This window comes from Blennius ocellaris (assembly GCF_963422515.1).
Source record: "Blennius ocellaris genome assembly, chromosome: 14".
Classification (NCBI taxonomy): Eukaryota; Metazoa; Chordata; class Actinopteri; order Blenniiformes; family Blenniidae; genus Blennius; species Blennius ocellaris.
This window is the reverse complement of record NC_137663.1, coordinates 6952624-7023726: the sequence shown is the minus strand read 5'-3', so window position 1 is coordinate 7023726 and position 71103 is coordinate 6952624. Positions and strand designations below refer to the sequence as shown.

The following is a 71103-nucleotide window of genomic DNA, read 5'->3' as shown; positions in this document are numbered from 1 at the left end:
CCATCAGGAGCCAGTAAGGAAGCCACCACCAGGAAGTGGCGCACACTGAACCCCCACACACCACAAAAAGCAAGAAAACGACAAGGATGTAACCGCTGTATGGGATATTTGGAACAGTCTGACAATCCACCGAGCAAATAGTCAAAAATCTATTTTTTTTTATTTCTTTTTTGGAGACAATTTTCCACAGTGGTGCAATAAAAAAAATATTAAAAAAACACAACACCAAGACTGAGACATCAGTGATGCTGCTATGAAGGAGAGCTTAGCATTGGCCTCGAAGCCGTGCTGTCAGGGCGAGTTTGTAAAATAATGCATAATGCAATAGACATAGAAGTTATTTTAGACATTTCACTGTATTTTGAATTGTAGTCATTTTCTGTGGTCATTTTGTTGAAATTGAGACATTTTCATCATGGATATTCTGCGCCACAGCAAAGAAAAACCTTTAAATTGAAAGGTTATTATAGCACTATTGTATCAGTCCGGATCATTTAAGATGAGATTGGGTTAAAATGGTCCCTGAATTCAAGAGGTTTATTTAATTATCATGCATCTGTAATGACAGAAGTTCCCTTTTTTTTTTTTTTGCCAACAAATAGGTTTCTGTTTTAATTCTCCATGCTAATGCAGTGGCATAACTTCTACGTTTGTCGCGCTCATTACGCCGAGTTTGTTTGCAAACAGGTTTTATCATCTCACGGTGAAGAACACGCAGCCAGCGGTTTTTACAGAGACGCTGTAAAACAAGCCGGATGTGACAGGAGTGAATTAGGAAAACCTGCGCAGAGACGTGGGCGGTCCAAGCTGGGCTATAAACATTGTTCCTCTTTAGCGGCCTGAACACGCAGTGAATCACGAAATAGAGGGACGTGGATGCATTTATTATTCACCCCCCCCCCCTGAACCGTACTCAAGTCATGGGTGTCATGATCATGTGGATAAAGTCAAAGACAGTAAACTGGGTTTCACAACACGACGTGGCCCCGATTCACCCCGTCAAGAACACCTTCATGAACCCCTGAACCCTTGGAGGACGACGGCCTTCGTTCCTTAAGATCCAGCCAACTTTTACATTCACCCCCAAATGGCTGAAAAATACACTTACATTTGTTTCTGTTTCGGTGAATCTGCTTAAACCTCAACCTGCACGTTAGACTCACTTTAGATTTTATCTGACAAGATCCGACAATCTGCCATGTTCATCCAATGGAAAAGAGAGAATTTGTGTCGTTCGGTTTCCTCTCAAATTCCAAAAAAACATACATTTGAGGTTAGTTTGTGCCTCTAAATTGCCCGTCGGTGTGACTGCAGTTCTCTGTGTACAACTATCTTCCTCTACAGTCGAGCAATAAAGCAGTTAAATAAATAGGAGAAGTGAATAAAGTACTCTTATAGGAAGTCTCTATCTGTATTTTTGTCAGAATTAGATCGGAGATTAAGGCTAATGGGTCATAAACATTTATCTATCGAGGTCTTCCCTCACTTTATAGATTTCTATCTTTCTATTTTATTAACTTTCACTGTTTTTATGGTTTCTTGAGTTTCTGTTCTCGTCTTTTTATTCCTGTTTTAGTTTGTGAAAGCACTTTCTAAATTAATTTGGAAAGGTCTCTTTTAAATAAGACTGTATTCATCCCACCTGGGGAGGCTCAGTCGTCTCAGCAGCTCCACGTTGAGCAAAGACACGAAGCCGGTTTCTTTTTAAAGAACAATAGAAATCAAAATATGTGTAAATAATAAGTATTATGAATTATGTGATGAGGAGAATTTACAATAATAACACGTTAGTATTTAAATAGTTTTCCTTTTGTGATGTTGCTAATGTCTTAAGTTGACTTTTTTTTTTGGGTGGAGTTTGGGATTTAAGTTCAGAGTGAATATTGTCATGAACTTTACACGAATATAAAATATTCCCATTTGTACACATGAAACAAATATTGTAATGTGTTGCATTCCTACAAAACACATCAAATAAACCAACAGTAGTAATAGAAGAGGCGTGAGAACGTTAAAGGTATAGTAGAGGATTTTCTTCTTCCGGGTGGATCATCAAAATAACTGGTCCTCCCAATTGTCAATCATTCTGGTGATATATGACGTAAGCCCGTCGTACGTGCTCGTCCCTGCGCGCAGCTCACTCCACACGGTTCTCATCATGCCGGTGGCCGACCCGACGCATTATTCTCGGACATTTTTACACAGTTTCACCCCCTCTGGTGCAAATCTTCTTGTAAAGTGAGCTTATGTGAGCGATGCCGACTTGTGACTTGTAAACAGAGCGTGCACGAGGAGAACTGGGCTCGTGCATGTCTCTCGCACGCGTTTTAGTAGGCGTTCCGTCCTGGGAGCAGGTACAGCGTTGCGCATGCGCATTTTTTTCAAACGGTGGAGAGGGAGGTTCTTTCCTAAAATTCCTGAAAATCCTCCTGTATACCTTTAAGTGAGAAGATTCCCAGTCCAATTACGAGCTCTGAGACGTTTGCATGTTTTACTTATGTGTGTGTAAAGTTGTTTTTTGGTTGCTTTTTTTTTACAGTCCGACAACATGCATGTTATGTGAATTGACAACTCTAACTGAGCTCAAACACCTGAAACAAAACATGACAGTGTGGTGCTTCTGCACGCTGGGTCTTTATTCACCTTCTGCCGAACAAGAGGACAATCATGAGGACTGGTGAAGAGGACATCATCTTCACCTCTTTCCTCCTCCGCTCTCTGTTGGGAGCAGAGAGGGAAAATACAGCCTCCATAAGCAACAACAAAACACACACACACACACACACACACACACACACACACACACACACACACACACACACACACACACACACACACACACACACACACACACACACACACACACACACACACACACACACACACACACACACACACACACACACACACACACACACACACACACACACACACACACACACAGAGAGAGGAAGTGTGTTTCAGGAGGAAGCAGGGACGTAGACACTCACATGTCGGGTGGGAGTGACGTTCCACTCTCCTCCCGGAAGCTTTGACGCGGTGTCCTCGTGCGGGGTCACTCGACAGGCCGCCAGTCTGAGTCTGACCCGCCTCACGCCTCCAGTGGACTGGAAAAAGAAGCCACACGGTCAGTTACTCACAGTCACTCACGGAAACAACAAACGCAAATATCATCCACACTCATCACCCAAGGAAAACCACGCCCGTTGAAGTCTTGAGGGTGTTAAATGGGATATGGAATAACAACTTTGATAAACAGGTGAGGCCACACCATTTGGTGAGAGAGATGACATCCTGCACTCCACAGAAGGAAAGTGTCACATTCATTTCACACATTGACTCCAAAGCGTTCATCATAAAGGTCAACGAGTTCGTTATTCATCCACTTCCTGTCACACCAAAGTTAATCCCTTGATCTCTCAAACCTCACAGAAGAAAAAAAAAAAAAAAGTCTGAGATGTAATCATTTCTCCACACTGGACTATTCCATCGTCACCATCGACTCTTTACAGAGCGACTCGTGGAGACAACATTTTGCAAAACGCTTTGACAGAAAAACAATCGGAAGCGAAAATGACATTTGCAATGAGATTATCAGGATGGGTGGAGGGAACGCTAAAGACAAGGCACATTTATTTCGATGGCACCAAGGAAATATATTAATATGAAGCAATTAAGAAAGACATAAAAAGCAGAATGAATACACCAAAAACGCTAAGATAAAGGTAATAAGATAAGTCAAATCTATTGTCTAATGGAAAGCCTGAGTTTTAAGCGTTTTTAAAGCTGAGTTAAAAGAAACCAGTGTGTCATCAGGAGGTTTGTTCCACAGGTGACGAGGTAGGAACTAAAAGCTGCTTCCCCTCGTTTCTTGTGACTCTGAAACACTTGGTAAACTTCTTCCTGAGGACACCAGCGGGCTGTACGTTTTATATTCATCAAGTAAATCTGAGATTTATTTAACCCCCAAGACCGTTCAAAGCTTTATAGACAAGAATTAAGATTTTGAAGTGGATCTTCAGACACAGGGATTGAAGTTGAGGTGTGATGTGCTCCACCCTCTTCATTCTGGATGAGCTGCAGCTTTTAGACTGACTTTTATTACTGAGACCTATAAACATAAAATCACAACAAAAGCAGGTAGTCTAAAAGAAGCCTGTCACCTAAAAGCAAACCTGTAAAAGTGAGTCATTACAAGCTTCTTTTTTTTTTGATGGTTAAGGAAAGTGCAGACTTTACCAGGGGAATGTAGGGAACTTGTCTCTTTTTATCAGGGCGGTACCCCGCTCCTCAAGCCCTCTGTAACTCTATTCTGGATAAACACCTTGCAGAGGACGAATGGAATTTTAGAAGACCCTCTCACCTCCTGAGAGCTCCTCTCCTTCATCCTCTGATGCGCAGCAGACGTCAGCGCCTCGGCAGCAGACTCGTGGTGCGTCCACACCTCAAACTCTGACTGTGGAGTTTGCCTATCTGGTGTTGCCTGGAACCCCCCCCCCCCCCCCACACACACACACACAAAAGAAAAAAAAAGAAAAAGAAAATCAGAGAGAAAACCAAGGCCACAGTTCAACAATTCATCTCTGACAGGATGAGAATGACTATAAAGGCTTTACTTATTTAGCAGTTGCCAGATGCAACTTTGATGCTACTTGGATGAATAACAAACAACATGCAGAGGGGAAAACAACATTGACAACTCTTTATTGATCGAGGCGTTGAGTGCCCCGCTGCAGTCGGACAGGAACCACCATTAGTAAGATCGCAGACATTCAAAACAATGTTTATTTACCACTCCATCTCTCTGAGGACGTTGTCTGTCGTGGCAGACTCGGGCTCGCCGAGCCAAACGGTGACGTACTCCATCCTGAAACCGCTGAAGACTTTCTTCATTTTCCCTTCTCTTCTCTGCCAGGAGCCTTTCAGTCTCCAACGCCACGATCTGAAGTGAGACAACACATCAAGGAAAATTAAATACGATCAAGACTATTAAACGATGTGATTATATCTGTTTAATTATGATCATATGATTCTGATTCTCTCTACATTTTCACGTTACTTTGACAACGTAACTGAACTGTGTGTACTGCTCGTACAAACTGCAAATTGAGTAAGATTAGAAAAATACTGTATTTCAGATAATTGTGGAGATTTATAGAGTTGAATTAGGACCTTTTTTTAAATATTATTTTAGAGTTGTTATTAAAATGGCTATTTCATTGATCATTTTCTATCATGTGCATCTAGTTTCATTAGTATCACAACAAACCTTAAAGCATCAATTTGTCAAATTGTCTTTGTATTCAGTGATACAATTTTCAGTGACTGTTCAGGATTTCATTCTGAACATTTAACTTGGAACATTTTTTTTAGGGGGGGGGGGGGGGGGGTGCTATATTTTGTAATTTAACATCACTGTAAGGCTGTTCTTCTCTGCAGGGTCTCCTGAGTTTACCGTTAGCAGCCCTGACAACAACACAACAATAACACAACACAACAGCGGCTCAATGAGCAGCAAACCCCGGAACTCACAGTCGGGTGCTGCAGAAAGTCTGGTCCGTCCTCCACCCAGGCTCCCACCGCCACCACCGCCGGGTTCCTCTCCGCCAGCACCCTGCTGGACCTGGATCTGGAGGGTCGCTGCCGGGGCTCTTTAACCCGGTGGACTGCAGCTTTCACCCGGGTGGAAGTCATCGGAAGACTCGCTGACGGAGTGATACTGTCGGAAAGCTAAAACTCTCGTTCCCCTGTGTAGCTGTGAGTCTGTCACTGTAGGCTTAAACCGCTGTGAGATCAACTGTGGTTTTATCTTTGCTTGATTACTTAAAAAAGGAGTAGAAGAAAAAAAGCTCCGAGTTAAAGAACAGCGGTTTGTTTTGAATGAGGCTCTTCTTCTTGTTTTTCCGGTAAGACAAATAGTCCGCCGGTGCAGGAGCTCCCCCTTCAGGCCGGGAGGAGAACTGACAAACTCACCACAGGAGCCAGAGAAAACGAAAATAGAAAGACGACAAAGACAGAAAAACCCATGTTGTTAAACTAATAATACTGACACTAAAAACACATTTCATTTATCAGCTCCTTTCAACACAGCAAAGGTCACTGCCCGGGTTACTCATCTACCAAAAAAAAAAAAAAAAGAGCAACTTACCGGACTGAACAGCAGGCCAATAAGTACCTTACCTGTATTACATTGAAAAGAATGGCGTCTCAGAAAATCCTGATCAATTTAGAAATAAAAATGCTATCAACTCAGCTCAACAGCATGCAGACAAACCAGGTTATTAGGTTATTCTACCTGTACTGCACTGATGGAATGATTCAAACAAATGGATAAGAAATGATTGGTCAAGGTTGTCTTTCTGGATAGCGCAGCCTCTGATCTCATTGACCATGAACTGTTGTCAGCTTATGGTTTTAAAATCTCTGCCATTAGTTATTTCCTCATAGAAAGAAATCAGTGCGTAATGGGTCAATGGTACAATATTAGATATGAAAGATGTTCAGTGTGTTGTTCCTCGGGCAGTGCCTTCAAGCTTTGATTACATTTGAATTCCTTATTCTTAATGACATGCCACGAGAACTAAAAATGCCGGTTTGGTTAATTAATGCATGCAGGACGACGAGAAACGAGTCAAGGTGTTGGTTCAATGATTTTGTCAACGTTTCATAATTTATTACTGGCAGTCCTTCAGAATAATGAAATAAAAATAGCCACATTTTGTTATTAAGCAATCCGAAGCATAGGATCAGATGATGCACGATACAGTTCATGCAAATGCACAATCTGCAGTTTTGCAGATTTAAATTTATCTTTAAACCTTATTTTCTTGTTTTGTGCCTTTAATTTTAAATATGTAAACTGGCAATTTATTCAGGCTGTATCTTCATTTATCTTTGGACCCTACTAGAGCCTGTCACATAATGTTAGAAAAAGTAAATCAAAACACACACTTAAAAACAAGCCTCTATAATTCAATCTTTATTTTTTTTTTTTAAAAAGGACAATATTTTACGACAGGAAAATATAGTGGAATTTGACAGCACAGAGCTCAACCAGCAACCTTTCAGATATAAAGATTGCTCTGGATCTCGCTGCTTCTGACAAACTTGCGGAGGACGTCTGTGTTTGGAGACGGGTCCAACTGAAGAGAGAAAGAAATACAACGTATTATAATAAAGAACAGCAGGGAAAACTTCAGGTACACAGGTATCATGCATATATTTATGTTCATTGAACTACAGGGATTATTGCATGTATCAGAACTATGTGGTATAACATGTACATAGCGGTGCTGTAGATTAGATCTTAAGTGACGTTTTCTACCGAGATGTGCTGGTTTATGAAATGATTTCTGAATTATTTGTGAATGAATTCATTTTTATTAATAAATGCATGTTAGCTGAATTGATCGATTCCTGGTGATTATTGTGTATTTATTGTTGACATTCGTTGGTTTGTAACAGCCTGCGCTCCGATCGCACACCTTCCCTGTTATTTAAGTATTATTATAATTTGTACAGAAATATCAACCAACCTCCTTTTCAGATGAGACTGATTTTGGTAATTTGTTATTTCTGGATTTTCCAGTGGTGCCCCTTTAATTATTAATGAATAAATAATGAATTTATTCAAATTAAAAAAAATTGATTAATAAACTATTTTTTTAATAATATATTGACGACAAGTAATTCATCAATTACATTAGGAGTTGTTAATGAGTAAATCACAGCTTACTCCAATTAATCATTTTAATTTCTCATAAAGTCATTCTAATGATGTATTACTTTCAGTAATCTATTATTTACAGCAATTTAATGCTAATGACCAAACATAAATCTCAACACATGACCGTTTCCTCTTTATGTAACAAAGGTTCGAGAGTTACTGCTAATAACATTTACCAGTTAACTCATCAGAAATGAAAAAACAACAACAAAAAAACTAAAGATTAAGATATGTGTTTATCTTAAACTAAAAACCTGATGATTTATCTCTGACGTTCAAAGTGTATTTTGGCCCAAAACTGAGCTTAAAACAATTTAAAAAAAAACCCACAAACAAAAACAACATTTTTGTTGCAAATTGAGACCAAAAATATCAGAAATCCGAGCAACAATCTGCCTTCTGGATCACTGAATTCTGGTCGTGAAATCAACGAGCTGCTCTCGTTTCACTGCCCGTCTGATTTGACCTCTTCTCCATGGTAACGGCAGTCAAAGCTTGTGGGGTTTGAGGCAATTTGAGTCACCTATTATTATTATTATTTCTTCTTTCCCTCAAAGCGATGCATGAAAATGAAATGTGATTTCTCTGAAACAAAGCTGAGAAGGTTAAACGGGCAGTTAGAAAATAACCCTGACAGATCATGCAAAAGTCACGTTTCTAAGCTACGCTACGATAACTAACGTTTGAAAGTTGTACAGCTTTGCCTCCATCAGACCTGCAGCTTCCTGGTGGACTTGAAGAGGGGACAATGAGGGGGACGCGTGAGCGCTCCCTCCTTTGTGACCTTTTCTGCAGCCCCATTACACGGGGAAAAAGAAACGCCTGCTCACCTGTACGGACTTGCCAAGCTTGGTTAGTGCGGGCTTGTACGTCTCCATGGTGACCGAGTCGGGGCCGATGACATCGCTGTAACACTGGTAAACAATGGCAGCGATGCGATGGACCTGGCAGTGGTTCAGGACTGATGAAACAGCACAAAGAAGAAGGAGGCAAGGTTTTCACAGTGCTGCACAATCCAATGGCATGAGGTAGTGTGTGTGTGCGTGTGCGACCCATCGGCGGTGAAGACTCCGGCTCTTCATCCAGATGATGCACGCGTTTGTTTGGACTAAGTGTTTGTAAGTGCACTCGCACCAAAAACGACCAAATCAGGACGCAAGCCTACGTGTGCCCAGCGAATGGAGGGGAGACTAATGGCACTACATTTCATCTGGCTGGCACACACTTTTGTCCAAAACCACTCAGTTTCCCCCGAGAGAGAGAGACACACACACACACACACACACGGAGCCCTCCAAGGTTCAGCGTCTCGCTCAAGGACACTTCAGCAGCAAACGCAGAGAACAAGACGTGGCTAAAAACCAGCTCTTAAAGCCTTGTAAAGGCTTTTTACCCGATCATTTCTATCACGTCATGCTGTCTTCCTTTTCTGAACCTGGTAGCACAGGAGATATGTCCGAGGAAATCTGGCTGGGTCGGAGCTGAAAGTTTAAGACACACGGTGACATTATGAGAGGCCCCCTGGAACCAAACCACGAGGACACAGATGTAAACATCAGGGCTGAGCGTTCTGCGGATGTCTGCGAAGCCCCCAAAAAAGCTGTAAAATAAGTGTATTTTAAACGCGTCAGTAAAGTGCTACAACTTGGACATAGGAAAGGAAGAAAACTTAGAAGTTGATGAAACCACTGCGATCGGATGCGCTTGTACTGATATCTTAACTTTGACACCAGTTCCTGGAAGTCACTGATAACAATCCAGTAACACACAAAAGAAAAAACACTTCGTGTACCACATGTCCAGGGAGTCATGCAGTATTTTTCCTGCATGCGGCTACAGCAGGAGTGTCAAACACGAGGCTCATGGGCCAAATTTGCACCTGAAGGTTTTATTAAAAACTGTCTTCATGCTGAGATTGTCGTCATCGTCTGTAGTAATTGTTTGCTTTTGTGACCGTTTTCAAGGTTTAAAGTTTAAATTGAAGGGTTATTATAGCAGGATGTTACCAGTCCGGGCCGCTCAAGATGAAATTAGACTGTTTGTGGGCCCCGGAGTAAAATGAGTTTGACACAGCGACGATATTCTTTTACCATGTTAGATGTGGAAAAACAGACGAGCGTGTGCAAGTCTGCAAACATCTCACAAAAGATTTGACAAATTAGGACATTGGAGATCTTTCTGCTGACGATTGTATCAAGTTGAGCCGCGTTTCTCGGATTACCACATCATAAAAACTGCAACCCCAGCAGTTCCATTTGTTTTCCCGTTGACACCGAAAGTAAACCATGCTTTCAGTTTAACGTTGCTTCATACAAGAAAACACGCACTTGACTAATCTACACTGACACTTTGTCTGTTGAAATCTTTTTCATCGGTTCTTGGATTCACTGGGTTTCTTGCCAGTGAGTGTCACGCCGGCTCCTCATGCACGGATCAATACTGTTTCCTCCATATTGAGCTGCTCACCGGTTAAACTTCCTGCAGCATATAGCGCTGCTCTCATTTGCTTGCAGGCAGTGTTTACCACTAAAATATCTCTGGCCAAAGAAGCGGAAGGAGAAGATGTGGACACCCCGAGACCAGTATTGTTCGCCCACCCCCCCCAAAAAATAAAATCCCTGAAAGCCTAAAAAGCAGGGGAAGTTTGAGACGTGGTGTGTTGGTACCTGCGGCAGGGAGTCCAGTGACGATGTTGGGCTGCTCCAGTGACGGGCAGGCCGGCCGCCCGCTGGACGCGGCGGTGTGGAGAGAGCGCAGGAAGGGAGCGGCGCTGCTGCGCACGTAGTCGGCCGTTTTGTAATCGGCCACGGAGCCGTCTGACAGCACGGTCACACTCAGCTGTCTGTGCTGCAGGCAGCCCAACACCTTCGGGAGGCAACACAGGCAGTCAGGACGACGGAAGGCGCGGGAGTTAAGGATGAACGACACCGGAGCCCGAAACAAACGGCTGGGTGTCCTCCGGCACGTTTGGTGGAAACTCAACACTTCATCTTCGCCTCGACCGTGACCCTGAACTTTCAGCAGGCGGCAGCATGCTTCCTTGGATTTATGTTTACACCAACACTCGGGAATTAAACCTTAAGCCTGCCAGCAAAAACAGTTTCCTCAAGACCAGACCAGCTTTTCTTTTCTTCTTTTTTTTTTTGCTTCCCCTCAATCTGCTGCTGCCCATATTTGGGTGATCCGGAGCTGAAGAAAGCCTCGGTCTGCTCTTTTCATGAGGCAGGAGGCGAACCTGCCCTGCTGCTGGAGCCGATCAATTTGAAGGTTCAATGCGGCCCGAGGAGTTTCTGAGTTCTCCCGGCAGCCGACGTGCTGATCGGGCCATCGCCGTCAATGAGCACACAATCCCAGCGCCACCTGTGAGTGTGCTTAGTCGTACCTTTTCTGTCCACTGAAACAGTTGATCCTCTGCAATGTAGCACGTCACCTGGCAAACCAACACCTTGAGGAAAAACAAACAACATTTATGAGTAGAAGACAACATCTAACAAGCATCCACCTGGCTTCAGACCGACTCCGGGGAGGACAAATAGAGGAAGACCAACATATGGGGCTCTGCTTTCATGGCAGGGTGACAACAGAGCTATTTATATGGTTGGTGCAGAAAACCAAGAAGTAACCAATGAACATTTCCAATATTACACATGTACATTTCTAAAATTACCCTTCATATTTAGTTTTCATTTTGAATATGTTTTGACACATTTATTGGCGTTTCAATATTTAACATTTGTCTCTTTCCATCCAAAAAAAATGTAATGAGATTTTATTAATTTTAATAATTTGAAGTTTATCCTCAACACCATTGAATCTTTTTCAGAACATTTTCATGAGCCATTTGACTCTTTTCCCGACATTTTACTTCATTTCCATCATTCAACTTCTTTTTTTTTTTTAATTGAACTTTTTCTTTACCAAAGTATTTTTATTTTCAACATTTCAAATCCAATCTTGCTATTTACTCAAGACATTAACGAAAATAGAGTTTTTCACTTCACGATTTGAATTTGTGTGTTGACATTTTGACTTCGCACAAAAACATGATGCTCTTCAGTGTTTCGCTTTATTGAATTGCATCCTATAGTAGTGAACTAGAAAGTAGTTGCAGTGCTGTTCATTAATTCTTTATTGTAGTTTTGTAAAACAGGTACCATAACCTCAGCAGGGCCTCCAATCATGGCATCCACTCTTTTTTTTAATTTTTTATTATTATTGGTTAAACAGCCCCAGAAACACACCCCTCCAGTAATTAAATCACTTCAGAGCAGCATTAAATGGAAGGCTGTGGCGACGGGGACTGTCAAGACTCTGGGGTCTATAAAGTGGAGTCTGGCTGTGGCGGTATCTGTCGCCCACAGCTGCTGCTCTGCTCCCTCCCGACATCAACACCCTGCAGCCACCTGAAGGCAGCAGGACACCAGTGATAAATCTGAACCCTCCTCGGCGGCGTGCCGGCATCAAACGCGGCCGCTCAGCGTGTTTATCTTGATTAAAATCGCGTGGGAATAAACGCACGCTGCTCTGGTATAAGTCTGTCATTTGACAGGTTTTTGGCAGCAGAATACTGGAGTTCATTCATCCTGCACGTGACGGGACCCTCAACAATTGCTCCCCTCCCCCTCCCTTTCCCTCCCCGCACGGGAGGCTTGATTTGTCACTCTTGAAATGCGCTGTGCTGCATTGCTTCTGTATCAGATGTGTTATGACACAACAGTAGAGTGAAGCCCAGGCTCTGGGACGTCGCCAGCACACCAAACTATAACTTCCTTTTATCTTCTGCTGTCATGGAAGCATCTGCACTCCTGATATTTCTCCACTAATTTGTTCGCATGTCTTAATCTGTCATCTCGAGCAGAGCACAGCAAATATGATGCAGTTCCGGCGTGACAAACAGGAGTTTGCCTCATTAAAGTGGATAAACAGGGAGCCGTTGCAATGCGTCCACGTCTCGCTCACTCACTGACGGGTCGTCCTTGTGCCTGGAGAAGAGGCACGCCGACTCCTCGCCGCTTCGCCCGGCTGCCGCCCGGCTCCTCTCGTTCCACACGGACGCACGTCCGACGGCTTCCCAGTTTGCAGAGGAGAGGAGGTAGACTGACAGGAACCCTGCAAAGACACACATCCGCTCTGTATTCAGCGGCGGCGGCGCCCACATCGGGCCGACAGCCTGCCGCTTTCTGTCTCACCCTCAGTTTACCGAGGAGGACGACTGAGATGAAGATCTCTTCTGCAAAGCTCAAACAAGCAGCCTCATCGAAAACGGATGATTGGACATCATCCCTGCTTCAGCTGGTTTTACTGGTCCTAACTTCAGACCTCCAGTTTGTCCAAAATCCTCCCAAAGCATGAGGAGATGTAGAACATGGACCCAGGGTCAGCCCTGGTCTGATCACCGTTTACTTCATTTACTCGGCGACGTTATCAACTTCTAGGTCAATATTGACCATATCGATCAATTTATGCAATTCTTCCTGTTTCTTCTCAGCAAAACATTAGAACTGAGAATCTTAACTGGAAAGGAAATCAGTGAATCTATATTTGTCCCAATGTTCTGAACATGTCAAACTAAAAACATCGAGTACATCCGTTTTCATAACCACCCATTCAGAGTAATGTTTATTAAATAACACATTTTACTGTGGAACTGACCGTGTCTTGTTTCATACTATTTAACACAAGCGCCATTTTTCTTTTTGGGAATCAGCGTCGTCTTAATCGAGAATCATCCTTCAAGTGGAATTGTTTAATTGCCCACTGTAAAGGAAAAGAAAAACTTCCACATCTGACAGATGAAGCATTAGAACAAATCATCTAATTTTACGTGCCACACAATAAACAGTCTAGTGATCAGCAGTGTCGATTCATGGCCGGGACAATCTCCAGCCCATGCTTGACAACCGTTCTGTGTCAAGTCTCCTTGAGCGAGCGTGGGCTTCCTCAGGTGTGCTCTCGCCGCCCAAAAACACAAGGGTTATGGCCAACTGATGACAGCAAATTGCCCGTAGGTGTGAGTGTGAGTGTGTAATTATCCATCTCCCAAGAGTGGGCTGGGACGGGCTCCAGCAGCCCCCACGCCGCGCCGTTAGATAAAGTGGCTATGAAGACAGATGGAGGGGCCAAATCTGTTCAGCTCAGAACCTGGAAATTGTATTTTATGCATTCATCACGTCTCATAATGAGTGTTGTTGCTCATTAGCAGTAAAATAAATCCAGCCTATCCAGCAGGAGAGGTTTTATCTGCCACTTCTGTGGATAAGTGTGTGAATATCTTCCCCCCCCCCCCCGACGAACTCAAGTGTGTCTCGGCACCTTCCTGCGGGTGGGTGGAGACAGAAACCCACCGTGCACCAGAGCCTGGTCGCTCAGGGTGCACATGAGACCAGACTCTTGTCCCCCGGGCCGCGGTTATAAAATAAATCCTTCCTCTAATCTACAGTACGCCGCACTGCTTCCTCGTCAATTTGCTCAGTACGGGCTGAAATAGTCTCTGCCGGGTATTTTTGCACACATTTCCTCACTCCTGCCTTCTGGGCTCAAAAGTCCCACCTGAGACTCTGCGGTCATCTGATCGGGACATTGGACTGACGATGACGTCACAGCGTCATGATGTTTTTTCTTTTTCTTAAATCATGCTCATTACATTCTCTTGACATGACTGTGTACAATAGTGAAGGCAGATAACAGGAATCAACTGATGTTTTTCGGAACACGCTGCGCTCACTAAAGAGCATGTGGGGGTCATCGGAGGACAGTCAGTAGAAGAGAGGCTATTAAACTGTTTGAAATGGAGCGAATGCAGATACATCTTCAGATAGGTGAGGGGGCTCCGGCAGCTATTAATGAAATACTATGGCAGGACATGGATACATTTAAAAATACGAAGAAAGTCAGTGAACACACCTCAGATTGTTCTCGTATCTTGAGCAGTTTCGATGAAGAAGTGCATTTGAATAATTGTGTTGAGACTCACTGTTGAAAAACAAATCTCAACCTATTTTTCTTTTAGGTGTTGAACACTATTTTTAGAATCTGCCCTAAAGGCTACTCACAAGCTGCCTGCAGGCTATCGTGCGGGTTACATTTGCCCCCACAGTGTGTAGCGACAGACAGCCTAATGATGCGACGCCTCCGGCCTCCATGTGTTTATATGTGAAAACAAACCGGAGGAAAAATAATCACCTGTCGTTTACAGCCGATCCTGTTCTTATTAACCCTAAAAGCCAAAAGGAAAAAAAAAAAAAAAAAAAAAAAACTATTCCCGCTGCCACTCAAGCAAATATGTACGGCCCGTAGATGCCACCTTTTTTCCAGACGGGGATCGTAAAACATTAATTTGATCTGCGATAATATTGGCTGAGCTGGCGGACGGACCGTCGCAGGCGGTGGAGCAGAAAGGAAAGTTGGCAGCGACTCACTGGCAGCGTTGGGTCCCACAGCCAGGATGAAGTCTGAGCACTGCAGCTTGTTCCCAGACGTCAGGGACTCCGAGACGTCAGGGTTCCAGTGCAGATGAACTTCCCTGGTGAAGAATTACAGAGGATGGATGAAGAGGAGCAGTCTATAGAGGATTTTGAATGAACATCATATGAGGTGGAGGTGGAAGAAACGTTGGGCATTTTTCTTTTTTCCTTCCTGGGACTGAGTCTTCTTCAGTGCCCAGCACACACACACTGGGCTGGAACCCTGACTTGGAGTATCAAAACGGACCTTCAACAACATTTAAATAATATCACATAGCTGTAAGTGTACATTTCAGGGATGGGGGATCTGTTTGACTGTCAAATGTCTGAATCTTGAAATCCATGTGATTGTTGGCAAAATAATGATATAGTATATCACTCATAAGTGGCAGGTAAGGATGTTTTATGCTAAGTTGTGGTCCCTCAATAAACATTATATTTGAGAGCAGTAGTGGACAGAATACCACTGTGGGTCACTTAGAATGACCTTTGACCCCCACCAGCACCCTAATATAGCTGCCCAGATCCTCCGAGGAATGTGATGGTTACATGTGAAAATAGGATATTCCCCAAGTAAATCTAGTAACTCGACATGGGGACGAATTAGTTAAGAGTTCTCAGATTTTTAAAAAAATAAAACCTGAAATGCCATGTGTGTTTGACACTATGTAATCTATTCCATTATTTTAACTAAGCTCTAACTCAATTTAAATTATATTTCAAACCTGAAGATTAGGATTATAGGTTAAATATCTTCACAGAGAAATTGTGCTTAAAATCTACCTGCTTAGGCAATATACAAATGACGTTCTTGGTTGAAGAAGGTTCATCGATCATTATATAAATAAATGCCAGCTCATTTTCAGTTACATCACTATCAAAATGGCAAAGCTGGAGCAGCTCTGGTATATTTCACGACCTCTCGATGTCAAACGGAGCCGTAAAAGACCAGAACATGAGATAAACATCCTTGTTTAATGTCTCTCCACTTCAGTTTTGTGAATTTAACAGATTTGTTTCTCTCCATCTCTCACGCTTTCTTGCGCTGTCACCTCCATGCTAACGTGTCGGGGGGGTATTTTTTACCTCTTTTCTTCCAGCTCCCTGCGGATTTCTTCGTCTTCTTCATTTTCCTCTATGTCCTCCTCTTCGTCCTCCTCCACAGCCCGAGAAAACACCGACAGCACTTCTCCAAAAAACGTCGCCATGACCGGGAAGTTTTGAACAAACCGAAAGTTTAGCTTCAGACTAGGAAGCAGCCATGACACCGGAAGTAGAATCCGCTCAGGAGGAAAAGCTGAGCTGCTTCCGGTTTACTTCAGAATAAAAGCTTTCGTTTATCATAATTCATTGATACAGAACAGAGGGAAAATCTTTCTTTACAGAATAATGTTGGACTATTTTTCAATGGAACAGAATATTGAGTAGTAAATATCTATTATATAGGGTGACACATTCCATATATTTCATCTTCTATACCTTTTTATCCTGCACACTGCGTCATTTTTGTCGTTGCTTTGCTCACATGGCTCTATGCAAAATTTGTGTGGTTACTTTGTGTTCATGTCATTTTGTGACTGTTGTTAAATATAATTTCCTTTGCCCTTCTTTGTAGTTGTTTCATGTTTGCGATGATTTTTCTCTCATTGGGATTTTGTATTTTGATCTCCTTTTAGTCGTTTGACATCACAGAGATACGTCTTTTTTTTATCTCTCTGTGGTTGTGACATTAATTTGTATCTGTTATTGTTAGGTGTAATTATTTTGTGCTTTCATGAGCATTTGCCAGGGTCTTTTCGGTTGGATTGTGGGGTCTTTGTGGTAGTTCTGTAACTTGATCGATTTCCATTTTATGCCTCTTCATGTTCATCTCTTAGGAGTTTTTTTAAAATTTTGTATGACTTCATTGTATCTTTTTCTCTTTTTTGAGATCCTACAACTACATCTTTATGTACTACTAAAAGTTTATCATACTAAAAATGATAAGCTATACCTTTTTTTGTAGTTGTGTGTGATTATTTGTCATTATTTTGTGGATCAATTAAGCATTTTATGAAAAGTATGACTATATTAACAAATGTTTGTTTGTTTTGGGTTTTTTTTTTAAACCTTTTTGTATGGTTTTCATGTTTTGTGGATGTCTTGTGAATCTTTGTGATATCTTTTTTTGTTCCTATACTAATTTGGACCTCCTGTTAACGCATTAATTTGATATTTCAATGAATTAAATAACATTGCTTAAATCGCAAATAAAAAAATTATGACAAAATATCTATCTTCATATTCATATCTATGGAAAATGTTTTCGATTTATCTCTAATACTAAACTACAGTTTAGTTGATGAACAGTGTGGAGCAAGAAAACAGGAACTATTTTCCCAACTTAAGATAAAGGCTTGATTTGAGCACAAGAGACTGCAGACGCTTCGTATTATCATCAGCTGAACTACACAAAAAAGGAAAACAGCTTGTTCCCCATGTGCTGAGAACTGACTCTATATACATACCTTGCTATATGCAGGATAAATTATTATATTTCTCCTAAAATCAATAGCTATTTCTTTGAAGATAGGAATGTCTGACTCTTGCTTGACGAAGCTTTGTTTCAGAATCTCGTTCACAGAGATGCAGTAAATTGAGCAGCTCAAATATGAATTTAAAAGAGTGACAGTCCTTGTGGGATGCTCAAAGCTCAGAGCTACATGAGTGCCCGCCGTGTTTCTGCTACAGCTGTTCGCTCCAATCAATGAATGATTTAAGGCCCGGGCGCCCCGGCGGATTCACACGGTGTGTGGTTATACAATGGCTCCAATGTGGCGACGGGCAATTAGAGTCGGAGAGCTCGATGTGCTATTTTTGTCCCCCGTGCCAATCAGAGGTGAACTTAACGGACCACATGACTGCATCGGATTCATTCTGGTGATATATAATTAACACGAGTGCAAGAAAGCAGGGCAACCGTCATTTCAAAAAGGGATGCTGGCGGATCATCTGGCGCTGTGCGGCTTTCTTGAAACACAAGCCAATTCATGTTTGGGCAAACTGGCCTCAAGTTGACTGCGGAGCATCCATCCTCTCTATTGTGCCGTATAATTCACTTTCCTATAAGCTGTGCCCTGGGAGATGAGGGACAAACAGAAATGTGATGATATCAGCACGGCCATAAAGATGTTTCATTGTCATCAGAAAATGTCTAGTCTTGGAAAGACAAATTGGATTGCAGGGCAAAGCCTGGAGTGGAATAGAAAGTAAGGCCTATTACCAGAGTCGTACAATAATGTAGCAGGAGGCCATAAAGGAGCAGCAGAAAGGTTTCCAGTCACAAAATGGAGTAAGATGCTAGGAGGAAGCTTTGGGCTGCTCTTAATATAATTGATGGAGTAAAGCAGTAGAGAGAGAGAGAGAGAGAGAGAGAGAGAGAGAGAGAGAGCGAGAGAGAGGGGTGGATGTTCTGCAGCTTAGCCAACAGTAAAACCTGCAGGGCTCGAGACAACATGAGGAAAATGTCAACAACAGGACAAACGGCAACGTCCGAGCTTTACTGTCCATTAAAAGAAGGAAGAGGACGGGACCAAAACAAGGTACTTGTCTTCACTTTGTCCCAGCAGGAGCAGCACACGAGGAGGAGGAGGGTCGTCTGCACCGACGGTCCAGTAACAAGCAGCAGATCCTTCGGGGTCACGACCAGGACACTTTGTGATGGAGAATCCTCCCCCTCGTATTCTACCACAACACCAATCCTGTGTGTGAATGAACTCAGCACCAGCCTGTCATTTCAAACTCCAGATAACAGCAACATGTCACAGAGACACAAAGGACCTGTTTCGGTTCACTTTTTATTTATGTTGCCTCAAAGATGACACGGTCATTTGAGAGCATCTTCTCAACGGGAAAGCGAAGGAACAAGAAGCAGACTCGGATGGGACGGCTCTCTGTGGTCAGAGGGGCTGAGGACATAGTCCACGAGGACAGGGTGGAAGAGAGATCACACAGTCTGTGACAAACCCGAGACGTACGCACGTCTCCACAGTGGTGTTGCTCGGAGTCATTTATGCCTTTACAACTACAGACATTCTTTCACAGTAAAATCATAAATCACTTGATTCGCTTCGCGCAGCTCAGGGTGGCAGGGCGCAGGAGCCAATCAGGACGAAGGAGAGGGGGCCTCATGGCAACCACTATGGCTGAAACTCAACCCCACTGCTGGGGACCAGGAGAACTTCTGCACATGGAGATAAAGAAAACTCAGCACAGGAAGTCTCCTCAGCACAAATGGGGATATTACGTATGTAAAAGAAAGAGTGGTTGTATCCGCCACTCTGTTTTGAGCAGACATTACTATCGAGCACTATCAAGTACTTTTCTTACCAAGTTTTTGTATTATCCGAACAATTTATGTGACAAAATCAAAACGAATGAGAGAATCTAGTCTATTCAAATACGATTGCTTCGTTTCACTCTGACATTATTTAGTAATACGTCTGTCTCGCTGTCAAATAGTGTAAATGTAATTGTTGTGTTGCTGGAAGGTGCTGTTCTGTTCTCGTTTCTTTGTGGAGTTATCATATTCTCACTGCGCATGTCTTGATTATCCTCCCAGAGTAAACTAAAAACATACATACAAGCCAGTAGATACATACATAGATCATTGTTGGGGCCATTGAAGTTCAGGTTGTGTAGAAAAACAATCCCACAGTGGGTCAGTAAAGACTACTCGGGTTTTCTTTGCCCTGAAGATGGGAAATAATCAATAACACACACGAGGTAAGCAGTGTGCACACACGGTAGTGGATGAGCCAAAGCAGCGTTCACACAGAGAACATAATGAGACCATTACTACTTTGTGGTTGCACAAATGTGTTGTTTTTCCTCCATGACACCTGCCAGAAGTGATAAAGGTACAGTTCACGCAGCGGGTCACATTGTTCACACTGAGAATAAATTGAAACCATTAATTACTTTTTTTTTTTTCCTGCCAGCACAAATGTGTTGTTGTTCCTGCATGACACCCACCAGGTTTCACAGTAAAGATATGCGTTGGGACTTCTAAGTAAATATTTGTAACGAGGCTGCCTCGATTCCATGTGGAAAACTTTTATTTATATGGATTTTTATTTAATTTTTTTATTACTATTAGATAGTTCATTAGCTACGATCCCACAAACTCTCCTGAAAGCAGCTTCTGGTTTGGTTTGATTAAAGGTCGGCTGCTTGCGTGCATTTTTATTTACTCCTCATTAGGACATGCTAGAACAACTGCAACTACCAGCTGATAAATGAACTATGGCGATGAATTAATCAACGCTTAATGATTTAAGCTTGTCCAATTTAGCTGTTTTAATTGATTGTTCGAAGAATTACAGTTGTAAAACTTCAGCCTGACAGATCCAGACATGGCGGCGCCATTACACAATGATAGTTCCTCACGTTTCAAGATCAGTGGAGAATGTAATGAACTCGTGAACACCTAATGTTGCATTCATTTGAAATTGATCAGGCAATAGTTGCTTTTGCTTTAACCCAAGAGCCACAGCTTTCAGTTAATGAAATATGAAGGTTGTATAAGTCTGGATTGGACAATGTTTGGAAAAGAAATGCTCCCCACGTCACTGAATCATTACTATTTACCTGACAATTCCAATGAATCCACGACACCGAACATAAAACGTCCCTTCAACACAGCATGTGTTCATTTTTCTCCATAAACTGTTTCTTTCAACAAATCCCACATATATTTTTCATAACAAATATTAAAAATGTGTTTACTATTCAGTGAATAACGCCTGAAACCGTTCAGGTTACCTTAAGAAAGCCTCTGCTCGAACATAAATCATTTTGAATTTTCTATTTACACCTTTTTTTAAATTTTTTCATCAATTTTTGAATTTGCAGCAATCTACGTGACGTTAATGCTTTATTTACTCCAGAAGAAGGGGGGAGTGGTACTGGAGAACAAATCAAGACTGAGAGCAGCCAGCCACGGAGAGAAAGGCTGAAAGGCCGCAAAGAAATCAAAGAATAAGCAACCAATTAAAAGTTGAGACAAAAGAAGAGAAGTTGTAAGGTTTAGTCTGCAGAGATCAGAGTGTCTGATGCCATCAGAGAAGAGTCCGGAGAAATCTTAATTAATGTGACCCATAATGAGCACGGCCGTCCTCAGAGCAGGCCAACAAGGACACGGAGGACATAAATGAATGCGGAAGGTGTTGAAAACTGCTCAATAACACCTCGGCGTTCTTTTATTGACAGTCTACAAAGGTGGGTTGAAGTCTTGAAGCCTGTGATCACGCAGTTAAACCTTAAGCAACCCTTCCATCAAGCCCGCCCACAGACAGTTTGGAGAGCTTTCCCCTCCGGCGGAGCGCCACGTCTGCGGACCGTGGGAGGAAAAGTGGAGCGCTCCCACGCAGACACACGGCGAACATGCAAACCCCACACACAGAGGGCCGGTTGCCTGGCAACAGGCATTGTTCGTCGGCTGTGGGTGTGAGCGGCGTCTCGGCAAAGGTGTGGGTTTTTGTTCGTATGATGGTGCGTAGCGGGGCTGGGATCAGATGACGCTCGCGGTGCCTGGAGGTGGGTGTGAAAGGTGAACGGCGCCGGAGACGAGGCTGGTATAATGAAGCTGGTGGGCAAATGTAAAGAGAGGCCGTTTCTCACGGATGGCTTCAGCATTAAAAAAAAAAAAAACGTACGTCGGTGATGTAGATGTTCTTGCTTTAATGTCAGTCTGTCACGCGGCGTGAAAGCTCCTGATTGAAATGCCTCCAATATGCAGCTGAAGTGCATTATGTAAGGACATTAAAAGCGTTGACGCTCGTTATGAACAAAAGGTTGAGTAGGTTTTACCGGTACCAGAGGTGACATTATTGGAATAATCACTTCTTTAAAAAAAACAAAAAAAACAACAACTTGAATGTCACAGGAAAAATGCTGTAAACAAGTTAGGTAACAAATAATAAAAGCAAACAGCTTTTTGTATTTTTTTTATTTTAATTCTAGATATTGCACCAACACATGGTGTGTGGGGGTGAAACTCTCCGCCTCACACCACATCCTCCTTGTCACACACTGGGGGAGGCGGTTTCTCCGGCAGCTGACCTTTCGGCCACTGTTTTTCTGCAGCGGTTTAATTGGCTTTTGCAGTATTTCAGTAAATCCAGAGAGAAAAATGTTTGCACTGATTATCCATCGAAGATCACTTCAAGCACTTCAGCGCTCTCATCAAGGGTCATGCAGTATATTTGTCAGAGACAACGAGCCCCAGTTCTTCTTTTGAAAAAGACAAATCCCAAATAATTGTTTGTTTTTTTTGTTTATTGAGATGATCCAAGGAGTTTGTTTTTTGTTTTTTTTAATCCTGTACATCAATTTACATAATCACATCAGCAGAAATCACAGTGAGAAGAAGCTTTTGATCACACCTCTTTTGGAAGAACTGGTGATTGGCCCATTGCTGTTGTAAATTAAAAAAACACTTGAATCAGTTATATACACAAAATGATGCATTCCTAAATAAGATTATGTCTTAAAACTACTTGCTGACATGATAATATCTTATAACTAGTTCTTCTGCACCTGCATGAGTGACAATAACAACAATGTTTACCTCCAGAGTGTCGTGATTCCCTTTTATAGTTGATAAAAATGATCCAACTTGGCCGTCTGTCCACTGGAATGTCTTTGTACTCCTTTGTTAATGTTTTCGTGGATTGTTCTCTCCTGCATGTGTGTGTGGTCTCATTACATAAACAAACAACAGGGCCCACTAGTGGCCCCACATGAAGACGACATTGTTTTCCGTGTAAACGCTTTTCTAAACTTCTCAACCTTTCTCAAATAAAAACGAAGCGTTTTTGCTTGAAGTGTTGAAGTGTTGATGTGTAACCAGGTTCTAAGTTGATCAATGGAAACAATTGAAGCATGAGTAAAAAAATTTATATGAGTACAATTAACTTCAGTATTTATTGAGCAAATTGAGTAATGACAACAAATTCCTTCAAGGTAACACAACTTATATCCAATAAGTACAGTGCACTTGTTTAAACTTGTTTGAAATGTGTTTGAGGAACTTGATGGGATTCAATTATACTCATTTATACTTCTCTGCTTGCAACAACTATTACAGAACAAGTTTCATTTACTCATCCAATTTTACGACGTCTGAATATTTCATCGTAGTTTTACTAACTTTGCACGGGTTCAGGCTACCGGATTACACGTCGCATCGTCAGCCTCACGGTGTTCTGATGTTCCCCCTCCTCCAGTGATTGCACATAAGTAATAGCACAGGCACTAATGCAGAAACAATATAATAAACACGGAGAAATCTATAATCAAGAAGCACAACAACAAAACATTGAAATGGGTTGATTTTTCAAATTGAGTGTCATTATCCCCACTTGTACAATTATCATAATGCGACCATTGAGAATGACTGCCGTTGATTTAGATTTACCCTCCACACAATAAAGAGTGAGGATGTTTGTTTCTTACACTGAAATGTTTGTTTATAGACACGTTTGAGACAATCATCGCATCACCAGGCTCCAGGAAGTTCAGAAAGGTTCAGTCAACACCTCGAAGACGAAGGCGTCAGCAGGACACCCATTCATGTGTTTCCAGCTCTATTTTAAAACAATGATCACATCCCTGCTTGTATGCTCACAGGTGATGACAATTGAATGTGTCATTACCTCGGTACGGGGAATGGCTCTCTAAAAAAAAAACAATTTGAAGAACATCAATCTCTATTTTTACGTCATCTTTTGAGCAACGACGTGCAACTCAAAGTGCCTCTGAAATGAAATGATAAAAATATTCAAAGGACACAAACAAACATATATAGCTGCACATTGATTGTATGCATGCGCCCTTCACTGGGAGATTGAGTCATCTACAAAACAGTACTAACCATTAACCTCCCTTAGGCCATACCTCCACCTATCCACACACTGCAGTCGAAACTACCAGCTGCGATCAGTGCAAGAAATGGATTTTTAAGTATCATTTATGCATTGTTTTTGCATTTTTGTTTCAGAAACGGTTTGCATTTATATGGTAACATTTTGGAAAACTGTATACATTTATAATGAAAAGTCCGGAACACTGAAAACAATGTAGTTTTCATGTTGGGTCAGAGCACAATCCGCTATGAATATTAACAAAGGGAGAACGCGGACATTCAACCAAGTTGCATTATTATTATTATTACGGTGGCTATCAATAAGAAAACTGCCAAGTGCCAGGAGAATACGGACTGGGAGTCATGACACTCTGCATCTACTGAGCATGTGCAGAACAAATATCCACAGCAGCCCTGGTAAGCATGCGCTGTAACAGTTTTGAATTGAAACATCACGTAAACCAGACCTTTATATGCTAAACTGGTACAGAAATGGGGGAAAACCTCCTGCGTGTGGGTTTTAGAAGATCTTGAGAGAAACACATTGGCTCCTACTATTGACTCTATTTCCTTGGTGGAGGAGGACTCTGTCTGCTTTAACTAAAAGCTTTGTTGCAGATGATTATTTGTGACTGTATGTGGCTCCATCTTAAAATGGTTGCTGCATTTCTGAGTCTCCCTATGCAAAACAGAATCTCATCTCACTCAGACTTCCTGGGAAAATGAAGATAAGCAGGCTTAAACGATATCTGCTCTCCAGAGACGACTGTCATGGTTACCGAGTGGTGATGGCATGTGTGCAGTTTATTTTAGGCGCCATCACATTCTCCTTATGTCTCCAGCACCTCCGAACACTACGTCCAATACAACAGCTACGTTAAATTGAAGCTGGATGTAATTGCTCTGCACGGAGTTAAACGCTGGCGGGGTCTTCACGGCAACTCTTCCTGGAGCAACCGGGAATGTGACGTCCTCGTTTAATAAATATGGCCACTTTGTCTCACACAAGGTTTGGTGATAGGGTCATCATTAAGAAAAGGGGAAAATCGATCTGTGGCAGGCAGTTCCTCTCTGAGTGTCTCATTCATTCCCTTCGAAATCCATTTCAGCTGAGCACAAAGGAAAAAGTTGGTCTGTGTGTGTGAGTGTGTGTGTGTGCGTGTGTGTGCGTATGTGTGTGTGCGTATGTGCGTGTGCGTGAATGCATGGGTGCATACATGGTAAACTGGCTTTTGTGCAATTCATTAGAAATTCTGCTGACAGAGACTTGCAGTGAGAGCAGTTGTGTGCGCGTGGAACGAATATCAAGAGAAGTGTTCCTGCTCAGAGATGGCCTGCAGCTTTAAAGATATCAGCCTCTTCATATGAAGATGTACGACGTCACAGTCGCGCACGCACGCACGCACACACACACACACACACACACAGTGTCCAGAGAGTCCATCGATAAGTGTTTAGTATTCAGAGCCACAATACTTTCTCATTACAGTTAGTAATCCTGATTAACACAAGCTGCAGAGAAAGAGAATAGCACGGCTCAATAGGAGGAAGGCAAATGAGGTACAGTGTCATTGAGAAGGAGAAAAATGAAGCATGCGTTTGGGTTTTTAAAGATTCAAGAATTAAAAAAGAACTTCTCTGCCATCTGCTCACATTTAATGTGCACACACACACACACACACACATTAATTATTTCTGAGAGGTTCACTCGATGTATGTTAAATATATTTTGAAAATGATCCTATTTTAATAGTGTATTGGGTTAAATTTGGACTTTGTGTGTGGGAGACCAGGCTGAATGGAATAGTGACTTAATGGCATGCTATAGCTGCTTTTTAACGGACTTTCTGCTCCCGTACAGATGCTGAGCCGTTAGAATCCAACCTAGTCTTAGATTCTGCTTTACCGTCATTATCTTCATTAAAGGCGTTCATATTACATCAAATATGTCTCGCTGAATCCCTGTTTCTGAATCAATATTAAAAAGATCCCATAAAAAAAGGTTATGAGTTTCAGCATTTTCAGCTGATTTATCAATAAACCTAAATTGGAAATGTGTAGCTTTGAAGAAATACACAAACTAAAACCTGGCATCTTAATCTATTGACATGTCTTCATTAAAAAAAAATAATAATAAATTCACCACACACTCTGATTGTGTTACAAAATCAATGTGTTGGAGATCAATGAAGACATTGTGGTGCTCCAGTCCTCCAGATTTACTGTTAAAAAGCATTAATCCATGAGAGTCTTGCATCATGTGGAAACGATATCAACCAAAGACGTCATTTGAAAAACAACAGTGTCCAAAATAGTGAACTAAGCAGAGTCACGCGTGGCTTAAGTGACTGCAAACGAAAAGAGAGCGCCGTGGGAAGATGTGGGAGAGCGTGTGAAAACCAGAATCTGACACAAAGGACTCAGACGCACGACTCAGGACTCAGTCTGAAGAAGTAAAACCGGCCAGCTCGGTCTCAGACGTGAATTACACACAAAAAAACACAAGCAGGTAAGAGCAAACATGAAAATTGGGCCAGGAAGCTGGAGCTGGAGGCTTAAAAATGATATGATGGCAGGACGGCGCACACAAACACAGCCTTCACACATAAGACACAGGTGGAGACAATCAGGTGAGAGAGGCCGATCTGCTCAGTCGGGCTTTTATTACGACTGAAACAAACATTCCAGCGGAGCGACGTGGCATATATGAAGCTCTGTTCAGTCTTGAACTCCTTGTGCGTTCAGGTGAGAGAGGTGGCGGCGTCGGTCACATACAATCTCCTCAGAGGTTGTATGTGCTTAATAAAAGATGAGGGGAGACAGCGATACCTGCAGGTACACTGGCTCACCGCTCCGGCTGGATCTGATGACAAAAACAACGGAAATACTATCCAAATATATTAAACAATGCTCATGATAATTATAATAGACTTTATTTAAAGACGTCCTTCAGTGACACCAAACCTAGTTTAAGGTGTATTAAAGTCTGGCCAAGGATATACTGATTAATGAAAAACCAAATGTTAATACTACGTCATCAAACAGAAGGTCACCTTCACCGGAAACACATTTAAAAACTGTCTCTTATCTGTCAATGCTCTTTGAGTCAGCTCTAAGCATTGGCAGTGTTTGATTTCGCCAAACTCCTGTTTACAGCGAGAGGAGCGTCTCATCAGTCCTGAACTAACATGAAAGATATATGATTAAACATTAGCAGCAACGCCGTATTCCCCTAAACATTAGCTGTATATAAGAAGTATGATGCTGCTTGTTTGCACGTTTCTTGCCGTAAATGCATAAATCGGTTTGGAGTAGCACTAAAATGTTTCTGCAATGGACTGATGTAACTCAGCCAATGTGTCACAGCAACACATGGAGATTAGAAGACAAAACACAATAAGCGGCACTATTTGTTTGCCATTACAAGTAGAAAAAAAAAAAAAGAATCAAATGACATCCCTAGTTTCTCACAGAAGTAACCAGAAATTGATTTAAACTTTCCCAAACAATAGCACTTAACTGAAATGACTCACCACGACAACAGAGTGTGTAGGAAGTGTGCTGATGTCACCACGTTTCTGTTTCCTCCACCTTCAGAATGAGCTGTGACACGTGCTTTTAAAGCCGACTTCCTGTCTGTTATGGTGACGTCCAAAGTGCGTCTCGCACAAGACCGTCACGACACGGAAGGTCTGGACAGGTCTGGGCCCCGTGTCACGTCGCCTCGGGTCGTTTATCGCCCTCAGCCTCACTACTGCAGTTCGTTCTCTCATCAGCTTCATTTCCAGCCTCGCTGGGCAGTAAAACACACAAACCAACTGCTGTTTGCTGCTGTGCAAACAGCCCACAGTGTGCAGAGGTGTGAAATTGAACAGGGGTCTCAACTTCTCTCTCAACCTCTTTTTTTCTCTCTCTCTATATATATAGAAATATAAATTCCTCACACGAGCACTTTATGTGTGTTTGGACTGAGCGTGACTCTCCTTCAAGTGCTCCCATTATCTCTATTTGTACGATTCATCACATCGAGACCACAAAGACACACAAAAGTGATTTAATTTCTGGACAGTGACCACGGAGGCGGCGGGCCGCAGCCGGGGTGCGCCGTGCCAACTGTTCGGCACCTCGTCCCACTGAGCCGGTATAAATACTTTTGCCCTGGATGTGTTTGGCCTGCTCTCTGGGCCATTTAATCTCTCCGAAAACGACTGTTGAGAGACAGACTCTCGCTGCTCCGGAGTTCCCCTCTTACAGTTTGGGTCAGTTTGACCCAGACGGCTGAACGGATGAATATTAAAATAAGTGCCTATAATCACTCTCCATTTAACAGCCCTCAAACATATGTCATGCTTTAAACTGTGCATGAATAGCTGCATGAATCTTTTAGTATGCACTCATCTGTAGTTAGTTCATCATCCAGGGACCCTCGCTCCCTCCAAGGCCATTCATTTTTCATGGAGCCCCGCTGGTGATGGAGCATGTCCACAAGTAGGTCTGGGAAATTACTGTGTGAATCTTAGATGTTTTGTGCCGCGAATACTAAAAAGTACTCAGACCTTTATATAATTGAATGCTCCTCTTGGTTTTTTTTTTTTTTATCTGTTGTAGCCGCTCGCCTTAAAAAAACACACTTAAACACAAAAACCAACATTGTTTTATTGATCACAAGCTGCTTTGTACCGACTTCGAATGAGACTGTGCATTGAAAATCTTTCGAATGTTCTCCAAGAAGTTCTCACATGTGATGTTTAAGCTTTGAACAGGATCATAAAATCCTCCCACAGAACGTGTTTCAATTGACTGTATTTGCTTTCTGAAATTAACTTGTCAAATCTTTATAGTTTGCGACATGCCTCTCAGGGCAGTTATTGTTGTGTTTGTTTTGGGGTTGGGTTTTTTTTGCAGTGGAAACTACTTTTACGACCCACCACAACATAATAAATCCTCTAAAATAGATTTAAGTGACAAATCAGTCATCATAACGAAGACGAAATGTGACAATAACACATTTTGCCCGTCCGTCCGTGATCTATCGTCCAGGTCGGTGGCACCAATCCATCACAGCCTCAATAACAAAAACACCGCCAAATCCACACCCACAGGGCGCCACGGGAGATCTTTCAACAACTATTGTATTAATGTTGCAATCAAATCAGACATTGAACTTGTAGGGAGGAGGAATCCTGCTGACTTTAGTGTGTTTGATGGGAGCTGAAATGGTCCAGTTTGTCGTGGAGGAACAGTCGTAGCTTCCCCCAGTGATGCAGCTCACCTCCAACCCACCGCCGCCGCCCCGGAAAGAAGCATCCATACCACAGCGGCACCACAAAATATCTTCCAGCTTTAACACACTGCTCCCGTGATGACATATCAGAGCTATGAAGAGCTCCAACTCAACGTTACAAGCCACTGAATGAGGATTTAGTTAATGTTTTGGCTTTCAAATGGAGGAATCTTCTAAAAATGCAGGATTGGGATGGTTTTGCCTTATTTCACGACATAAAAATGTGCATTTCTGCACAAGTTGCCTGAAGTTAAGCTTTTTTCAGTTTGAAGAGTGGACAGTTTTTACTCTTCCAATGATTCATTTGTGTTCACAAGTGATCCCATCTGTCTCTAAGTGTAGTTTTGCACTACACATTTTGAATGTTGCATACATTACCACCTTTCACACTGCTTTCTCAAAGCTCAGCCTGAGACATCAGGCCGCGGATCATCTACTTTTATGTCACTGCCAAACTTTGGTTGTCACCCGTCAGCGCCCATGAGAGACCTGACTGCGTTTTGCTTGATGAAGTGGAGATACTGACTTCTCGCTTCTTCTTCTTTTTTTCCCCCAACGTGATTTAATGGCTCAGTGGGTCAAGGTGCGGCCTGGATTGGAGCATCTCCTGTCTCGACGGTCCGTCACACTGTTCTGTTTTTACCCACACTGCTATATTTGGAGCTGGTGTCAAACTGCCTGTCTGCAGTAAAGCCTCCATCAGGGAGGAGCTGAGCTCAGCTTGCTGGTCCAAATAAAGAGCTTGATGCTTGTTAGTGGTACAAATGGATGCTCGATGGGGGAAGTGTCAGAAGAGAAAATAAAAGAGCTTGAGGATGCTAATGAGGGCTAACACCACTACAAATAGTGAAATTAGATGTTATTTCCAAGTGCTTTCCCCTGGCTATTTTTTTCTCTCCAGGAAAACAGACTAAAAAAAAAACCGGATAAATATACATCTTAGGTTCAGTTTGAGTCTCCACAACTCATTTCCAATGCTTACAAAGGTTAGAACGTTAGAAATCAAGTAGGTTATAAGCATTTGACTGACCACACCCTCAGGAATGCCTGTGGTTATAGATGAGAGTCTTAATATGGGAACTAATTCACCTTTCAGCCTGATTGGAGCGTTTACGGATGATTAAAATGGGAGATACACAGAGTACATCTCGGGGAAAGACGGAGGAGGGGAAAAAAAAAACCCCAAGCCTAAACAAAAAGAAGGCATCCCTGCCAGCTGACTGGTATACGGGACCTTTAATGCAGCTGCAGCTCTTCATTCAGATGCTGAGTGGAGCAGCGGAGGATCGCAGGAAGAGGAGGAGGAGGAGGAGGAGGAGGGACGCTTTTCAAGGAAAACCAGAAACCAGACACAGCTCCATCCTTATCTCTCGCTCTTTCTTTCCCCCCCTTTAAAAAAAAAAAAGAAAAAAAAAAAAGCAAACACTTTGATGCAGGGATTCTCCCCACTACCTGTGCTTATATTTTGTTTAAGGTGGGAGAGCTTCATCCTGGAGGCGGACTGAAGCACATTGCGACAATCAAAGCGTCCTGAATGATCGGAGCTCAGCAGCATCACATTGTATGAAATGCGTCACCGCGATCCGGTTTGCTCATTTACACACATCGGCTCTCCGCTCACGGACCGTTTCCCACACTGAGCATTTAACCAGGTAAGAAATGTTCCTTTTTCTCTCTCGCTCTCTCTCTCTCTCTCTCTCATGGTTTCAGTAATGGTGTGAGGTTGGGATCACTGCAGGCGGGTTTTGACGGTCTGATCCTGAAAACGCTGCTGCATTTGGAGGATTTGTGATGAAGGTCTGAATCCTGCAGGCCTGCACGTTATAGAGGATGCATTGTCCTCACTTCTACACTATAATGCATTCAGAGCTCGTTTGATAACTGATGTGGTCACGATGTATTTATTTATTTATTTGTCATGTTAAATGTGCACACTTCTCGCCTAATTGTTTGGGATTTAGACTTGTGGTACGGTGGAGCTGCTATAACGAGGGGAGGTGGGCGGGTGTGTGATGCTTCAATGTGTGGAGTTTCCCCAGCGGCTCTCATGTGTCTCCTTCTCGGTGCAGGTAACCACATGCGCGGGCCGGTGTCACCGCGCTGAGCCCGGAGAGCACGAAGGGTACTGGGGGTCAGAGAGCGAGAGAGAGAGCGAGAGAGAGACAGAGAGGCAGAGAGAGAGAGAGCTGGAAAAAGTGGACCACATGACAGCCAGAACCGCCGAGGCCTCGGGACTGTCGGTGCCGGTGCACCGCTGTCACGGAGCCCCCACGAACGGCACCTGCGCGGAGCAGCTCAGCATCTTCCCGCCCTTCTCCTCCACCCTCGCGCTCCTCGTGCTGGTGGTCGTACTCGTGGGGATCGTCCTCGTTTCCCTGGCAACGTTCCACTTCCACAAGAGGAAGCTCCGGAATCGGAAGATCCAGCGCGCGCAGGAGGAATACGAGCGCGACAGTCGCAGCCCGGCGCGCGCCGGTGGTGGAGGCGGCGGCGCCGGTGGCGGCGGGGAGCCCGCGCGGCCGTGCGTCATCGTGCGGCCGGTGAGACGCGCGGAGGAGGAAGAGGAGGAGGAGGAGGAGGAGGAGAAGGTCTCGGAGGCGGAGGAGAACCCGGCCCCGCCGCCGCACGAGACGGTTCCTCTTGACTGTTAACGCGGCGCAACTTCAGGGAACGAGACTGTGGAATAAACAGGAAAAGCAATAAGGCACAAAGAACTCCCACGTACATCTCCGCTGCTTGTAGACCACGTAGAAACAGTAACACATGCAGAATCCCGACAGAGTGACACTCACACACACTTTCCTGACGACACTTAGTATTTATCCAACCGGTAACTCCTTATTCAGTATCTGCCTGCTTTGATTCTTGGACCTCTTCTTCCTCGCCCCCCCCTCCTCCTTCAGCCTAAAACGCTGTTTAAACCTCAAACATGTTTAAACTTTAACTCCTCACTGGGACGTGACACACAGTTGTGTTGAATTATTCAGAGCCGGTGACACAACACGGAGCAGAAATGGCGCTGATCTTCCTTGGCATGTCCTCCGACACACTACCAGTACGTAGTTAGAATATTATGGATGTTGTGGTGCTGTTAGGCAGCGCAAAGCTGCACATAGGCTTTAGAAACGGCTTATTCGTTTTTTTTGCGTGGTAGTTTCTTTCCTTCAATTAAGTGACTTCGCATATTTTGCATAAAAGTACTGTCCTCCAATGTGTGCCGGACTTCTGTAGGTATAGCTCTAGTTAGCCTGACAAGATACAAGACTTTTTTGCTGTAGTTATGCACTAAGGATTTATTTCTTTAAAAGTGTCAGATAGTAGAATTTTAGCACTGATAGAGTATTTTAATTTTTGAGTAATTATAATGTATTCACTGACATGTAATAAATTGAGAATCCTTCCAACAGAGGCTTGTGATTGAAGCCAATCCTTTTTTTTTGTTTTTTGTTTTTGATCCTTCACATTGTATCATAGTGGGCCTAATAGAAACCATGTGACATTTATTATATGAATTCCTTGTAAATGTATGCCATTATGAGAGCTGGAATGTTTTGCAGTAACGTCATCTTTCTGGAGTTCATATAATCTGCCTTATACAAGGATAATATGTAAGATTCAAAGTTTATAAATAAATACATATTGCGTAAATACTTTATGATAATCCCTTTAATGTGTGAGTTTCTCTTTGGCAAATGTGCTTCAAGGTGAGCTGATGGGGGGGGAAACACCCCTTCAACACAAGCCCTATTCAATATGGTGCAGGTGACACTTGATAATATGCAAATGTTAAATTGATTTCAATTACATCACTCCTTCCTCTTGGCAAGTACAAATACCCTTCCCCAAGGGAGATCCATATTTGCACACGGTATTGTGCACAGAGCCTCTTGAAGCTCTGGAAGTCTTGTCTATTAAATACAGAATCAGATCAGCTGCATACAGACCGAAGTCTCCTGAAGGCTTTGGGCCCCATCAATCTTCCTGTGTGATTTACGGACATGAAGGTTATCCACTGACGTCCCACTCAAAACCTCAACTTCTCCCTGTAATGAAGTTGCATGATGTCGCACTGGAGGTCAGTGGAAATGAGTCGGCGTCTGTCAGCGTGTTGGCGCTGCACCAGGACACCATGTTCCTTATTGTCCCCAGCAGGCCTGGGAATAGGATGGAATCCTTGGCAAGATGCCAGGCTGGAGAAGGTGCACTGACAGGCTGCCCATCTATCTTATCTCATTGGCATAAGTGCAGCAGAATGAAACCATTTATCTTCACAGGAAAATTGGACGCACGTCGAGGAACAATGACTAATGCACCTCACAGCCGAACATACGTTTCCCTGTAAACGATTCACGGATCTGCTTCCTCACCACCACACACGTTCCAGCATGAAAACCTGCAATCTGAAGCAATCGGACTAAATTGTGAATTTGTCTCACGTGGATAACAAAATGAATCCCTCCAAATATCTGATCATAATTTCTTATTCCTCCATTCCACTTCTGCTCGATTTGTTTGTGTATCAGTAGAGGAACACCTTCAATGCAGGCTGAGGGATTAAGCTGGATGACTGTGTGAGGCAATGAGGAAACGTCAGTGACCAGAGATGGATGGACGTCAATGGCGTCTGGGTGGATATTGACAGTTCCAGCTCGATGAATAGTCAGGTCAATGACCAGGTACGGGCAAAGGTAAGTGGTCACGAAAGATGTCTGGGACTGTCAAGAGATCAGCCTGAGCTCAGTATGATGGGGAGTCAATGGTTTAAAAGTAGGGGTGGTCTATGGACTGGCCAAACGAAATCAATTGATTCACGTAAAGAAGTCGGTGGCTTTTAAATTATGGGCTTACAGAGATCTTAGGAGGGTCGTGTCAGACATTGAATGGAGGTCAGTGGGAAGGAAGAGATGTGTTAATGACAAGCAATTGATGCTCCACCAATGGCAGGGATCACATAAATGTTCATCACACGCTCAATGGGAGAGAATAGAAGGATATCCATTATGAGAATAGAAGAAGGCAAGAGGGAATCTTCAGTGTTGAATTGGTGGGCATCAGCATCGAATAATTTATAGTGGCCAGAAATGAATGGATGAATGAGAAAAAAACAGCTCAAATGAGTCGAGGTCAGTGCGGAGGAAATAATGACCCTCAATTGATGGAGGAAATCAGCTCAGAATGGACTGAAGTTGACAGCTGGAAATTAATGAAAGTAAAGTGCGAAGAATGGTTCAAAGCCAGTAGCAAAGAATTAATGGAGATCTTTGTCTTGGGAATGGTGAAGGTTATAGCAGCTGCAGCGGGGAGATGGAATGAATGAAAGCCTCCGGTTTGGGATGAATGAGGTCAGTCGTGGAAATAGGTGCACGTGTCTGTGGTTAAAAATAAATCTAGAAATTATGTTAGTGAGGTCAGTAGTTGGAGGAGGAGGAGGAGGAGGAGGAGGAGGAGGAGGAGGAGGAGGAGGAGGACAGTCTGTAGTGAGAGATTGTTATGGATGAAAGCTCAGTGATGGTCGAGATGAGAAGTTGATGGTTATGGATGAAGACCATCGGTCAGTTGTTGTGAATAGTGAAGGTCATTGGAGATGACGGACGTCTGTGATCAGAACATTAGCGGATGCTGTTTTAGATTATACGGAGGTCAATGGGTAGGATTGTGAATGTATGGAAGTCACTGGGTGAGAATGGACGTTGGTAAATGAGGCAGAGGGAAAACACTGACATCAATCCTGAAGGATGGATGGAAGTCTGATAAGTAGAAGATGGAGGTTGGGGGGGGTCAGTGATTGAGGCTGGCGATTGGCTGGAGATTCCTCTTGTGTACAATCAAGGCTGTGGAGCTGCAGTCAAGACAGAGGATGGGCTGACTTTTGTGTTTTAGGTTCGCTGTGGGAATAGCCTAGTTATTGTATATAGTCTCATCTAGAATTAATGAGGCCAGTTTTCAGGGCTTTTTCTGTCCCCAGAGTTCTGCTCCTCAGCGCTGCTGTTAGACTTTCCAACAGGAGCTGGGCAGCCAGTGGCCCACACTCACTGAGGACATTTATTTGCATTCAATGTAAATACCAGGAGGATCACAGTATCTCACTGGAAGCTTCACTTTTGCTCTAAGTCAGTATTGGCATGCCTGCTTTTGGAATGCATGTTGATATCCTTGACTCGTTTTCTACGCAACGCCCTCATTAACTCAACAATTTGGTCCTGCTGCTCGTATTCATTTACTCTTTGACGTCAAAATTATTGCTTTGCTGTTTTTCTGCCTTGTCTTACTCAAAATCAATATATGTCAGCTTTGTTTTGTTGGTTGGCCATTTTAGTGGCATTACAATTAGGATTCAGATCGCTTTAAAGAATACTGATGTGGACATCTGACATTTGCGGCTCTATAAAACATGCAAATGAATAAACTGATTGTCTATTACTCAGTATTTAAGTCGTAGCCCAGATAATTGTGGTTTTTATTTAGTCTGCTGAGTTCTGTTTCTGCAAAGAGCTGCAGCTTTTATCATAACAATTGACTGAAATACACAAAGAAGCAGGAGTAATAAATCAACAACAAAAGAAGGATCAATCATAAGATTTAGAGTTTCAAACTTTTGATAAGAGAATAACATATCCCTCAGTCTAATCATGCAAAAAGGAAAATGAAGCTTGGAGGTAGGTCAGTAGGCTGGCTTGGTGTTTTCCTCCTCTAACAACTAGAGCTGGTCTCTCAAGCAGAAGGTTGCAGGTTTGATTCTCCTTATATCAAAGTACCCTTGAGCAAAAACCCTCCAGACGGCTCCCAGTGGCTGGAGCGAGCGCCTTGCCTGGCAGCATCCTTGGTGAATATGACCAACATAAAGCAATCCTGTCCCGACAAACAGCTTGAACACTGGTGTTGCTTCTGCCTCACGTTTTGCGCATCGGGTGATCGGGCCGACCTCCTGACCGGCATTTGTGGGATCAGCTTGGTCCCGTCACAGTCGCCCAACCACTGCTGGTTGGAAGAATGGGATCTCGTCCCAACCTGGGACGCCGTCCCGGACAGACTTTATGGACTTCGATCATCCGGTACCGCCGAACAACGCCAGAGACGAATCAGTGCCGGGATGACATGTTGAGCATTGGCAGAAGAGATCTGGTGAATTCCACAGAGGAATCCAACTCATGCATGTTTATTACCGACGTGGTACCATTTAAATGCTAATAAACATTCTTTATGATGATGTAAGATCGATGGATTTCCTCACTTTCTTTGCGGTTGGATTATTTATATTTTTGTGACAACATGGTAATCACATGCTAAAGGCTCAGGGTGTGACTGTCGGTGTGATGAGTGGAAAGGGTGTTACGCGTGTGTGGTGCCAGGAAGTCATGCCATCGGTCAAGCAAAAAATGCGCAGGAGGGACGACGAGCCGCCGGGACGGACGAAGAGCGTGGATTTACAGCTGGGGATGTGCTGGGCTCTCCGGACGGCCTCCACCTCTCTGCACCTGCATCGTTACAAACACCCGGCATGGCGGAAGGTACAGTTCACACTCGGCCGAAGCTGCTTTTATTCCACACAGGCACGCTCTGGCTCTCTGTAAAACGCGGGGCGTGACTTTTGTATCGATCGAGGAGATTACATGCAGAAAACGGTGTTAAAATTCATGACCCGAGGGGAGCAGGAGACTCAGACTGTGTGCGGCCTCCTCCGAGCTGCGGCACGAGTCAGCCCGGGTTGTTGTACTGCAACATCTGACGAATAAACTACAGGGAGCGCTAATTAATAGGTTCCCGTTTGCTCCGAGCATAAAACCAACGCTGCCAGCATCCTCCTCCCGACATGCCTGCTGGGGAGCATCAAACTTCAAGCAGCTGCACGTTAACAAAAATAGAGCGTGGGTGAAGATAAATAAATAAATAAATAAATAGTGGGATGATAAACCAGGCTCAGAAAGTTGGGAAAAGTGGTCGGGACAGAAACGTTTTACAAGGTGAAGGGACGAATCAGGTCGGCTCTCAGTCACGGCTCTCTCATACTGATAAGGCTTCGCCCTCAACTTTTACAGCTGCATTAGCAGATTGCTACGGTGCTCCGCAGCCCCGCAGCCCCGCAGCCCCGCAGCCCCACAGCACCGCAGCTCGCCTCCGAGCGATGACAAGTGTCAGTTCAGTGTCAGGGAGAGAGGACGCCGCTGCTCCCATTCTCACCCCTGCTGTCAGGGTTCGAGGTGGACGATTTGTCATCGCCGGACTCTGTCTGTCTGCCTCGTTACTGCAGGTGACTGGACCACACCACAAACCCAGGGGAAGTCGCTCCTCTGCTCCAAAAGGCCAAGGAGAGAAGAGCAGCTAGACTTGGATCATTTGATATTTTATTGTTGGTACTGGGCTTTAGGCCTCATGGGTCCTCGGTACTACAGCCTGGAGGATCACCTCACCAAGACAAGACCACTCATTTACACACATTTCCAACCTGCAGTTGTCCAAATCAATCCCACCAAAAGTCGCTATGTTTACAAACAAACTGGAATTTGACATGTGTTTGTAGGAAATAACAAATGCGTCACAGCAGCTCCAGTGAAAATATCAACATTTGACCGATTTCGCCTGAAAAAAAGCCAGATTTTCTTAAAGAAAGACTCTTCAAGCCACGAGAAAAATCTGAAATGTTGTGAGACTGATTGTCGATCGTTTTCTCAGTGTGAATTGAGATCGAGCGAGATCCAGTGTACAAACAGGATCTTGCCTCGGGGATACTCGGACATCGATGTCAACAAACCCGGGTATGTTCTGCAAAATGTGAATGCTGGAAATACATGTTTTTTATGCGTGCAGTGAGGAAAAATACGAAATATTTATTTTCCGTGTGGATTGTGGTCGAAGAACTTTAGTGACTCCTGAACAAGCCTTCTATCAAACTGTATCCACAGACGCTGTTGAGCATGAGCCACATTAAGTAGCTGTTAGTTTACCTTTATGTGTTGCATGTTGCTAGTTTATTTCATGTATTGTGTTTCTGTTAGAATTCTGTTCGTTTAGTGCTCTGCAATGTTTTTATGTCTTGGTATTTAAAGGAAGTCAGGAATTAAACATCATGAGTGTCTGCCATCCATTCACGAAAGAAGAAAAAAACAAAAAAACTAACCACCAATTTCAACCAGAGATGTCGCCACGATTGTTTCGACGGCAGAAGCTCGCACAGCGTGTAGCGGATATAAAACTTTCTGTCATATTTTCAGACTTTTTGCCCCGCGGTCCCTCTCTTCAGCCCTCTGTGTCTCTGTTATTTCCGTCTGTAGGTTACAGGCCTCCTGTTTCCTTTTCATAAAGAATAAACCCTTTAATTTGAAGACGGTGGCGTGTTTGTATCGTCTGTGCGTGTTACGACAAGAGCGACTGCTTTTTCCCATTGTCAGGAGTTGTTTCCCCTCGAGGAGCACTGACAACAGCACAGTTAGTTCCTCCGACTGAATCAGAGGTTTCCAAGATGGAGGGTTTCGGGGCTCGGCGCCGTCTGTGATGAAATGTTAGCGAGGGCAGCAAGTAGGAAAAGTTTGGAACCACTGAACCTCCTCTGAAGTTTGTGTGTGAATCAATTGTCGGATTAAAACTGAGGTCATTAGAACCCGACGTTATTGATTCATCACCGCACAAACTCCAACAGGATCAAATATTGTGATCGCGGCCAGCTGCGTCTCTCAGGGGAGCAACGTGATGAAAAGAAGTGGACCGGGCTTCCCTGTTGTGCACAGACGAGAGAAACACCCGATGACTCCCCGTGACTTTGCGGGCGGCAACTTTTACAAACATTCAAGACATCGACTCTTAATAAAAGTACCAATTAGAGCAGCTTTAAAATAGATGTTTCATCGATTCCAGCAGTTAAGCTTCTCCTGCAAGGACGCGGTGCGGGGGGGTGGGGGGGGTGACTCTCCACACACAAACCCAATGATTTCTACTGAGACACTGTTTATTCGGCCCGGCCTCCAGTCTGCGTGCATATTCCCACAAAGGACACGGCACCAAACTACGAATATGTTTCTCGAAGGTGAGATGGCTCCAGCTGATGCCCTCCACTGAACGCTCCTGCAGAAGGGGGCTTTAAGATGAGATTACTGATGGATGGGGCTGCCGCCTGCAAACGCCGCTGCGAGATTTATGGCTGCACGGCTTCATGTCCTGTATAGTAATCCATTTGTGGGACACTGCATCATTTTTCTGACAGCCGAATTAGGGTTCCCTGTGATTGCTCACCTTAGTTTATAGCACAAAGGCTCACAACACAACCAGGTCCCCCCCCCCCCACCTGTAAAAATATTGTGAGACGGTCACAATTCTACGAAACCGCAGCTCGATATTTAATGTAAAATTACCCCCCGACTTCAATCACCGGGACAAAACGCCATCATCAGATAAAGAAGCCCAATTATAGTCGACATTTCTTTTATTATAGCGACGACAGACAACAAATTGGATGTGAAGCCGAGATTGTGCCGCTTGTTTTATGGCTCATTCGAGTAAATTAATCACATATACAATATACTTGTCTTAACAAACATACTTCAGATGATTTATGGAATGCCTAAAGAGGTTGACAGAACGCAGAAATTGAGTGCTTGAATTCTCTCAGTAAATAATACAACCAATTAAGGTGCACTTGTCTTAACATACTGTTTGAGTTATGGATCCTGAACTGTTGCAGTACGACCAGTTCAGGTTCAAGTGCAAACCGATCGCCTTTGGTTTCAGAAAGATTCCACGTTCATACGGCAACTTTTTGAAAAGGATGTCGTTTTGCCATTGGGCCAGTAGTGGGTGCTGCTGGTTGTTTTTTGTAATGAAACACAACACGTGCGTGTGTCTCAGCCCCAAGTGTTTTCAAAAAAGTGTTGCATTTTCACTTCAAGATGAGGCTTTAAATGTGTCTAATTTAAAAATAATAATAATAATTGAGCACAAAAATGAGTTAAAAACAAAAAGAAATGATCAATAAATAATGTTTTTCCTCGACAATCACATTTGATCCTGCTGCTTTGAAATTGGAAGTCGTCACAAAAAGCTCCGACTGCTCCAGTCTGAGTTAAAAACTACAGTGCACAGCTGTTTCCGAAAGCTACTGAACCTTGTCAAGTGAATTAAATTATACTTTATAGTTTTACCGAGTCACATTGGCGCAGGATTTGTAGCCAGAAGAAAAACAACATCAGCACCACATTCATCCCTCACATCCAGAATCAGCGCTTTGTTTCCTGTGGTAAATGACAAAGAAGAAGAGGTCAGTCGTCGCAATGAACCGGCTGAGATTTATTCGCCGAGTCTTCAGTTTCCACTTTGATTTAAAGCGGTTAAAATTCGGCTCATTATCTCTCGGGTCGCTGGGTTTTACGGCTCCGGTTCATTCACACCTCGCTCATAAAGTCACTTTCAGTGGAAGAAAAGGAGCTGCTGCGCACCAAAGCTGCACACGGGGAAGCTCTGAGCGAGTAAGAGCGGGATAAGGAGCGACGTACAGAAACGTGTGTGGACTGAAAAACACTGCCTTTTGGTCAAAATGTCTCCGCTTTACGATCCGGGAGTCCGACTTCACTCCTTGAGCACAGTCACAGATTTAAAAAAAAATGACGAGAAGCTCAGAACACAAATGTGTTTGGCATCAGCGGAGACAAACCACCTCCAGAGCGCGACCGCTCATCCTACAAATGCATGCTCCTTAGGAATACTGAAGTCTTGACAAAAGGGAGATAATCACGTGTGAAATAATCATTTCCTTAGTTTTTGTGACTTGAGCAGACTTGAGTGATGGAATTGGGTTTTTTTTTTTTAATAGAAACTGTCAGAACCAAATGTCAGCGTTGGTTTGAAAACTCCGAGACCAGAGGACCAATGAGAGCGTGGTGGACAATACAACACTCCATAAAGCTGGACTGTGTCCACGTGCAGTTTACATTAGTACATTTATTGGCCGTTTTTTTGTTTAATGTACTGGAGTCGCTAAACCCGTTGGGTCCGCTCCATTGAATAACGCTGCATTTATTTTGTCAATTTGAAATAAACAGATTTCGTCGTTCCTGCCGCGAAACAAATGACCCGAAACATGATGCACAAGCAGCTCCTCGCATCTAATCTGTGATAAACTTCATAAAGTAATGCAAAACTGTGGCTCATTGAGTCACTCGTGTTCACCCAGCGGTCAGAAATGTCTTGATTCGTGAATATTTTGTGAGCGTTTTGACATTTAGCCTGTTACAACACAAGCTGAACCATTAAAAATCAGCAAGACGACCTTAAAAAGCATCTTGTGCATCACTTTTTGATCATCTACGTAGCTTAATTTGATTTATAGTGGACCTGATAAGTGAAATGACAGATTGACCTTGAACCACAAATGTTCTTCGTTTGACTGCAACTGAGATGATTTTAGAAGCTCAACATAAACCACTTTAATCAAAAGTATCAAAATACAATAAGGTCACACAACTGTCTTCACCAATTCTGACTTTTTAGAATATGAATGCGGTGAAGTTCTGTGTATTTCTTAGGCAGAAAGAGGCGAGCAAAGTCACAGTGACTTATTTTTCCAAGCTCATACATATTTATTCATTTATTTCTGAATGGGTTATTTCTGGTCACACATAGAAAATACAAGGTGCTGCTTGTGTTTTTGCTTATCCTCGTGCATTTTCCTGAACATTTTGACAGATGTGATTTATAGTCTGGAAAATACTGTCGTTTTATATGAGCTTTTCATTTCATGAACAGTTATTGGCAGTGTTACAGTGAAGCGTTACTTCATAGCGTTCAAAACTTTGGTGAAGTTAAAATAAATGAATATAGGTTTTCAGTAAATAACATCTCAGTGTGATAATCTTTTCTGCCCATGGTGGATGTTACAGCCTTGCATCTACACAATTTGAGCCACTTTTAGAGAGCTACTTTCTTTCACTGTTGTCAGACTCTCATTTTTCAGATTTCATGCAGCAGCTGAATAAACAGGCAGAACTTTGACTTTGCACTCGAACCTGATAATGTGATGCTCATCTCAGGTTTTTCTTTTTGACAGTTTTTTTCACCATTTAAGCAGCGGGGAGAGGGAAAAAAAAAGGTGAGGAGACCTGCTCTGAAATGAGACTTGGTGGATTTCCAGGAAGAGAAACGTTTATTGGCAAAGCCATTTTTCTAATCAAAAGAAAGCACTTTTGAAAAATAATCTTTCTTAATTCACTTCCCACACAGGTAGCGTTTTCAATAAAAGATCATCTTGTACGGAGACATACACACATTTTGTCAGCACAACACTGCCGGCCCACACAAGCCGCTTTAAAAGCAAAGTACAAAAGCTTCTTTGTGTCCATTAGAGCAGCAGAGTGCTCTTCATATTTGCCCTCCTCCCTCTTTCTTCTGCTTGCCTTTCCTCTTGTTCTTCTTGGCCGACTTGTTCTCGGACTGCGTTTTGCTCTTCTTGGCCGGGTTGGGCTGTGAGGCTGCTGCGCCGTCAGCCGCTCGCTTCGCTTTAGGCTTCTTGTCACGTTTCTTTTTGATTTGTCCTTTCTCTGCTCCCGGTTTGTCTTTGGGGGCCGAGTTGTCTCCCGCCGGCTCCAGGACAGGCTTATTGCGCTTTTTGCGTTTTTTGGATTCTGGTAGGAAACCTTTCTTCTTCTTCGGAGCCGCGTCTGCGTTGGCCTCTGTGTCGGGTTTCGTCTTTTCAACTTTGGGTTTTCTGCAAAGGTGAACATGAAAATGAAGAATAGGACACGTTTTAATGAAGCACTTAGGGAAAATCATGTACTCCGGGGAGTTATCAGGGATCTGACCGAGGCGGTCCAGCCTGTCTGACATCTTTTTATTGAAAGGCCTTAATTATGAACAATTCCTCCACTTCTATATGACTTTATTGAAATCCGGGTCTCAATGCTCGGGATCTCAGGCCACATCCACACGAGCCAAAACGATCTAATTTCTCCCCGGGGTTCACAAAAAAACCTCCGTCCACACGTCACTATAAAGTCGGCTCAACGCGAGGCTTCAGGACATGTAGTACACATGCCAGGCCTTTAGGGGTGCTGTGACTCACCAAATACGCCAAAAATGCAGAATTGCAGAAATGATAGAAATTTAGCAGTAGACTCCTGCTCATAGACTTCTATAGGTCTATGGCCGCCGCTCTTCCTGCTGCTAGCATCAGTAGCTTCTGCAGCTCCACCGGAGCTTGTAGTCCCTGATTGTTGTGGTTATTAGGTGACGTCGTGGACACCTCATCATCGTTTCCCCACAGATGATTGTCTTTGCCGTCCACACCTCACAGCCGAGCCGGGATTTCAGAATTTCCCCACTCAGGGACCCGTGTTAAAAAAAACAACAAAAAACATTCTCCGCCATCTAAAACACCTCCTTGGGTGGACGATGGGACAAAAATGGCTCATTTCCATTTAATCTCGTTCCCGTGTGCTCGTGTGGACGGCCACACACACCCCGACCCCCTACGGGCAATTTAAGGTGTTTACACACTGATTCAGGGCACAAAACGTTATTTTTGTTGTCAATATGTTTTCACATGAAAGCAAAGCGGAGCTGTGGTCTACCGGAGTAGGAACACGTCGTCTCAGAGCGGCTGAGGCCTCAATGTAGCGTGAACGCAATCCCAGCAGACCAAAAACAAAGTGTATGACACCAGCCTGAGCTGAGAAGGCCTCCATCGTCCAGAGAGCAATGCATTGTGGGTCAAATAAACGGTCAAGAAATCCAGCGATGTGCTTAGGCTTCAACTGCTTGGTAAAATGCCATGTAAGGGCAAAACCCGTTCCCGGTCTGTCACCATGTGACGTGACTCGTCCCAGGTCGTCATGGAAACGTGACGCTCCTGAGCAGCCTTTTATTTCCCTCCACAGCTCAGGAACATGATCACCTGTGACTGAGTCGATGCTCCTGGAGCAGACGGTCCATTGTTAAGAAACCGGACATGACCAGGCCGTGACTCGCAGACTCAAACCACAATTTAAAAAAAAGTCTCATGCATTAACAATCACATATCTTTCTGAGCCGCCTTCACTTCGTTTTCTTCCTTTTTCCCCTCCACTTTTTAAAACCTTTAGAAAATCCGTCCCGCAGAGCAAAGAAACACTTGACATTTTGTCTTTGTCAAAACGCTCCTGCTTCTAACACTTCCAAGTTCATCCTTCGTTATTAGTCACCTTTCAACACATTCCGAAGAAATGACGGCGACTTTCACAAAAATGAAGAATGAACACGTTTTAGTTGTGACAAACATCAGACCTGCGTGAAAACAACACAAAGCCCACTAATCTATTTTAACGAGACCACGGCTTCGGTGCGGGAGGTTTGGACAAAGCGCTGCGGCGTGGAGCTCAGTGGCGTCGGTCACGTGCGTCCCTCGCCGCGGCCATTACCGCTGCTGTACAAGCAGGACCCACTGCTGCTGCCAGCTGAGTCATACCATTAACCGTGTGTCCAACTGCACTTAATTATCCCAGTTTACCGTCGGCGTCCTGTGGTAATCTGATTACTTTTAACATTGACAAACCTGGTGTGGGCAGTAATGGCGCAAAGGAACAGAGAACCTGGACTTCCACGGCTCTGCTCCTTCAAGGGGACGTCGATTTCTCAGCCCTGCGAATGAGTAATTGGGTTCCCCGTCTGCTCGCCGTGGCCATGCATGTGCACACGGCGGCTGTGTGAGAGGAAGATCAATACGTGCAGCGGTGCATCCTTGTTTTCAACATAATTTAATACCCAGGCTGATTAAAACTGAAACCGACGTGTGATTTAGGGAAAAGCGTCTCTGGCTGCAGAGTCTGCGCCGTGGGCCCCGGAGGAAAGTTGGATGTGAGTAATACGTGCTAGCGCAAACTGAGAAGTCTGCACACGGTGACTCACAAGCAGAAATGTGATTTAATGCACCTGAGCTTTCAACGAGCGCTTCCGTGGGGTGCCAGCGATTAGATGACGCTTTGCACTTATGTTTCTGAAATCCTGGCACCCACACCTCGCTTCACGGGGAGACTGGAGAGAAAGAACTGCAGCTTCACACTAACCTTTACTAACACAAGAGGGGGAAATAGCAGCAATACACTGTGAGACGTACAGTCCCAGACCGCCGCTGTGGCCTGGTGTTGAACAGTGAGGAAGGTTCAGGGAGATCCTAAGATCATCTTCTGCACTGCTGCTGAGAGCTGAAGCGACCAACAGAAGTCAGGAAGAGGTGAGGCTGCAGCAGCAGATGTTTCCCAGTGCAGAAATGCTCCCACCACCAATCGACTGGTGGTTATTTCCTGAAGTCGGAGAAGAGCCACGTCGTGCAGTCAACCTGCCTGTTGTAAGTTTATGGAATCCATGTTTGAAACTGCCGAGGCTTAATGATGCGTCTGTACTTCGATTGACTCTTCTTCTCGCCACCAGAGCATTTGTAGAAGATTCAGTGTCTTCTGATAAATATTCATCACAATCTAAATCAGTCTTAAAATAACCGAGAGATGCACCAATACCACCTTTTTTTTAAGTACGACTAGTAACTGCTAGCTGATACAGAGTACCGATAGGAGTACTTAGTAATGCCATCAAACCTAATTTAAACTCCAAACACAAGAGACATGCAAAGGCTCTGCTGTGCCGTGAACCACATCACCGCGGCCCGGCGCCGACGCTACGTTCAACCTCAACAGCCTTGAAGGCTCTCATACTACGATAACGTCACGTAATTCTCAACAGGTTTTATCAGGGAGTTTATTATGGAGCATTCCTGCTGTCTTGGACCCGATTCTGGTGCATCCATGAAATACATGACAAGTTGGCATGGCTCCTCTTTTAGCACTATATCTGCAGCTATCTATGGTCACAGAGCTGAAGCAAGGCGGTGTTAAGGCAAATAAACCATAACAAAATGGAATATTCTCTTTGTTTTGGCCCTATAATCTGTACCACGGAGCTGAATCACACATTTGAACCCTTATTAACTGTCTCGTGACCCGAGAATTATACAACCTCAGAGAGAAAAAACAAAATGAGATCCCTGACTTCCTGAAAGGATGATTCTGCAAAAACCTGAATTCTTCCACTAATCTAGTTTGTGAGCGAGTCAGGCTGTCCAGTAAGCTCCCCCCCCTCCCCCCTGCGTCTGCTGGCACACGCTCCAGCCTGCTGTGACCTTTTTTTCCAGATAAAGCGCGTGCGAAAGCTGGAAGGAGTCCACAGAAACTCACATTACTCCAAAGTGTTTCATCACAGCCCAGTATGTGTCCTCCAGCTTGCCGGTCTTCTTGAAAGCGATGGTGCCTGTCAGGGGCTGCAGGACGTTCTGGAGAGGCTCCAGCTCCACGGAGAGCTTCTGCACAGGGAGGAGACGGGACGCAGAGTTTAAGCGGCCCGGTCTGGGCGGACGTCACTTAATCGGCTCTGCGTCTCGGGCTCGCCGTCGGCGCTGCCGGACCGCCTACCTGCTGGTTGACGTGCTTAACCAGGAACTGGCAGAGCTCCAGGATTTTCACCACCTTCTCCTTTGCCACTTTGCTCTCCGACGGACCGACCTGCTGCAGACTCTGAGAGGGAGAGGGGAGCCGTGAGACTTTTGGAAAAGAAAGATACTGTGGAGCCGTTTGTGGTGGATGTGCAGAAGCATGCAATTAGACATGTCTTCACCCGGCGCTCTCCGGAGGACAGGCAGAGGACAGTGAGCGCAGCGGTGGCTCTAATCATCATTTATCAAGGCACGACGCAATCTCATAAACCTTCTGAGATAATATAATTAAAATGCGAAGAGGCCTAAAGCATGCTGGTGAGAGCGAGCGGCTGCACTTCCATGTGGCATCAGCCCGCTGCCGTTATTCTCATAAATACAGCGTCCAATCAGTGGGAAGGGAGGATTAGTGGGATTTGAACTGAGTGGAGGAGAGCAGAAACCCAAGTTTGGCTTTTGGAAATGGAAAGAGAGTCACCGCTCAGCTTTAATCTCATGGGCTCATCTAATGAACAATTTCCCTGATAAAAGCAGCGGCGGAGCAACATCGGCCATTACTGCAAAGCGAAGGCGACGTCCTATCAGCCCGTTTGGTATTCGATACTCTTGACGACTTACTTCTTCCAGCTGCTTGCACACTTTCCCGCAGAGCTCGGTCCACCGCGGGCCGCTCATCAGCCGCTGCACCTCCCGACTCTGCATGGCCCGCAGCACCAACACGCACGCCTGGCCCTAAAACAAGAGACAGGAAATAACATCCATGAAGCCGCGAAGAACCGGGTTCAGACCTGCTGAAGACAAACTCACACTGAGCCCGGACAGGTGACCCGTGTGGACATGAAGTAAGATCTACACTGACACGTCGGACTCCATGCCCGTGTGTAATTTCTCACTGAGAACTGCAGTTTTTCCAACTTCCCGTGTTTCAGATTTAAAGACGATTCAACCTCTGCTGGGAATCCTGAGGCGGGACAAGGTCACGATTAGAGGTCAAAGTCATGCAAACCATCCAGCGTCTGTAGACACAAACTGAAGGCTAAAATATGAAACTACACCCCGTTTAGCCCTCGTATGAGTAGATTCACTGGATTCGTTTAGATTGCATGGCTGAGGAATCATCAACGATATCAAAGGAGTGAAATATTTCACTCGTTTCGGAAAAAAACTAAACAAAACGTCATATATAATGTATATACACACAGAATATTTGTTGGTTTTTCCAGATGACTGCGATTGTGATGATACTGAAAGCTCACATTTCCAATACAGTGAACCTGAGCCGTGTGTGATTGAGGACACTGCAATGACTCATGTGGTGAAAAGAAAAGCTCAATTTCTTTGCGTCGTGATAGTTTGTGCACCTTTAAAACATAAACAATCAGAATTATGATGTCACGTGAATTACAGGATATGAATCCAGTGGCAAGAAAAAGAATGGGGAACACTGTAATAATGTATTGTCTATAACCTGTTCAATACTGACATTAAATTGGAGAACTAATAGTGTTGAATTGGTTGAAACACAGCCAGACTTTACCAGATTTCGATGCAGTCGGGATCAGCTGTTATGACCTGTTAAGATCCATTAGAAGCCTTGTGATGGAAACCATTTCACAAAGCCATTATTTGAAGCTTGTGTGCCGTTTTATTCATGATCTGTTATTTCAGCAGGACAGGATGAGCATAAATGCCGAATCTTAAATATTTTTGAGAAGATTTATTGGCCTTAAATGAAATAGCGACTATCAAGAGTGTGACCAGTGAGCTTGTAAAACGATACAAGATCTAAACTCACAAATCCAAACAGTAATTTGAAGACGTTTCAATCAAAAAGACAACAGCGAGCTGTTTGATCAATGGCCTTCATTTTATCCACGTTAAACGTGACAAACGAGAGACAAAAGGTTACAGCATCTACCTGCTGATGTTCTCTGACTGCAGATGTGATGTGCTGCACCGCCGAGTCCAGCAGGCTCACACACAGCACCTGGAAGAGACGAGACGTGGGAGGTCGGTTGCGGCCGCAGGCGCGGATCAGCAGACGTGACGCGCGGCCAGATGTACTCACGGGAAACCTGGCGAACAGATCTGTGAACATCTGTGTGGTCAGAGGACTCTTCCTCCGGCTCATGAAGGAGGCCAGGGCCTCCCTGAAGAGGGCGGACACTCGATCCACGTCCACGTTCCCCATGAAGGCCAACTGCACAGCACAGACACCCACGACAACCAGAGGTCAGACTTTCAGGATAGCATTTCCACCTTAACACATGTGCATGAAAACGGTGTGGAAAACAGACTGAATAAAAGGGGGGCAGGCTATTTGGGACACTTCCTGCCCCATTTACAGTCAGGAACAGACCTGGACTTCATGTGGAGCCACAGTACTTGTACATCATGCAGTTGCAGTGTAAACCTACGTCGCTGGCTGCAGATTTGTCGGCGCTTTGCTCCTCTTTGCTCTCCGCAGGAGGAGCCCCTCGCAGCACTTTCACCACATATAAACAGGCACTGCGAGGACGAGAATCAGCACGATCAATCACAAAAAATCCGCGTGCTGCAGCTTACACAATCAAATCCGATGGGTCATCTTTCACTCCCGAGTTCTTAATGTTCACATATCCAGTCAGATTTAATCTTCAGGCATTCATACATGGTGTTAATAACTCTGGTGCACCTGAAGTAATAAAGAGAGACGGAGGAGTCGGACAGTTTCTGGCTCTTTGTCATGAGCTTGTCCAGCAGGTCGTGGAGCTCCCCCTGTCTGTCACCAGCGGTCCTGCAGTACACTTTGGACCTGCACAGCTGGTTTCTGTTGAAGCGACAGAAAAAAACAAAAGACTGAAGTTTAACTTTAACAGCAAGTGTTCAACTGGGGGAAGAATAAAAAATGCAATATTCATCCTCGCATACAAAAAAGCATTAACATAAGAACATTAAATATTGAGTTTTATTCAAACACTGTCACTCCAGCTCAGCTTATAATGAGACTTTCCTTGTTTTCACTCACTAGAATATACAAAACAGTTCTCAGCATTCAAATAACAGATGGTTGGACTGCTGACTGATCCCACTCTGATGTTTAAAAAACTAAAAATTGGGAAAAGATGTTTTATTATCTTAATTTCGTCTTACTAAACCCGTTAAGGTTATTTCCTGCAGATACTTTTGTGGATCCAAGCCTCAGAGTTGCGTGGCATCATAGGTTGTGTATATTTCTCTGAGTCTGCGTTGCCTTCAATTAACTTCTCCACTCCCCTTCAACTGAGCATTTTACCGGCGAGAGGAAACTGAAGGTATTAACCCTCAGCAGGTGAAGAGATTAACTCTGATAGAAGCTGTCGTGAAGGGCTGCAAAGGAGTTCAGTGAACGTCACTGAGTCACGGGCTTGATGCAGCGTATTAAATAAATAAAAGCTCAGATCGCCATCTTTTTTTCTGATTCTCATTTTCAGCCAACAGTAAAAATAAAGACACAGGCCTCACTCTTCCTGTTGGAGTGTAAATGTACAACACTTGATCTCTAACATGTGTAACTCCAGCTGATCACTTTTCTCCAAAATCACAAATTTTGGTTGAAAACTTCCGTCAAAAAGCAACACGGTCAGTGACTGAAGGTTTCATCACAGCTGTTGTACAGATACTTGACTGGAGATCATCTAAACTTATAAATGAAGGCTGCAGCACATTATTATATATATATTCATGAACCGGAGGTGTTTGCTTCTTGACTTCTGAGTGAGCAAAAGTTTCTGAGCAACGCAGATTTAGTGGCCGTTTGGTTTCAAGGCGATCAAAGCTGAAGATTTAAACCGACGTTCACAAAAGTGTTCACCGAAATATATCTGCAGTTCGCCGGAGGAAGTCCTGCTCCTGCTGCTCGCTGTTGGAGCTCATCCCTTTCTCGATGATGGCGAGCAGCGGCATCACCAGACCCATCACCAGAGGGCTGCCGGCCTGCCGCGCCACGAACACCTCCACCAGGTCCAACACCTGCAGGCCACCGGAGGACAGTCAACCAATCACACTCTGTCGCTTGTTCGCCGCGCCATCCAGCCCCGCTGACGCGGCGCTTTCAAAGGAAGACACGGACTCTTCGCTGCGTTTTGGGGCCGAGATCAGGTGTGGATGCTACCTTGATCTTGAACTCTCGGACGAGCGTCCTCTCCTTCTGCAGCTTCGTCTTCTCGTCCTTTTTGGCCTGCATCTTTTTCTTCTGCCCCGAGAAGAGCGCGGACAGGCTTTTGTCCAGCTCCATCATGGCTTCGTCGTCCATGTCGTCGTCACTGCTGCCTTCTTCCTCGTTGGCCTGAACAGAGTGACGAAGTTGCTTTTGCAGTGGAAGTACGACTGCAGGGAAAACTTTACATTTCACCACATGAAGAGGAAGAGTGTTCTCACCAGAGCCTGCTTCTGCTGGAGGACCTTCATCAGCTCCAAGCGGAAGCTTTGGTCCACTTCCATCTTTTCCTCTCCCTGTTCTTCTTCTTCTTCATCTTCCTCATCCTCATCCTCATCGTCATCTCCGTCCTCCTCGTCAGTCTCACCGTCTGAATCCTCCGACTTCTCGTTCAGTCACACGAAGCAAATCAGCACAAGTTAACAGTAAATAAAACCAATTTAAAAAATAAATAAATATGAAAATGGCTGACCTCCATCTCTTCGTCATCTTCATCATCCTCAGCTTCCTTCCGAGTTGCGCCGGCGTCATCAGTGACGACCACGGCGCCGTCGTCCTCGTCGTCTTTCTCCGGGTCCAGAACCTGCACGCGGGGTCAATCCAGGTCACGGGCGTCCAGTGACCACGGCTCCTCCAATGAAACCTCCGGTACTCACGTCCAGGATGGCGGCGAGGGCCGCGGCGTTGACGTGGGGGCAGATGGAGGAGAAGACCGTCTTGCAGACCTGCCGGATGTGTCGGCTCTGCTGGGACATGAGGGACAGCAGGATGTCCACCATCACCTCCACCCAGTCGGGTTCGTCCTGCTGCTCTGCATCTGGAATGGTTTATCTCCTCGGTTAAAAAAGGGCCACTTCACTACGACAACAGAAAAGCGTTTCACACCAGCCTCACCCTGTTTCTTCTTTTTCTTCTGGACCTTCTTCTCCTGAGCTTTGTCCACGCAGCTCTGCAGGTCCTTGATGATGTCCAGCAGCTCCTCGGGGGCCTGCAGGACAGAAACATGTCATTAACATTATTCTCAAAGCCACGCTGTCAGGGTGAGTTTAGAAAAACACCCATAATGCAAGTGTTCTTTAACTTTTCACAGTATTTTGCACCAGAAGGCTTTATGTTGAGATTCCAGTCATTTTCCATCGTAATTGTTTGGTTTTGTGAAAATCTAGACATTTTCATCATATTCTTTGCGCCGCAATAAAGAAACAACTTGAGTTTAAATTTAAAGATCACTATGACACTATTTTACTGGTCCGCCTCACACAAGATGAAATTTGGCTGAATGTGGCCCTTAAACTGAAATGTGTGTTTGACACTCACACAAATCCACTCAGTGGTGAATTGATGAAAAACAAATATATCAACAAGAAACATTGAGACTGGATTTCAACAACAATAAATTGGAAAATATATACAAATCAATACAAAAAATAAATAAATATATATATATATATATATATATATATGTATATATACACACACACACACACATATAGTCTGATCTTAACATAATGAGGTTATTCCAGGTTTACATGATCTTACCAAGTACCAGTTTCTCTCCTGTGTTTATTTTGCATTTAAAACTCAACTCTTAAAGCCTAAAGCTTTTGCACAGTAATGTATCACTAGTAGATATGTGAACATGTCTGTGTGCAGAGGTTTGCATTGATTTTGTTTTTAACAATGCATTCTTTACAAGTTGTTTAGATATATGGTTTCTGTAAACAAGAGTATCATGAAATGGTGCGAAATTGTTATACGTCATTGTAAATACTTTTCTTGAGCTGGCATGACATGAAAAAACTATCATTGTAGACTTTTTTTCCCATGTCTTTAGGGTTTTACATCTCAATCTTTCTGCACTGGAAATAAAAACTGATGCTGAAGCTTCAATAATTGTTCAAATAAGCTGCATGTTTTAGTACATTTTGACTGTGTGGATGATTTGTTATGTGTATTTCTGCCAACATAAGGTGTCTTGCTTGTAACATTTCTTCCAACAAATGAATTCCGAGTCATTCCCTTCATTTTTCAGCGTAATTCCGGACGTTCTACCTTGAAGAGATGCATGCCGACCAGCAGGAAGAGCTGCTGGAAGGCGCTGCTTTCTGCCGACGGGCCTTTCTTTGCTTTCTTCTTCAAGTTCGACACCGACTCCAGCATGCTGCAAGAAACCACGAACACATTGTGAGCACACATGGAGGAGTGGCTTGGCTGCGTCTCGAAAGCAGCCGAGCTCCAGATGCAGTGACGGTCAGCGCGGCCGCCCCACCTGTCCCAGGCCTGCCTCTGCTCCGGGCTGAACGGCTGCCGGTGCTGGGCCACTTTGGGCTGGTTGAGCAGGACCTGAGCGTACCGGACCAGGTGGTAGATCCACATGGTGCCGTCGGCCGTCACGCCCAGGACGCGCTTCTGGCCGGCCGCCGCTCCTCCTTCGGCCGGCTCGTCGGCGAGCGGCAGGTGGTGCATGGACAGGAGGAGTCTGTGTGGTGGGAGTCACAAATCACAGCGTGACGTTCAGGACGTCGACTTGGAGCTTCTCCTCTCATGCTTTATTAACTCCCCTGTCAACTGTCATTTAACACGTTCATAAATCAATTTGATGTTTTATTCTACACATTTGAGGCGAGAATGAGACTCGCCTTTGAGAATATAACTGAATTTCCAACATGCTGGATCAAGTTGATTAAACGACATTTCATGGCTGTGAAACGTGCAGCAAATTCAAGCTTCCGCTTCAAAGACAACTTACATTATTGAATGTGTGGCAGCTTTTTAACATCACTGAGTATTTTTGATGCTAAAATGAAGTTCATGTTAAAAATGTGTGACAATTCCTGGAAACCTAAACTGTCTATAACAGTGACCGCGGGACTGATGCTGACTGTACACGTCTCTACTTTCAGGTAGTTTTAGAATTTTTCTCGATTTAATAAACGGTCTGCGAGCTGTGGTGGTGAGAAATCCTGTGACGACAGAGGGGAAACAAACCAAAACACTATAAGATGTAATCTTAGCCAGTATTTATTTAGTATTAAATGATTAAGTTTTATTCATTTAGATTTTTTCTGTGAAGCAATTAGTGGTCTGTTAACATTAAATAATCTTTTTTTTGTCAGAAGGTGCTTTTGTACAATTTCTCAGACATGTTTATTTGCTTTATGACGAGTTGAGGAGGTTAATGTTTGTTGTTTGATTCTGGATTAGGTCAAATGATTTGTTTGTAAAAGCAGATATGGTTCTTTATGGCATTGTAAATCTGATTGTTTTAAATTATCTGATCATTTCATTTTACATCTGAGTCATTTGTTGCCATAAAGTATATTGGATAAGGAATAATCCACTTTTGCTTGTTTCTTGTATAAAGAAAAGAAATAATGGTGTAAATTCCGACAATCTCACAGGACCAGTCGCGGGTGAGGACGACGCAGAACAACACAGGACAACCCGACTTCATGAGGAGCAGGGCCAAAGCTTCCTGACCGGAACAAAACTCTCGTAACTTCAACACCAGTAAGAACACAGGTGATCTGAAATGCCCCGGCTTCATTAGGTTTCCTTCTCATAACCTAAACTACAGCGCCACATTGCAGATTAATAATCCACAGGGGTAATTCCCACCATCTTGGATGAGGACCTGCTTGTCCTGCAGTGCATTCACTTGAATTAAAATAAATCTTTACATGATTATATAATCATTATGTGACAACCTCAGTAGAAAAAGCACGTAAAGAGTGAATTTCTTGTGCCTTAATATGCCAGATGAAATGTTCTGTGGTCATCGACTACCATCACTCACCCAAAGAATGAGTTGACGAGCACCACTCTGGTTTTCTCGTCCAGCGGGACGGAGAGCTTCTCTCTGGTCTCGTTGACCTCGGGCGATGACTTCTTGGTGCTGAAGAAAGCGTGGAAGAACACAAACCTGGAACAGAAACATGAGCTCGCGGCGTCTCTCCTCATTAACACATTTAAAATGGAGGAACCGGCAGCCGGCTCACCTGGCCACGTCCATGACGAGATCCTCCTGCTTCTTCACCTGGTGGTTGTCGATGATGGAGCAGAGCCGCGAGACGATCCACTTCCTCAGCCGGAACACTGAATTCTCCTTCCTGACAAAGACAAACGGGAGTTACTTTCGTACAGTTTGAGGCCTCCAGAGTAAAAGCAGAAGTTCACACCCACTGCTCCGGCGTCTCCTGGGCCGCCTTCTGCTTGCGGGTGCTGAAGTCCAGCAGCTTGTCCATCCGCGGCTGCAGGAACATGCTCTTCAACCAGCCCACGTAGCTCTGCAGGGCCGCGGGCTGCAGGTGCTGCACCACCCGCCACACCGACGGCACCACCGGGGAGCCCTGGTGGGTCAGCGAGGAGAAGCCCAGCACCACGGCCAGCTGCCGGTCCGAGTCCCGGCAGCCCTCCAGGAAGCTGGACACCAACACGTCCATCTCCGGGGACAGTTTGAAACGGTCCGGTTTCTGGGAGGGAAGAGAAGGATGAGCTGCTTCCAGGTTTCTACGCCTGTGGTGGTGGTCGGTTACGTTTTCACACGCTCCGCTCCACGCTGAAGTATATTTGACTATACTGTGAGAGAAGCTTGTTTTTGAAATACAAATAAAAACATTTTGTAGATCGCGTTAAAAAATGTATTCTTTTTTATTTATTTTTATTAATTGATATGGTTTATTGTTATTGACAGCTCCTCAGACTGTGGAGGTTTATTACACAGAACCATGAAGACAAATTCAAAGAGTTTCTCAGAAGGTTTTACATACATTAAAACAAAAAGCAGAACCATTAAAAGTAATGCTGGGTCATAAAAAAATAAAGCTAAAACAAAGACCACTGTTAAAATTAAATGAGAATTTGGTTGTTTTTTCATTTGAGGGACTTTCTGCTGGTCTCACACTCAGTCAGGCTGATCTCCTCTAAACGTAACCATTAAGGTGTGAATCAGAGACACATTCTAAAGTTATCAAGTTAAACGATTAGAAATGAGCTCATGTGAGGCAGGCCTTAGTTGAACCTGAGTTGAACCTGAGTTGAACCTGAGTTCAGGCCGAGTAAAGCCCATCAGCCACGTGCTTCAACGTAAACTGGCCAATTGGATCTAAAATGATTTTCTGGTGCAGCTTTGAAAACTTTATTTCCTTCGTTACCACAACAAATCACCTGTCGGCAGAAACGGTTTCGTCCTGGTCGTCACTAAACGACAACACAGGAAACGAGCCGCTACCCGATCTTAGCCTCTCACCGGAACGGTTTTCTCTTGACGTGAATGAAAGTCTGACCTGTGCGGTGACCACGTGCTCGCCGTAGTGCATCATCACCTCCCCGGACAGCACCTCCTTCAGCTGCTGCAGCGACAGCAGCGGCAGAGCGTTGCCCAGCAGGCGGAAGCTCAGGTAGCTGTACGGAGAGCGGAGAGCGCGTTACACCAACCCTGGGACCGACGCTGTGGCAGCGGAGCGGCGACGCGCGCCCGGGACGGCGTCGCTTCAGGACAACGCCCGCGCAAGCGGTTCACTCACTGAGTCGGCCCGGACGGCTCCTGGAACATGCCCTCCGTGATGGCTTTGCTCCAGAACAGCTGGAAGCTGTCCTCCTTCAGGGAGAGCTTCAGGAGGTCCAGCACCATGGGCGGCAGGACATTCTCCTTCTTCATGGAGCGAGCCGTCATCCTCAGCACCTCCGTCAACCTGCCGGAGGCCACAGCGGCACACGCTAACGACACGGCCAACAGAGCGGAGCTGACAAACCATCACACCGAGACGCCCTTCTCAAAGAGGTCCGGTCACGGGGTTCGTACTTGGGGACGTTGTCGGCGTTGATGATGGTGGACGAGCCCAGCAGCTTCTTCAGCTTCTTGGGCTTGAGGCTCTGTGGGAAGTGCTGCAGCGCGACGAGCAGCAGCTGCAGCTGCTCCGGCGTGCTGAACGCCGCCGACAGGTCGGTCTGCAGAGCGGCCAGCAGGACCTGCTCAAACACCTCCTCCGGGACCTGGGGGGAGGGGGGTGTGGGGGGGGGGCAGAACCACGTCAGAGACACGTGAGCCTTGGGAACGTTAACCGTCTCGTCAGCGAGGGTCTGCAGTGGTCGCTCACCTCGACCAGGATGTCCATCATGGTTTTGGACGGCAGGTCCTTCAGGTGCTGTTTGTGCTGAGTCAGGCTCTGGAGGAGCTGCACACACCCCAACAGCACCTGCGGCTCCTGCAGACACACACACACACACACACACACACACACACACACACACACACACACACACACACACACACACACACACACACTCGACGTTAAACACTGCCTAGCAGGAAGCAGGGGTGTAAAGCACACTTTAGTTCAGGAACCCAGTTTCCTCCTATAACGCAGAGAGGTTTTATGAAGCGCTTCACGTTGCATTATTCCTTCACTTCAGCCTGGATGGCGGTGAAATACGTATGAAGCCACAGCCGCCAATCACCACCAACCACTCACTCTGTTCACCTCTGTGCACTTTGGGGTTCAGTGTCTTGCTCAAGGACACTTCGGCATGTATACAGGCAGGGATGAGTTTTTCCAATTGAGAGATGGTCGCTCTACCAAGCGAGCCGTGCCGCCCCGTGCCGAGAGGGCCGGAGCAGTGACTTAGAGCCATAATCATTGAATTTAAAGTGCCTATATTTATACAAAAACAAGACCATTACTGCAGAAAACTACAACAACCTCAGCATAAATCCTAATTTAATGAAACCTTCTGGTGAAACACACAGTGGGAGTTAAAATAAACTTCCCTTATAGTTGATGCATCAAGGATGTTTTTATAAACTGAGGTGAGTTCGTCATCTTTCATGGCAGCAGAACTGATATCTCAGCTCGGGTCTCAGGGTTGTGTCTGCTGCTCTTAACACATTAGTTTGAAAAATATATACATTTGAATTTGCTTGCATGTTTGACACCACTGATTTAGTTGATGAAATGAATTAGTATGCAGCGTTTTTCTTTTCCTACTAAAAGATATTGTTATGATAAAAAGTTGATGGTGAAGGAAGTGTGAAGCAGCTACAATTTTGTAAAAAATGGTGTCGTATGTCACATTTTTTAAATTGAAGAAAACTATTTTAATCATCAACAGAAAGTTTGGACTTCACTTCTGTGGCTGTCTGCAGACAGAGCAGAGCTGTAATACCATCTTCTGCCACAGGATGGTGCAGTGTGACACTTTCACCTCGAAACACAACAACATCCGGGAAAAAGGCTCCTGTCATACAACATTATTAAAATGTTCATTAGTTTATCAGTAGTCCTCCATATTCATTATGTATATTTCCAAAATGTTTGTTAATTGAGATAAATATAGGCTCAGGTTAAATTCCTATTAGAAAAAAAACAACATATGATCTGATAAAATATAATTTGTACAGATATTTTAATTTCAATGACTTGTGACAAAATTAGATAGAATATCACAAAAAGACCTAAAATATTTGAGTTTTTTGTAATAGATAAAAATACATGTGGAAGTTCTGCAGTTAGAATATGAACTTTTCCTTTGTCAACAAATCGAATAAAATATTTATAGACAGCTGAAGCTTGAATAAACAAATAAACAACCAATCAGAGGAAAACTGAAAGGACGTTACTATGACTCCGAATAGTCACTAAAAACTGTAAAGTAACTGTACTGAATAAAAACAAACTTTATAGTATTATTTAGTGACATATTGGAGGGAATGAACAATAATAATACATCCAACAATTACATGAAGGAATTTAATAGCGAGAGCTGAAATGGAACCTAAAACCTAAATGTTCTTCACCAAGTACATTTGTCCGTATTGTCTAACCCTGAAGCTGTGGCGTGTTCCGTTAAACGTCAGTGGACATACCTTCGAGAGGCGGCCGGACTGGTGCAGCGCGAGGACGCCGAACAGGTTCCCAAACATGGCGTTTCTGGCAAGTTTCTAAACAAACACAGGAAGAGTTTGACCTCCGCAAACATCCAGGATGAACATTTGACAACTTCAGGAGGTTGGACGGACCTTTTTCACGGCCTGCAGGTCGTGCTTCTGTTTGATGCGGTCCAGCGTACTCTGCAGGGAGACGTCTGGGAAGGAACTCAGGACCTGAGGGACAAACCGCCGGCCGACAGACGTGACTCTCTGGGCGGAAAACTGAAACAAAGGTGGCGTGAGAAGCTGCCGTGCAGCGACTCACCTGCCCCAGAGCCAGGCTGAAGCCGGGCCGCGCCGCCTCCCGCGTGTGAGCCAGGCCCTCCACCAGCCTCTTGAAGGTGTACTCCAGCTCTTCTGCCTGCACACACACACACACACACACACACACACACACACACACACTTGAATTAATCAAGTTTGCAACAGAAATGAATTGTTGGTTTGAGCAGTGACGCTGATGAATGTTATCCAATAATCAAACATGTAGAATAATAAAGCCGGCCTCACAAGTTAAAAGACAAACAAACTCAGACTGAAACCTTGTCACATGAGATTTATTGATCCCTTGACACTCAATGTAAAGTTTGTGTTAAATGACATGTGAGTGAAATTCTTATTTTTATTATTATAAAACTGAACCATTGAAGGCTAAAATAAGTGATCAGAGATATTTTCTTACTGTGATTCAATTATATTGATTATGTGAAGACTTTCATCAGTTTTAATTGACTTTTCTGTTTAGTGGACCTCCAGAGCCTTGTTTACTCTTCATCCTCTCCTCGTTTACTCTTCATCCTCTCCTCGTTTACTCTTCATCCTCAACTTGTCTATGTTCGTCCTCACGTTTTCTATTTTATTGCTCACCGTCTCCCCCTTCCTCTTCACCTTGTCTCCTCTCCTTCCTCACGCTGCCCCCCCCTCTTCCTCACTCTGTCCCCTCTCCTCCCTCACTCTGTCTCCTCTTCTTCCTCACACTATCCCCTCTTCTTCCTCACGTTGTCTCCTCCTCTTCTTCACTCTGTCTCCTCCTCTTCCTCACTGTGTCTCCTCATCTTCTTCACTGTCTCCTCTTCTTCCTCACTGTCTCCTCCTCTTCTTCACTCTGTCTCATCTTCTTCCTCACTGTGTCTCCTCATCTTCTTCACTGTCTCCTCTTCTTCCTCACTGTGTCTCCTCAACTTCTTCACTCTGTCTCCTCATCTTCTTCACTCTGTCTCCTCATCTTCCTCAGTGTCTCCTCTTCTTCCTCACAGTGTCTCCTCTTCTTCCTCACAGTGTCTCCTCTTCTTCCTCACTGTCTCCCCATCTTCTTCACTCTATCCCCTCTCCTTCCTCACAGTGTCTCCTCTTCTTCCTCACAGTGTCTCCTCTTCTTCCTCACTCTATCCCCTCTCCTTCCTCACAGTGTCTCCTCTTCTTCCTCACTCTATCCCCTCTCCTTCCTCACAGTGTCTCCTCTTCTTCCTCACAGTGTCTCCTCTTCTTCCTCACTCTATCCCCTCTTCTTCCTCACTGTGTCTCCTCATCTTCTTCACTCTATCCCCTCTTCTTCCTCACTGTGTCTCCTCATCTTCTTCACGCTGCCTCCTCTTCTTCCTCACTCTATCCCCTCTGCGTCTCCTCATCTTCTTCACTCTGTCTCCTCTTCTTCCTCACTCTATCCCCTCTTCTTCCTCACTCTGTCTCCTCTTCTCCCTCACTCTGTCCCCTCCTCTTCTTCACTCGGTCCCCTCTACTTCTTCACATTGTCCCCTGAGCCCCAGAAGCCTCCTCACCTTGTCCTCGGTCTTCAGGTACTCCACCAGACTCTCCACCGCCTTGAGTCGGACGTCCTGCTCCGGCTTGGCCAGGTCCCAGAAGAAGTCCAGGAAGACTCGGCTCTGCTGCAGGACCGCGGCGGGCCGGGCCCCTGCGGGCCGGACCGGCTCCAACAGCTCCACCATCTCCACAGACATTCACGTTGACTGACTCTCGTGCAGCTCGTGTAGCTCACTCAGCTACAGACACACGAGGAACACGTGTCCGGAACTACTTCCGGGTCAGAGCCACGCGTGGAGTTTTTTTTTTTTTAAATAGAAACTTTTATTGAGCAAAACACAGCAAACACACAGACACAACAACAACAACAATAATAATAATAATAATAATAATAATAATAATAATAATAATAATAATAATAATAATAATAATAATAATAATAATAATAATAATAATAATAATAATGTTATTATTATGATGGAGTACCCCTTCCTCGGTCGAAATAAGTGCGTGCACAGGGGCGCGTGCGAGGGAGCCTCGTTCAAGAAGGCTGAAAACGTAATTCCCGACGTTCGCGATCTGATACGTCACTTCCTGTATGTCGCGTCTGTTAACGTCACTTCCGGTACGCACTATTTCAAAATGGCGGCGACCGGTAAATAAGTATGGCGGCGCCCGCAACACCGCCATTTTTGATTCCCCACCGACATCTCTTGCTTGGATCCGGGGGAGGGTCACATGACCAATGGCGAACTTTTCCAGTTCTGACCATGTGTGGTCTCTTTGTTCTCAAAACGTGGTCCCCCCTCCCCCCTTCCATGAGGTTGAGTGGCCCAACAATAGCATATTGTTCTCTGTACACATCTCTGTAGTTTCATCACAAAAACAAGCAACAGCGCCCTCCCGTGGCTCGGCATACTAACTACATTGATGTTGGTGTGTCTGCTGCTGCAGTGTAAACCTCGTAATGTCTGAGAAATCACCCATGTTTTCTATCATTGGGTAAAATTGCTCAATGTTTTTGAAGTAAATGTATATATGCGAACATTTTTCCTGAACAATTTTTGATGTTTTTTTTTTTATTATTATTTTATTTTGCAGGTGGCCAAAGTGATGCCTGAAGACACCTTTTACTTTTCAATTCTGAGACATCCTGTGCTTCTGGTGCAGTCAGCGTTCATGTTCTTAAAGGCCAGTGCAATATTCCCCGGCAACCACGTCCTGGACAGCTTGGTGGAGGACAGCTTGACAAATCACATGTCACCAAACAAGAGCGCCTTCACCTTCAACAACTTCGCTTTTGACTTCGGTTTCGACAACTTGGTTACAACTGAAGCTAAAAACCAGGAGAAGAAAGCCGCCAAAGTCATCGCAAACATGGAAAAAGACTTCCACCTTCTTCTCATCAACGAATACTTTGACGAGTCCCTCGTCCTGCTCAAGCACACCCTCTGCTGGTCTCTGGAGGACGTGGCTCCCTTCATGCGCCGCAATGACCGCGCTCACCAACGCCGTTTGTCTCTTTTACCAGACACTGCAGAGGACATCAAGACGGACAACGCTTTGGACTGGAAGATCTACCAGCACTTCAACGCCACCTTCTGGCACAAAGTGGAGAGTGTGGTTGGGATGGAGGAGATGAAGAGGGAGGTGTCTGAGCTCAAACAGCTGCAGGCCAAGCTGACTCACTCCTGCCTCGCTGGTGTTGCGGCGCCGCTCCATAACAATAACTTTGGTGTAGGAAAGCTCAGTCTGGGCTTTAACCTGAACACAACGGTAAAGCCTGAAATCAAGCGCAAATGTCAAAAATGTGTTACTCCGGTGCTGCAGTACACATACAATCTGTACAATAAGCAGTTTTCGAAGAAGGCTTCTCAACTGTAACGAGAAAAGTTGACGGGACTGCCAACTGCTGACTTGCTTTGTAGGGAAACACCTGTCCTAGAATGACTGTTCTGTCTTCACTGCTTTGTTTTCTGCTGTTTTATTACCTCGCTTTTATATTGCGATCAACCTTTGGTTCACCGTGACCACCTCACATTTCGGATTTTATTTTGGGAGCTCTTGTCTGTGGTTTTTCACTGTGTGTTCCTCCACATAGCTTAGTGTGGTTTATTTTGTATGGTTCATTCATTGACGTCTTCAACAATTGGGTTCAGTGATTTCCTTATGTTTGTCTTTTTATATTTTCTTTTTTTGTGCAAATTTAGTACATTTGTTTTACATCTTTGTATTTTTGTCGCATTCTCTATTGCTGGGTCAGTTTTTTCTTGTGTGTGTGTGTCGGGCAGGAGCTGTGGGCTCCCAGCGCATGGCAGCCGGTTCCCCTGGTGGTGGCGGTGGTGGTGTTTCTTTTGCAGTCAAGTGCACTCTGGGTATCCGAGGTGCAGTGTGCCATGTGCTGCTTAAATAGCCCCCTTTTTCCTGCTGGCTTCCTCAGTAAGCCCCAGTGCGTTCTCTGTATAGTTAGGGTTTTAAGTGGGTTTGTACCAGCAATAGCAAAATCCATGTTTACTGTATGGCCTTTTTAAAGGAGTCATTTATGCTAAATTGACTTTCTAATAGTTTCACAACAGTAATGCGTGATCCCACACCTGGACCGACGCCCCAGAAGAGAAGAAAGTGTGTCCTCTCTCTCCCCGGCTTGTTCCAGGTTTTAAAAAGTGTGTTGCTCCAACCAGCCAATCAGAAATCAAACCCTATATAGTGTCATCCGGGGTTTAGCCAATCACAATCAAGGTAGGCTCCTCCCCTTTGACTCCTCCCACAATTAGGCAGCTCTGCTCTGGCACATGGCACCACAAGAGGAAGTACTTCCTCTTCTTCCGCCCACACAGGGCCTGTGTGGGCGGAGCCAGTCCAGCTCACACAGACACAGCAGAACTTGCAGCAAATGAGACATTGTGCTGTAAAGCTGTATAACATGACCCCATAATGGATCTTTTTAAATTTTTGAAATAAAGTTGTCAGATGTTGTCAGTTGTGAACAAAACTACATGACCTTTTTATTATCTACTTGGTGTACCAAAACAATTTCCTGAGACGAAATTCTCCAGGTCTTGTTCTTTGCTCTTTCTTACTTACATACATACCTACATACATACATACAGGGGAGTATTTGGGTAAAACAATGGAAAACAATTAATAACAATTAATATTTATCAAAGATAGTGATCAATTAGATTTAAAAATGGGATCTGATACCTTGGGGCACCACCTGCTTAACGGGAAATGATTCGGTTATATTTGTGTCATAAAATACACTAAGCTGTTAATTTTTAATTTGGATTAATGAACTGTACACTATAAAATCTTAACAGCCCTACAAGCTTACATGGACTTATTTCATATCTTAAACTGCAATGGTAGTAACAAGTTTTGGATACTGAACATGAGTTTCTTTCTTATCAGAAGTTTAACTTCTGAAGATAAGATTAAATAAGAAGAAACTTATTGTCTGCCCCCAGCGGTGACAGAAATTCTTCTTTAATAAGGCCCAAACAATAAAATACAACATATTAAAAACACACTTAAAACGCAACTACAGACAGAAAGGAAATGCTAAAAGGACACAGGAAACAGTAGCCGATAAATGTAGAAATAAAACATTTATATGTAACTTCTAGTTTCTTATCTCATTTTGTTCAGAGTGTCTCTTGCAGTTGGAATGAAGGATTGTTTGTAGATCTGTACAACAGACAATCCCCTTGTTGATGACATGATAACATATAAAACTTACAGTCACCACGTCGTTCCAAACTTCTTCCAACAAACAACCAAATGAGCCTGAGCGGAATTTTCCAGATCCAGATATAAACAGTGACGTACAGTGACCATCGGGCGCGGGCAATTTGCATCTGAGATTATCTTTCTACCTTGATTGCAACTGCAGATAGAAGAGGTCATCCAAACTAGAACCCCATGGCAGGATTAGATGACACACAAAATCCTTTTCACTCCTGGTTGCCAACTTACAAATATTAAATTAAAGTAAACTAGAGGAACTAACTAACGACAAACCTAATATAACCCTCAATAAAGGCATCTAAAACACGACGAACCAAAAACTCCAATACTTTGCAGCGATCAGCTCCGTGATCGTTACATAATAATAATCAGGAGTGAGAAGAGTTTTGTGTTTTTTGTCTGCCATTGTTCCTGTTTGTGCCTATCAATATAAGAGCCTCTGTCAACTGCCGTTGACTGACGTGTTTGTCTGTAATATTCAAGATCGTAAAATACCATCAAATAAGCATAAACAATTATTCAATAGCAGTGAACAGCGTTTAGACTTATTTTATTTGAAGATGAAGTACATGCACCTGTCCTTGACAAAGACGTGGATCACGGAAGAGCGAAAGTCAAAATTCTTGCCATATTTAGCGAAGTTGTGCAGTTTTGCATTATTAAAGTGGGCTGACAGATCCTCAAACTATTTATAGTCAACTAAAGCCAGAAAGTCAAGTTCTCCCACGTTCTGGAATTGTGCCTCCATTTGCAAGCACTTGTTACTGTCAATCAAGTTCATGGCGTCGCACCGCGACAGGAAACGATCATTGAAGGAGTAAAACGACTCACGCTGGTTCTTCAAGACAAACATGGTGTCCCCGACACTGGTTGCTGCAGCAGCTCAATGTCATTTCCATCGCTGCTCGTCTAAAGCCAGGTCAATTCTGCTGTGGCCAAATGTTTTCAGAGATCAGGCTCTGTGTGTGGACCACTGACTTTTCATGTTTGGCTATGGCACAGGCCAAGTTGTTCTAATCACAGTATCCTGCATTAGTCCAGACATGGAAAGCAGAAAAGGATTCAGTGCAGCCAATCTTTCCTTGTGTACCATTCACTGTGGAAAGTACGTACACATTTCCTTACCTTTCCTTTGGTGAAGGTCTGGTAGCTCGGGTGTTGGTCTCCCTTCTGTTAAAATCTGCTGTTTTCCCTCAAAAGAAAGTTGAGAAAACTTCTTTATCATCTCTCGCACTGTCATCCTGCCTGTTATCCTGCCAACTGGCTGGAGAGCATAGCAGCTCTGTACCGAGTCACTAATGCACTGTGAACGTATGTACAGTGTTTAACATATCACAGTTATGTCCAAAGGCAGCGTAAGGATCTGCCTGTTTGTGTAAATGATTTGATATGGGGAAACTGACTGTGCAAGTGCAAACATGAGCTGCAAAGGTAGAGCAGCAGTCTGCCTTCAGAGGGCGTGGTCATAGGAGTAACTCAGGGGGTGTGGTCATAGGAGTAACTCAGGGGGTGTGGTCACCACAGTAATTCAGGGGGTGTGGTCACCACAGTAATTCAGGGGGTGTGGTCATATCAGTGACTCATGGGGTGTGGTCATAGAGTGACTCATGGGGTGTGGTCACCACAGTAATTCAGGGGGTGTGGTCACCACAGTAATTAAGGGGGTGTGGTCACCACAGTAATTCAGGGGGTGTGGTCATATCAGTGACTCATGGGGTGTGGTCATAGCAGTGACTCAGGGGGTGTGGTCATCACAGTAATTCAGGGGGTGTGGTCATCACAGTCACTCAGGAGGTGTGGTCATATCAGTGACTCATGGGGTGTGGTCATAGCAGTGACTCAGGGGGTGTGGTCACCACAGTAATTCAGGGGGTGTGGTCATATCAGTGACTCATGGGGTGTGGTCATAGCAGTGACTCATGGGGTGTGGTCACCACAGTAATTCAGGGGGTGTGGTCACCACAGTAATTAAGGGGGTGTGGTCACCACAGTAATTCAGGGTGTGTGGTCATATCAGTGACTCATGGGGTGTGGTCATAGCAGTGACTCAGGGGGTGTGGTCATCACAGTAATTCAGGGGGTGTGGTCATCACAGTCACTCAGGAGGTGTGGTCATATCAGTGACTCAGCAGTAGTGACTTGTTCAGCCTCTCTGCCGTACCATTTTCAAACCTACAGACACTGTAAGCTGAAGATGTAAAAACAAATATGAATTATATTCTAATTAAAACAAATAGCCACAATGAACGTTTCGTTCAGAGATTTCTGACGTCCGCCCAGGGCTTACCTGGACCAGGATATGGCTCCGCAGAACCTAGAACTTTTAAAGAAGTTCTCATTGCCCGAACATTTATCAGTGGTGAACATTTGCTTTAAAATCTGTCAAGCAATTTTGACGAAATCCTTAAAAGCTTAAAGAAATCCGGATCCAAAATCTGAATCACCTACAAAATTGAATGGAACCTCAAATAGCCTGAGAAGTGAATGATGTTGGCATTTGAAGAATTAATGCAGAAAACAAGGAAAAGCAGCAGCACATTGCATTTATGACGGAGGGAAAAGTGTGTGTGTGTGTGTGTGTGTGTGTGTGTGTGTGTGTGTGTGTGTGTGTGTGTGTGTGTGTGTGTGTGTGTGTGTGTGTGTGTGTGTGTGTGTGTGTGTGTGTGTGTGTGTGTGTGTGTGTGTGTGTTTCCCCACAATAGTTTGTCTTCTCTTTTCTGGACTTCGTCGGCCACCGTACTTCGCAGTCTGACAGGTTGAATGCACTTCGCTATCAAAGGGTTAATAAAAGCAACAAAGGAGAGCTTTTTTAAAAAAAAAAAAAGTTTTTTTCATTGTTTCACTTGAGACGCCTTGTGTTTCCACAGTTTGTTCGCCTGCTGGAGGGGAACAAGTTAAACACCACAAACTGTGGGTAAGATGACTGCTTAGCGTCCGTTAGCATCAGTTAGCAGGCTGGTTAGCATCGAGCTGCAGCTGAAGTCTTAATAATCCTTAATTTGGTTAATCTCGTATCTGCTGCAGTTTTATTGGACTCTAAAGAGTCTGGACTCCGATCGAAAGGCGATGTTTTCAGGGATAATCAGGTCAGCTCTCACCAAATGTAAGTGTCTGTGTTTCGTGTGTCTCTGCTCACAGTTTATCCACCAAATGTGTAAAGATGTGTCTTAATTTACGTGTTTTAACGCCAACATTGACCTAAACACGTCAGTCAATGAACTGTTTTGTCACCGAAGTGAACTGAGGCGGTGAGGGAATATGTAGGTGAAAGGTCACGTAAGTGACTTTAGTGTTTTTTTTTTAATGACACTTTATAGAATTTTATTTAACTTTAAACTGAACTGATGCTGCTGAAAACATGTAATAATCTCCCTACAACTGTCACTCCGGGCTACATTTCAGAATGAATAGTAACAATAATGTCATTCAATGAAGGTCATGACATTACGCCTGAACACATCTGTATTAACCCCCTGTAGTGCAGTTTCGCTTTGGCATTTCCGGCAAAAAAACAACAACAACAAAAACATTATAAACCAGCAATTTGGTGCCACGCTGGTTCCCCTGCTTCACCCAGCATGGCTTCAATACAAGATCCCAGTCGGCACCGGGTTACAGCAGCTGCTGGTCTGGATCCTGCTGCAGGTTTACAGGAGTCTTCATCTCCTGATCACATCCAGCTGGTTTAGACTGAGGATGAAGAGTGAAGCAGCTTCTCCAGTCCTGCTTTCCACACTCCTAAGGTGGTCACAATGAATTGAAAATGGAAGAACGTTGGAATAATGTCAGATGGCGTTTTGCAGCAGCTTAAAGCTTGTGTTTGAATCTCAGAAAGTTAGAATCTTATGGAAACATTCTGTTACTGCAGGTCACTCTTATTGTCAAGTCCCTTTAATCGTTGTGCGCAGGATGTTTTAAACTGGACATTACTCCAAGAACCAGACCTTCACATTCCTCTTTCTTCTTTATTGAAACAACAGGTGAAAGTTCTTTAGGTTAAAAAAAAAACAAAAAACCTTGAAGAAGGAAAATAAATACAATTGGTAATCATTTGTTCAAGTATGAAACATAATAATTTGAAAATAAATTGTCATTTATAGGAAATAAATAGTTTTAAGTTTAAACCACCAAGCAAATTCAAGTAAGCATGTCATTTCGTTTGTGTATTTTAAACCAAGGTGGTTTAACCAAAATATCCATCAATTGCTTTTAAACCGTTTGTCGCAACACTTGCAAAAATATATGTATTAGTTGATTTTCGAATGAACCACATTTAAATAAAACCACTCAGATTTACACATCCTTAGCAAGATGTTGACATTTGGTTTTTCAAACAGAGGGAAGTGAACTCAATGTCTATACCAAAGCAGGGTCTTCCAGGCATTCTTGAATGTGCCGAACAATTTTGGGGAGATATTTAAATATACATTGTGGAGCAAACGCAGCAGTGTTGAAAGGTAATCACCAGCTGTTCTTCACAGCTTGTGCACCACAGTGCTCACAGTCAGGAGACGAACACGTTTTTGCAGCACAAATCCAACAAATCTGTGGCAGATGAGGTATTATTGTGGTTTCTCAATCATTTTCATTTTTCATTTATTAATTTATTCAACCATGTTTACATTTTACTTAACAGGGTCATACATTAATGTGAACATGCCTGGTGAAAAGGAGCACGATGAAGACAACGCTCTGCCCCTCCACGTCCGAACAGCCCCCACTTTAGACTGTTTTAAATCACGTCTAAAAACCCACTTTTATTCTCAGGCTTTTAACACCGCGTGAGTCGTGTGGTCCCCTGTGTCTTTTATTTATTGTTTTATTTGTTGTTGTTATTTGTTATTGTTCTAATTTATTTTATTGCTTTTGAAGCGTCTTTATATTTTTATTTATTCTTTTTAATTGTTTTGTTCTTATTTGTAGTTTCTTAATGTGTTTGTAGTTTTTAATGTGTTTTTATTTTTATTTTATGGTTTTATACTTATTTAGTGTTGGACTGTTTAGTTTTGTTCTTATGTGCAGTATGTGAAGCACTTTGGAAATGCTTCGTTGTTAAAATGTGCTATATAAATAAAGTGGATTGGATTGGATTATTCTTCATGCCCCTTTGAATATGTACAGAAAAATCGATGACCATTAACGGCGGCGATCCATTCAGCAACATTTTAGCACACTTTACTGTGTTTAAAAATCAATCATTTGAACAATTTAGAAAACAAAACAAATTTCCCCATTGCAACATGCAAGTAAAATTTTTTTATATTCCTCCATCTGCATCTCCTTAAATATATTTTTTAATGTATTTATTGTTTGAGAACATTTGAATGTGTTCTTTAATGAATTCCATAATCTTACCCCAGCAACTAAGAAACCCCTCTGTCTTATGGCGGTTCGGGAGAAAGGGACACAAAAATGTCCTTTTCGTCTTGTGTCTCTGTGATCAAGGTCAATTTCATGTAAATATGTTCCGGGACCAACTTGTGCTTAATTTTCCACACGGTCAGTAAAATTTTTAAATTAACAAGGCCTTTAAATTTTAACAGTTTCAGCTTCACAAAAAGGTCGTTTGTATGTTTGTATGTTCTCTGGAGCCTTTGTGACTTGTAATTCTTACCGCCTTTTTTTGAAGCAGGAACATTCGTTCTATTACACCATTACATTTCTGCCCCGTTGTTATCGATGCGTCGGCGTGAGGCAAAGGAACAGTTGACGTCTCTGTATCTGTCATTGATCCCGCTTCGCCGCCGTCCTCTTCCTCGCAGGCGCAGGGTCGGGGCTTCCCTCCCACACTGTCCTCAGAGCCATGTCGTCCTCGGGGGGACCCACCCCCCCCTACACCTCGCTGGCCATCAGCCGCCCCACGCCGTCCGTCACGCACGTGGAGCTCCACCGGCCGGAAAAACGCAACGCCATGAACAAAGCCTTCTGGAGGCAGGACACTCTTCACATTTACACTTTACCTGAAGTCTGAGGAGGATGTCTGTACGCTACAGTGGTGGTGCTGCTTGTGCGAAATCAAGAGAAAAACACACACACACACACACACACACCTATCAAGTGACTTCTGATTTCACGTGTTAGCGCTCTATTGGTTGCAGATATTTCCCGATACCACAGAAGCGTCACGCTGCTGCTCCAGTGGTTTGTTTTGTAGCGAAACAAACGGCGATGGAGGAAATCTGGTTCTCACGCTGTTGGCTTTCATCTCCAGCCTCCTCATTGTGGGTTCCTCTCTCAGGGAGATGGTGCAGTGCTTCCACGAGATCTCTGAGGACCCCGAGTGCAGAGCGGTGGTGGTTTCTGGGGCCGGGAAGATCTTCACCGCCGGTGCGTGTCGACAGGTTTGACAGTGAAGTCCGTCACTCGGAGAGGTTTTCCTTGACTCGTGTCGGGTTTCTATCCAGGCATCGACATCATGGACTTGGCTGGTGAAGTGTTGGAGCCCAAAGGCGACGACACGGCCAGAATCTCCTTCAACCTGAGGAAGACCATCGCCAAGTACCAGGAGACGTTCTCCGTCATCGAGCGGGTCAGCGTCTGCCGGCACGTTTCACTCGGTCGCTCGTCGTTTCAGGGATTCTGACGCTACTGTTGGTTTTCTTGCAGTGTCCGAAGCCTGTTGTGGTGGCAGTTCATGGCGCCTGTGTGGGAGGAGGTACGACCCAGTCCTCCTGTT

General features: G+C 44.1%; 4 protein-coding genes across 5 annotated transcripts in view; 2 read left to right on the top strand and 2 right to left on the bottom strand.

Annotated features, from left to right (window-relative positions):
• Positions 1-6759: 6759 nt before the first annotated feature.
• psmg1 (proteasome (prosome, macropain) assembly chaperone 1) lies at positions 6760-16461 on the bottom strand. Its single transcript, XM_080509391.1, has 7 exons — positions 16276-16461; positions 15145-15248; positions 12690-12835; positions 11109-11171; positions 10393-10591; positions 8557-8687; positions 6760-7142 (listed from the first exon to the last, which is right to left on the bottom strand). The coding sequence occupies exons 1-7, from the start codon at positions 16395-16397 to the stop codon at positions 7065-7067; spliced, it is 843 nt and encodes a 280-aa protein (XP_080365517.1). The 5' UTR covers positions 16398-16461; the 3' UTR covers positions 6760-7064.
• A 15121-nt stretch (positions 16462-31582) lies between these two features.
• On the top strand, positions 31583-32029 carry LOC308139178 (uncharacterized protein; the record flags this gene model as incomplete). The annotated part of the gene is made up of 1 exon (XM_080508523.1): positions 31583-32029. The coding sequence occupies one exon, from the start codon at positions 31583-31585 to the stop codon at positions 32027-32029; it is 447 nt and encodes a 148-aa protein (XP_080364649.1).
• Positions 32030-42472: 10443 nt separating this feature from the next.
• Positions 42473-60914, bottom strand: mybbp1a (MYB binding protein (P160) 1a). Its single transcript, XM_080508319.1, has 27 exons — positions 60698-60914; positions 59185-59280; positions 59010-59093; positions 58857-58931; positions 57091-57198; positions 56796-56986; positions 56518-56685; positions 56278-56395; positions 55175-55464; positions 54991-55101; positions 54789-54914; positions 53262-53471; positions 53045-53153; positions 51887-51980; positions 51649-51809; positions 51465-51575; positions 51214-51375; positions 50948-51121; positions 50648-50805; positions 49490-49624; positions 49233-49323; positions 48884-49015; positions 48734-48802; positions 47434-47547; positions 46796-46897; positions 46562-46686; positions 42473-43065 (listed from the first exon to the last, which is right to left on the bottom strand). The coding sequence occupies exons 1-27, from the start codon at positions 60875-60877 to the stop codon at positions 42720-42722; spliced, it is 3840 nt and encodes a 1279-aa protein (XP_080364445.1). The 5' UTR covers positions 60878-60914; the 3' UTR covers positions 42473-42719.
• Positions 60915-67168: 6254 nt separating this feature from the next.
• The window catches only part of LOC308138990 (delta(3,5)-Delta(2,4)-dienoyl-CoA isomerase, mitochondrial-like), a 6592-nt gene continuing 2657 nt past the window's right edge, over positions 67169-71103 (top strand). The window contains exons 1-6 of one of the 2 annotated variants that reach the window (XM_080508289.1): positions 67169-67341; positions 67452-67530; positions 70190-70358; positions 70666-70754; positions 70832-70956; positions 71034-71082. In XM_080508289.1, the coding sequence (XP_080364415.1) occupies positions 67494-67530; positions 70190-70358; positions 70666-70754; positions 70832-70956; positions 71034-71082 (469 nt within the window). In that variant the 5' untranslated portion in view covers positions 67169-67341; positions 67452-67493. Of the gene's footprint in view, positions 67531-70189; positions 70359-70665; positions 70755-70831; positions 70957-71033; positions 71083-71103 lie in introns of both variants that reach the window. The other variant, XM_080508288.1, reaches the window with a different exon arrangement.

Excerpts from the sequence above, each read along its gene's own strand:
- psmg1 (XM_080509391.1), bottom strand. The coding sequence starts at position 16,397 with ATGGCGACGTTTTTTGGAGAAGTGCTGTCGGTGTTTTCTCGGGCTGTG. Across the intron at positions 15,249-16,275 it reads AGGGAGCTGGAAGAAAAGAG|GGAAGTTCATCTGCACTGGA; the intron begins GTAAAAAATACC and ends ATTCTTCACCAG. Across the intron at positions 7,143-8,556 it reads AGCTTGGCAAGTCCGTACAG|TTGGACCCGTCTCCAAACAC; the intron begins GTGAGCAGGCGT and ends TTCTCTCTTCAG.
- mybbp1a (XM_080508319.1), bottom strand. The coding sequence starts at position 60,877 with ATGTCTGTGGAGATGGTGGAGCTGTTGGAGCCGGTCCGGCCCGCAGGG. Across the intron at positions 48,803-48,883 it reads ATCTGTTCGCCAGGTTTCCC|GTGCTGTGTGTGAGCCTGCT; the intron begins GTGAGTACATCT and ends CGTCTCTTCCAG. Across the intron at positions 46,687-46,795 it reads TTAAGCACGTCAACCAGCAG|AAGCTCTCCGTGGAGCTGGA; the intron begins GTAGGCGGTCCG and ends CTCCCTGTGCAG.